At 37.4% G+C, this 72,089-nt stretch overlaps 4 protein-coding genes and 1 long non-coding RNA gene across 5 annotated transcripts; all 5 read left to right on the plus strand.

Annotated features, from left to right (window-relative positions):
* Positions 1–537: 537 nt before the first annotated feature.
* Positions 538–2,030, plus strand: LOC111998752 (probable aspartic proteinase GIP2). The gene has a single exon (XM_065770487.1). It carries the CDS (start codon positions 569–571, stop codon positions 1,886–1,888), a length of 1,320 nt encoding a protein of 439 aa, XP_065626559.1. The 5' UTR covers positions 538–568; the 3' UTR covers positions 1,889–2,030.
* A 2,444-nt stretch (positions 2,031–4,474) lies between these two features.
* Positions 4,475–9,032, plus strand: LOC111998741 (small nuclear ribonucleoprotein SmD1b). Its single transcript, XM_024030829.2, has 4 exons — positions 4,475–4,606; positions 4,741–4,817; positions 8,445–8,636; positions 8,749–9,032. The coding sequence occupies exons 1-4, from the start codon at positions 4,593–4,595 to the stop codon at positions 8,811–8,813; spliced, it is 348 nt and encodes a 115-aa protein (XP_023886597.1). The 5' UTR covers positions 4,475–4,592; the 3' UTR covers positions 8,814–9,032.
* A 1,761-nt stretch (positions 9,033–10,793) lies between these two features.
* LOC111998749 (olee1-like protein) lies at positions 10,794–12,619 on the plus strand. The gene is made up of 2 exons (XM_024030840.2): positions 10,794–10,989; positions 12,009–12,619. Exons 1-2 carry the CDS (start codon positions 10,824–10,826, stop codon positions 12,338–12,340), a joined length of 498 nt encoding a protein of 165 aa, XP_023886608.1. The 5' UTR covers positions 10,794–10,823; the 3' UTR covers positions 12,341–12,619.
* A 38,098-nt stretch (positions 12,620–50,717) lies between these two features.
* Positions 50,718–51,324, plus strand: LOC111998767 (outer envelope membrane protein 7). The gene has a single exon (XM_024030861.2). The coding sequence runs from the start codon at positions 50,731–50,733 to the stop codon at positions 51,028–51,030; it is 300 nt and encodes a 99-aa protein (XP_023886629.1). The 5' UTR covers positions 50,718–50,730; the 3' UTR covers positions 51,031–51,324.
* A 6,737-nt stretch (positions 51,325–58,061) lies between these two features.
* Positions 58,062–63,031, plus strand: LOC136066345 (uncharacterized). Its single transcript, XR_010627795.1, has 2 exons — positions 58,062–58,504; positions 62,334–63,031. It is a non-coding gene; the product is annotated as an uncharacterized LOC136066345 (long non-coding RNA).
* Positions 63,032–72,089: the final 9,058 nt, after the last annotated feature.

Raw genomic sequence — 72,089 nt, forward strand, 5'->3', positions numbered from 1 at the left:
TGCTTGTATTCAACCTTAATTTGATTGGGGATTAAGGCATAATTGAAATACTAATATCTTTTCATCTTGTTCTTCTAGTTTGATTTATTACTTACATTCCCAATATTTTAACTCGTTTGAACAAGTTTTCTCAACAAAAAAAAAACTCGTTTGAACAATCTGCCACTCCAATTAATGTGAAGTAGACTTTCTGTTCATACATATTTTAAGGGTTCAATAGAAATTAGAAAAGATGCATCATAATATATTATAATAATGTTACGTGACCTAGTAATACACTCCAAAATATATATATATATATATATCATTAAATGTTCAAGGTCAATGTTAGAAATGCCACCTTCTGAAATGTGGATTACAGTGGGCTAAGCAGCCTCCTTTGACGCTAGCTTTGCGCGTTGGCTAGCTTATCCAACTATCCAAGCGCCACATCTCCCATCAAAGCATAATAATGCCGACAAAATTAACTAGAGCTTGCATAGTTGCCCACCACTATTATTCTTATTCCTCCACACCCATTTCCTATATATACCTCTTTCAAACTTGTAACTTAGCATTAATTATAGACATGGCTAACTCTATGCAATATATCCTCTTCTCTACCTTCTTATTATTCCTCATTGCTCCTTCTTTAGCTCAACAGTCTTTCAGGCCAAAAGCACTTGTTGTTCCAGTCTCCAAAGATGCCACCACTCTTCAATACATTACACGTATTAACCAAAGAACCCCACTTGTTCCAATAAGCCTAGTGGTTGATCTTGGTGGCCAATTTTTGTGGGTTGACTGTGAGCAAAATTATGTGTCCTCAACATACCACCCGGTCCGTTGCCACTCAGCCCAGTGCTCACTTGCTAGAGCCAGTGGCTGTGGGGATTGCTTCTCAGCCCCTAAGCCAGGCTGCAACAACAATACATGTGGTGTCACACCTGGCAACACCGTGACGCACACCGCCACGAGCGGTGAACTTGCCACGGATGTTGTGTCGGTCCAATCAACCAACGGGTTAAACCCAGGCGGGGTTGTGACCGTGCCACGTTTCCTTTTCTCATGTGCACCTACTTTCCTATTGAAAGGTCTTGCTAGTGGGGTTTCAGGCATGGCTGGACTAGGCAGGACTAGAATTGCCTTCCCTTCACAATTTGCTTCTGCCTTTAGCTTCCACAGGAAATTTGCAATTTGCTTATCATCCACAACTTCAACCGCATCACCAGGAGTTATGTTCTATGGAGATGGGCCTTATGTACTACTTCCTAACATTGATGCCTCTCAATCCCTCCAATACACCCCACTATTTATCAACCCTGTAAGCACAGCCTCAGCCTATTCACAAGGAGAGCCCTCAGCTGAGTATTTCATTGGCGTGAAATCTATCAACGTAAGTGAAAAAGTTGTCCCAATAAACACAAAATTGCTCTCAATTGATAGTAAAGGTTTTGGTGGGACTAAGATTAGCACTGTCAACCCTTACACTGTCTTAGAGACTTCCATCTACAATGCATTGACTAAGGCTTTTATCAATGCGGCTGCTGCCAGGAACATCACTAGGGTGGCTTCCGTGGCACCATTCGACGTGTGTTTCAGCTCAAAGAACGTGTTTAGCACAATTCTTGGGCCTTCTGTGCCTACAATCTATCTTGTTTTGCAGAATGAGAATGTGTATTGGAGCATATTTGGTGATAACTCAATGGTACAGGTTAGTGACAATGTGTTGTGCCTCGGATTTGTAAATGGAGGCAAAAATCCCAGGACTTCAATTGTTATTGGAGGGCACCAGTTGGAGGACAATCTCTTGCAGTTTGATTTGGCAAAATCAAGGCTAGGCTTTAGCTCTCTTCTCTTTGGAAGACGAACTACATGCTCAAACTTCAACTTCACCTCCAACGCCTAGAGGGTGCTTATGAATCGACATAGAATTATTTTCTGTAATTCTATGATATATTTGTATGTGTTACAGTCTGAATAATTAATTGGGCATATACCCCAAAAATCTTTGCTTTTGAATAATAATAAAAAGTTTGATGTTTGTATAACTCGATAAGATCTGATTATTTACGTACCAATCAAATTGTTATAAAGCAAGCAAGTCAAATTTCGCTGACCAAACATGATTGGATTGGATATGGTTGCTTGACTCTGTCCTGAGAATAAAAAACCAAATTACGATAATATCATATGATTGTGGGCCATCAGAAAATGACAAGGAGTTATATTCTATGGATATGGGCCTTATGTGCTACTTCCTAACAATGATGACTCTCGATGGCCCTTCTGTGTTACTTCCTAACATTGATGACTCTCAATCCCTTACTTTACACCCCAGTTTTTATCAAGGAGAACGCTGAGCCTGAGTATTGGTGTGAAGTCTATCAATCTGAATGACCAAATTGTACCAATAGACACAATATCGCTTTTAATTGAAAGTGAAGCTTTTGGTTGGACTAAGATTAGGCACTGTTGACCCCTACCACTGTCTTAGATGCAACGAAATCAATATTGTACCGGAAAAATAATCCAAAATTTCTATGAGTTATTCAATATTCAAGATTAAAGTATGAAGATGCAGCTTAAAGAAGAATTATTTGTCAGGATTTCGACTGACATTCAATCTCCACTCCATCGATCAAAATCCAAGTTTTGATAGCCTTTTGATTGCGGTTGATCAATTTAAAAAATATTTTTCGAATGATGTCTGAAAATGACTTGATTGATCAAATATCATGTATTTAGAATCTAACATGTTTTAATTGAAGTCAGTGTCATTCTCTTTAAACCCTACCAAGTCTACTATATAAAGATTCTTATGTTGCATGACTTTTTTGTGGCTGAGAGAAACAGACGCTCAAAGCAAACAGAGAAAAATATAGCCTCTGTCTCAGTGAACTTGTGAGAACAAAAAATCATTTTTATTTGGGTTTGTATTAATTGGTGATCAAGAAGTTGAAGCCACAAACTCAATGCATCACTAAGGTGGAGCAAATCTTCAAGAGGTTCTTGGAGTCGGTTAGAGATCCTGATTGTGAATATAGATGCGTCAATTGTTAAAGCATTCATATAATATAAAAAATATTTTAGAAATGTTGTAATTTCTAAAGAGTCTTTATAGTAAGTTCATCTACTAGAAGGGCGAAGCCTAGATATAAAGGTTCGGCTAAGCCTAAATATAAAGGTTGATAATGAAGATCAAGTTATGATTAATGGAAGTGTGAGTTCATTTTCATAATAAAATCAAAATTCTCTTAGCTCCCTCTTTGCATTACATAATGTATTTCCAATTAAAGATGGATTCTGTAAGGGCGGGTTTTAGATCCTTCGCCTAAAGGGTAGATGGATTAAGGTCCAAAGTGCCCAATACAATGAATTTGTAGAGAATGAGCTAAAAACTAGGTTTCAATGAATTAGACAACACTCACAATGGACCAAAGATATTGAGAAAGCAAGAAAAACAATGAAAAAACAAGTTTGTGAAAAGAAATTATTCCTCGGCAATGTCCGATTAGAGTAGTACTTGGATATCTATATTTTTTTTTAGACTTAGTTATAGTTCTTAGTGCTACAGTGTTTTATTTCTTTTAATTATTAGATCTCCCCCTGTAATGGGATTCTTCTCCTTTATATTACCTCCCTTTGCTCTATTTCAACCCTCCACGTGTAGATCAAATGGCCGGCTCCTATTCTTGTCCCATCAGCACATTCCTAAAGCTTTTAGAGGCAGCTGTAAGGCTGAACATCACTATTCAGGTATCACTTCCACATTAATACGGCTAGAGAGTTAGTTACAGAACATTTAATGCAGTGGTAACAACTTTCCCCTAGATAGTTCTTACCTCCCCCTTGTCTTATTCCTTCCTGATGCTTGTCCTTTCCATTAGAACTGCCCAGAATGTTGCTGTTGATGGCATGTCAACCCTTTTGACTTTTGCTCTGTTAAGCGAAGGATGCATTTGTCCTCGAACCACCTTCTTGAACCCTTATGACCAACCATCTTCCTACATTCACTAGTCCGTACTTCTATATCAATGTTTCCTTGTCCTTGGACTACTAAATGTACTTGGACAAGGCCCATGACCCAATATACATTTCTGGACCTATCTTCTTTACAGATTCTATATAAAAATTTTCCAATAAATATGTCTCAATGAAGTCTCTAACTTCTCAATTAAACTTCAATTTTTAAAACGCTACAAAATACACCAAAAATTGCCTCAATGAAGTTTCCAAAACTCCTCAATTGAATTTGAAGTTTATTTAATTCACCAAAAATAAATAGTAAATAAATAAATACCCTTTTACTTACACTTTTCTCAACAAAAAAAAATAAATAAATAAATAAAATTCAGGTTTATATATATATATAAAGAATGGAAAATTAAATAAATAAATACAGGGTTGTAGAAGTAAATACGGCAAACAAAAAGGTCCCAGGACGGCGTCGTTTAAAGAAGTCTCGCTCACAAAAAGGCCTTGTTCGATGCCAAAGTAGCACTAGTACTAGTAGCCGCGCGAGCCCTAAAACTCAAAAATCGCTCTCCCTGTCTGTGTGTTCATTGCAGCACACGCGAGCACCCATACAGAGCCCTAGTTCTTCGTCCACAATGAAGCTCGTTAGGTCTCTCACTCTCACCCCTCTCCTTCTTTTCTTTTTGATTTTTCTCTGTTTTTGAAAACAATGTGATTTCAGCGTTTAATTAATTTTTGACAAATTTTTTTAAAATTAATTAATTTGTGAAAAAAAATGTACAGGTTTTTGATGAAGCTGAACAACGAGACCGTCTCGATCGAGCTCAAAAACGGCACTGTCGTTCACGGCACCATCACAGGTCTCTCTCTGGTTTTATTTATTTATTTTTTTATTTTTTATAATTAGGGTTTTTGTTAAACCCTAGGTTTTTTAATATGCATTTTCTTTTTGATTTTTTTTTTGGGTGGTAGTTTAGTGAGTGGAATAATTGGCTAGAAACCCTAGCAAATTTTGGTGTTTGATTTGTGCTTATAGGGAGGTTGGATTGTTAGTACTTGAGCCAAATATAGAGGTTTTGATGCATGGAGCCTAATTGGGGTTTCTGTGCTGTGGTTTTATGTTTGAAAAGCTTTTGTGGGGTCTCTGGGAATGTGGAAACTGAACAGCAACTGGGAAAAAATGATTGATAAAGAGGTCCTTTTTTTAGTGGGTTTGAAGCTGAAATATTAATAAACAAAAAGGGGCATGTTAATTAAGGAGGTGACAGGGAGCCTGATTTTTGGGCTGCTATCAAGGTTCCATAGCCAACTCCAAAATTTGAGATTAAGGTGGTGGAGTTTTTGTTGCTCCTGGGTATGAGCCTAAACTGCTTGGCCCATCAGGGGTGAACCCGGCAACTGTTTTTGGTGGGTAAGGCTGGTTGCCCATTGGTTTTACCGGCTAGAGGCTAGTCCAAAAGGCTCTTCTTTACAAAGGTTCCCTATGTTATTTATTTATCTATTTTAAAGTTTGTTGATTTTTTTTCTTAGTTTTTTTGAATATTACTTGAGAATGTTGTGCAATATAACTGGGGATTTTTTGGTCGAATCTTATGACATGGAATGAAGAAGGTGTTAGTTTTAATTTGCTGGTTTCTTTTTAAAAATTGTTTTTCAAAAAAGAATTGTCTAAATTTATGTTATCTCTGTGGATTCAAGTAAAGGGCTGTTAAAATGTTAATGGGGTTGTCCTGATAGTTTTTCTTACATAATGTTTGAAATTGTGGCAGAAAACGAGGTAGAATTTTTGAACTTTGTGAGCAATAAATAGCCAAAATTCAAATATTTTTTTGGGGGGAAATTGGGAGAAAAGGATGGTCTGCCTAGGAGGTGGAAAGCCCCTGTTTGGTTCCATTTTGGTGGTTGGATTAACCATTTGAGTGACAATGTTTGCCTTGCTTATTCTCTATTGAAGTATGTATATTAGTAATTGTTCCATTTCTCCCTGTATGAATAGTTTTTTTTTTCCACTCAGAAGCATCAATGACATCAATATGAACCAATTTTATGTTAGTGCACGACACACTTGAGTTCAAAAACATTGAACATTTGAGTTTCCCACACTGTGCTCCCTGAAGAGTTTGTTTTTGCCCTTGACTATATAATGATCCTTAACACAATTATCTTTCCACCATTCACTCATTTCCTTCCTAATGGAAAGAAGGTTACTATTTAGTATTTAGAATATGATGGGAAGTGGGATTTATCTAAAAAGATTGATGAGGAGTTATAAAAGCTTATATACCAACTCATAAAATCTTGAATTGAAATTTTTTTTTTATCAGGGGTTAATGAAATACTTATTTACTGATTAAAAAAAAAAATGTTTTGAGGGGTAGGTGAGGTAAGACGGGTGGACAAAAATGTATATATATATATTTTTTTTTTTTCTTGATAGTATAAAACTGTAATTATATGTGGAGTGTCTATTAGAGAAAAATTTCATCCCTGGACTAGAGCCAGACTTGGTAGGCTTGCATGTGGTGTCGTCTTTCAGTGGCACATAAAAGTGTGCGGGGCAAAGTGCTAAGGGTACAGTTTTACTCAGATTATAAAAAAGAAAAATTATCTTTAAGGCTTTTTTTGACTCTTAACATTGTGTCATCATGCTTTCCTTATACCATTTATCGGCTTTTGTCTACGGGTTTGGCTTTACCTTCACCAGGATCTGTTTGAGTACTTGTCATTTACTAGTACTCTCACCATCTTCAAGTGTTTCCTTGTTAGGCAGAGTCATGTGTGTTTGATATGATACCTATCTTATTGTGAATACTTAAATTTATCCAAAGTGCAAGTGTTACTTAATTTTTTGACTCTGGTATATTGTCATGTTGGATTGATAGATATAACATCTTTGTATTGCCATTTTCACTGTGAGAATTTTGAAATAAACTTTAATCCTTGCATGATTAGACTAGAAGACGGTAGGATAGTTTGTTTATTTCTTGTTTCCTAATTTGTTGAGTCATATTTTTGAGAGATGTTTTATTCCCGAGAGTTGGAATGTTAAATTCCTTATTATCTTTTAGTCACTGATGCCATTTTAGTAAATCAAATTCCTCATGTTTTTAATTACAAAGTCCATAGTTAAAGGAGCTGTGTTATTATCTTAAACTCTCTCTCTCTCTCTCTCTTTCTCTCTCTCTCTCTCTCTCTCTCTGTGTTGATTAGTAAGAAGATGCCTGTTGTTAACTCATGATTGATTATGCTGCAAGATTGGGAAAAAAAAGGTAGATAAGGTTTTATGACTAGGAAATAATGTGCTTCCCTGTTGGTATGGTTGTTATGTATAGAAGAGATCAGCCTGTTTGGCATGTGCCCAAGGCAAATGATAAAGCGGATGAATAAATTACTGCTCTTTCATTATCAGGACATTTTTTTCGGGAGTAACCCCTCTATATGTTTTTATTTTTATTTTTCAATAAAAAAGAAGATTGAGAACAATAGTAATGTTTGGGAAATTTTCATTTGAAGGTAATGTAGGGAAGTTTTTTTTTTCCTGAAATGGCATGTGATGAGGGACAGATCTTTTAGGGCTAGTTTAGGAGTGCTGCAGCTTTTCAAAAACATGAGAAGCTCAGCTTCTTACTTCTTCAAAGCTGCTTAAAAAGCATGAGCTGTTTCACAATTGACAAAAACATGAAGTACCTTGGTTTGCTGAATGAGATGGAGGTAGCTTCCATTTTTTACAAGTCAACATGCCTACAGGGGAAAGCCCCACTAAATAAGGCCTTAAATACGTTTTTTCTTCACCCCGAATATGTTTGTCCTGTATGTTGCTCTAGCTAGTGCATTTAATTTGATGTTTATTTGGTAAATTTGTCAATTTTTAGACTAGAGTTCCATTTTTATTTAGAAGTCCTACTCCACAAATCTTGTGTCTGTAGCTTGTAGGATTCCAACATGGTGAACTTCTAATTTTTAGCATTACTGAGTGAGTGAATTGTATGTGACGATTAATAGGGGCTTATAATTTAATTGGGTCATATTCGGGAAGAGGTCAGACCCTTTTCGTCACTTAAGATCTTCGTAGCATTGTTCTATGCTTTGTTCACCTTTGGACATGTACACTATTCTGCTCTTCTCAATACGTTAAAATTAATTTGATTGAATATTATTGTAAACTATTAGAAATTTTGCAGCAGTAAGGTACTATTTTTGCAATCTGTATTTCCTTAAATATATGAGTACCTACAATACCTTTGAAAAGATTATGCTGTTTTGTTATTGCACATTTCTATTATCCCACTTTCTTTAAGCTGTGATTTTTTAAACTAGGCAGAATTCCATTTTTTCATTACATGCGTTTAAGTTAAAGATAAGCTGTTGGACTTGTTGGATGGTGTTTCATTTTCCTAACTGGAGCAATTGATTATTGAGTAGAAAGTACACATGTACACATGGAAAATATAGCTGTTTTGACTAGTGGATTGACTTGTTTGATGCAGGTGTTGATATCAGTATGAATACACATTTGAAGATGGTGAAACTTACATTGAAGGGAAAAAATCCAGTGACGCTGGATCATCTCAGTGTGAGGGGTAACAATATTCGATATTACATCCTTCCTGACAGCTTGAATCTTGAGACTTTACTGGTTGAAGAGACGCCTAGGGTTAAGCCCAAGAAGCCTACTGCTGGTATTGGGACTCTATCTGACTTAAATACCATTCATATTGATGCCTTTTGTTTACACAGTTGTTACGTGGTGAGGTTTTATAGTAATCATTCTAATACTATTCTAAATTTCAGGGAGGCCTTTGGGACGTGGACGTGGCCGTGGACGTGGACGCGGGCGTGGACGTGGTGGTCGTTAAGCCAGGCTGCATTGGTTTCAATTTTTGTGGCACTTGGTTATGTAAACACCAATGTTGTAGGGAGAATTTATTGGAGCTTTTAGGGACATGAAAAGAGTGTTATCGCTATTTCATCTTGTATTCTGAGTTCTATCCTTTGAAATTTCTTAAAATATCTATCAAAGAAGTTGGTGTTGATAACCTTATGAAACTTTATAAATAGACCCCATTATCGTAGAATTTCACGGTGCATATGTTATTACTCAAGCCTTCTACCATCCCCAAAAAATGTTTCACCATTCGTACTTGGCTTCGTTTAAACCACAGGGTCCCCATAACTTGGTACATTTTGCCTGAAATTGATCCTGCTTGTTTGGCAATTATGTTTATGTATCCTTGAAGTGTTTCCCAGTTTATAATCTTGTTTTAATAATTTGCGGAGTATTTGCCTTTTAATTTTACTTTCAACTCAATTTTCAATTAAGTTATACATGAGGTAGCAGCAGTGCTTGCTATTATTATTATTCAAACATTTACTTGGCTACAAGGCTACTGGCATCATCTTCAACCGTTGTTAGGGTAGACCTGGCAACAAAAGTCGTAGCATGATGGCCTTGGTTATAAACCATATTAGTGTGGGCTGTTTAAACTGATAGAATGGATGACTGTTTAAAGCTTCTGTAACATGTTTTTCAAATTTTGGGCTTCAATCTGAATTTAATTCTTTCCGTATGTTGGTTGGAAAGGAATTGAATCGTTGGGTTTTGTAGTATCAACAAAAAGAGAACTATAGGCTACAGCAGATCACGATTTTGTGTAAATGTAACAACAGAAGAACGAAAGAAAAAGAAAAGACCCCACCAGAAAATAGGTGAGTTATGCAAGTACTGACTAAAGCTTTGTTGCCTACTGAACAATATGTGCCAAAGGTTGTCCCTAGATTTTTGTTTTCTTATTGTCATGCGAATAAAATTCTATTGCGTTTATTTCAATAAACAATAAATACCAACAATTATTTTAATTTTATTAGAAGAAAGAAAAAATGTTTAAGTTCACAAATCCTCACTTAAATGTATTAACCCTCAAACATTTATATAAAAAGGACTTGAAATATGAAAAGAAAATATATTAGATCTTGGGATTGTGCAATAATTAATAACGATCAATTGAAAGATCCTATGTATGCAAGTATCAACAAAGACATTCACACACTTAACAATGTTTTTATTAACTATACATATCTTTTTTAAAATCATTTTTGATACTTATAATTCTTTTTGCATGTTCTTTCCTATTGTCTCTAGACTCTTTACTTATTAAGATGCTACGATACAACAAGACTTGAGGCACTTCAGACTAAATAATATCATTTGCTTTTCATGAGAGAGAGAGAGAGAGAGAGAGAGAGAGAGAGAGAGAGATTATCGTTAATTTGTTTGATATTGATAATATTTGTGAAGTCATTCGCTTCCTAGTTAATTTACAATGGTTTGGCATGTTTTTCGTAGAATTACAATCACTAATAAAAAAACAAGCCGCTAGTTTGCCCACTTAGATTCTCAATCCTAGCTTGGTACATATGATACACATATTGTTAGAACTTAGAGCTAACTTCAACAACAGATGAACTTACCTAATAAATACAGATGCATTTTGTTGTAAACAAACAAACTAGTGTGGAATGGATGGCTGTTTAGAACTTCTGTTAAATCTTTTTCAAATTCGGGGCTTCAATCTGATTTTGATTTTCACATTATTGGTTGAAAAAAAAAAGGAAAAACGATTCGAATCACAATTGTTGTTGTCTTGTTGAGCATCATGTTGGTTTAGTAGGTACCAGGATCCATGTATTGGTGTTTATGCAAAAATGAGGACCGAGTCTCTCTCTCTCTCTCTCTCTCTTCATGGCTAAAATAGAAAAGTTCACTAAGAACCACACAGAATTAACCACTCCTCCCCCTCTATTTTTCTACTCTCTTATAAAGGACTTTAATTGCCACCAAAACAGAGTGATATCAAAGGGAGGCAAAAATGGCAAAGACTTGTGCAGTTGCTGCCCTCATTGCCACCATTTTTTGCTTCTCTCCCCTCCTCAACCTTGCCCAAGCCACTAGTGAAACCTTCTTTGTTGAAGGCAAGGTGTACTGTGACACATGCCGTGTCCAATTTGAGACCAAAATCAGCCAACCCCTAGCAGGTAATTTGTCACAACAAATTTTTTTTTTAATTACTATTTATTTTACTAAAATTATTAGGATATTACTTCGTAAACCATGATTTTGTAACATTATCAAATTGTAGAAATAGTACTACTTGTATACACAACTATGAATTTGAGTGGCACAACTTTGCCAGAGAATTTAGTCAGCAATGTGTTATTGTTTCCCTTTTAAGTATATTAAAGGTTTATGGCTTAAAGTACAAGTGAGAAATTCTCTCTAAATTATTTTCTGAATTATTGAATGTAACGCTCTATTTGTTTTAATGGAAAATCTTGTGTAAAGATAGTTTTTTGTATTTTTCAGTATTTGGTAATATCAGAAAAAATAAGTCAAATGATTGAACTTTCAAATACTATCTTTAATCAACATAAAAAGTATAGCTTATTTTTAGATATTGTTTTCTATTAATTTTTTTTTGGAAAACAACTCTATCTTATATCGAGCTAAATAAGAGAAGTTAGAAGATTGGTTTTCAACTTATTTAAGGTTGTTACCAAACATAAGAAAGTGAGATAGTTTTATGGAAAACACTTTTTGAAAAATGACTCATTTTCTAAAAAAATATTTTCACCTAAACAAACCGAGCGTAAGATACTTTTTAGAGTTTTCAACAAAAAACTTTTAGAATTCAAAAAAAAATTATTCCTTAGCATATCGAATAAATTTAAAAATGACTATCACCAAAATGGTGTATGTCATATCATTTTTCATAAACTAGATGGCTTTTAATAATTATAATGTAAATATGCGGCCAAAGCTTAATCTTTTTTTTTTTTTTTGGTCTAGTAGTGTAGATTTTCATTGCAAATCCACTTCATTAATTTCAAATGGATGCACTTAATAGTTCAAATAAAATATTATAAATTTAAATTTAGCGTCATTCTATTTAAAATTTTAAATAATGTAACATCATATACCATGTAGATTATTAAATGGAAGATATAAAATCTCAAGTATGAAACGATGAACCCTTACATGGTATAATCCTTTGCAGATTCTAAGGTACGCTTGGAATGTAGAAAACGTGAGGGTGGTGAGTTGACATACTCATTCGACGGTACCACTAATTCGACAGGAATTTATCGTCTTCCTGTGGATGGTGATCATGAAGAAGAGATATGTGAGGTTGTGGCCCTCAAGAGCTCCAGGGCTGATTGCTCTGACCTCATGGCTGGTTATGAAAGAGCAAGAATCACACTTACCAACAAAAATGGTCTCGCCTCCATTGCTCGCTATCCCAACCCCCTTGGGTTCATGGTTAAGGAAGCTCTCCCCAGTTGCCTTGAAATTCTTGCTGAAATGGGTCTCATCCCACTTGATCTGTGAAAAATCATTAGCGCCTTTGCCTATATAAATTTACTATGACACGTATTATTATATTGGCAACCGTTGCACTTCATTTTAAAAGAAACTTTTGATATTGATATGGACTAAGTTTTGACATATACTACTCAAAAATAATTTTCTCTAGTTTATCATCTTTTCTGAATGTAACCAATACCATTCTAAAATGGTGTTAAGTGAACTGAATGTATTGTATTTTGTTGACCATAAGAACTATACAGATAGGGGGTTTTATTTATGTTCCTTTGTTTTACTTTTACATCTACTTTTTCATGTGTTAAAATATAGATATTTTATAAATGTAGACATTTTCATATTAATCGTAGATATTGATGTAAAATAATTTATGTTAACGAGTCTAAGAGGATATATTCCTAACTGTAAAAGGATCAATTCAGCTTGCTCGCAGCTACTGCAAATTACACAGGCTATGAACAACAAACTCCAAATTAAAAATGTGATTTGGAGACCCCCACAAGCTACTAAGACATGAGTTGTGTATATCAATCTATGCACAAATAAGATAGGGCCAGCAATAAGCATGTTCAAACCATGCTTTTCCAATTTGAAGTCATCATATCCTTTCTCTGCCTGTTCTTTGTGGTCGCCAAAAAAAAAAAAAAACTCAATCTTGTAGGGAATTCTTCATTTTAAGTTTCTATTTTTTATTTTATTTTTAAGAATGAGTACTTTATTCAAAACAAGCTGTCCGTAAAGACTGCAAATGCACAACTAGTACATAAACATACAGCTTCACGAGGCAGCTACACAACTTGAGCACTCTAAGCTTTAGTTACCAATGGACTCCATGAAGTCTTGTCTCTATACTAGTTTTTCGGATCCCACAACACCGCCCTATTGTACCACCAAGCCTCACTGGCTGAATAATATGGTCAAGCTCTAATGCTTCCCAAATGTCCAAACAGTAATCGACACTTAATATGGAGAAGAAGATGAATGATAGAATCTCCTCTCATGTCATGGGTATGTAAATTTGGAGGGAAGGAGAAGATGGTACAAATGAATTTCTCTCCCAAAGGAATGGGTAGCACTCTCTCAATGTGAGTTTTTATGATCTATAAAACCCTAAATCTCTTCTTACATTTTGTGAGAAATGTGGGTATTTATAGAGGAGGAAAAAGAGGCATTGTTGGTTCTAGAAATGAGGCGTAATTGTGGGGTCATTCCCATGTGAGAGAGTAGATATATGTAAGGATCTCACATTTTGTGAGAGACTGATATACACCCGAAACATGATATACCCTCCAAAGGATCAAAGTTGACAGCTAGACAAAAACCCAAATAACTCACATGACAAATTGCTTGCCCTGCCACTGATCATAAAGTAGCTAGAAAAATCATAAAAATTCACTTGCAAGCCAATTATGAATCCAAGCATTGATGGATCTTGGCTCTAAATTCTCCGTTCGGGGGGTTAAGCATGATTAGAACGACACAATTTAAGCTAACCTGCAGTGTATAGACAAATTGTCCAATGTTTCTTCCTCATTATCGAGAGGGCAAGACACAATGCTAACATTCAGAATCTTCAGATTTCATTTTAAAATCATTCACCATCAACTTTCTAAAAAAAAATGCTTATTAAAATTTTACTAAAATTGTCTACTAATAGGACAAAAAAACACCCTTATTAAGTTAAATTAGCCAATCAGAACTACACAAATCGTGACCTCTGATAATGATTTACTGACCAAATTTAGGGTTCGTTTGGATACTGCTTATTTTGCTAAAAACTGAAAACACTATCGCAAATAAGTGAAAAAAGCAGATGATTATTTTTTGATATGGGTATTGCAGCTTAGCTAAAAAAACATAGATGATTTTTTTTTTTTTGGTTTATACTCCTCTACCACCCTAACGCCTGTCTTCGAGAAGAGAAGTTCACGCCCACCAGAGAAATCCATAGAGGAAGACAACCCAGTTCGACGCTGGTGGCGGTTCCAATCAGCGCGGTGGTCGATGTCCACCTGTCTATCACACACACAAAGAGAAGGAGATATATAAAACCAAAATCAAACCTAGAAAAATCAAGGAATCAAACCACAAATTAAAACTTAGATCAAATCTAAATATCAAAAGATTCAAAACCCATTACAGACCCAAATATTAAAACCCAAACAAGCTCAAGATTCTTGGGACTAACCATCGATTGACTCACCTGCGAAGTCTAATCGAGTAATCAACCACTAGGCAATGGAGGTAGAGACAACCACTTGAAGATCTGACTTGGGTGGCAGCAAAAACAAAGGTGCTTGAAGAGAAAAAGCTGAAATGGTGGTGGGTTTTGTATTATGGGTGGGGATGGAAATCTTAGATCTGACTTGAAAGGGGTAGACATATCAAGTTTTGTATATATATAAGAAAATCGGTGCGGTTTGGTGTTTATTGGAATCCAAAAACCTTCACCAACAACCTTATCGGCTAACTTCGGTGCTTGAAAATCGTTGCTAACCACCGTGCCTAACACCTATGGTGGAGGTTTGAGGTAGGTGAATTGGTTCGGCTCCGGCTGGTTTCATTGGTGGCTGGTGGTGCCTGTATAGCCTTAAAAAGAACCCAATCCAACGTTGGCGAACCTTCTTGGATGATCCTTTGCTGTTTCGGTGCACACTAAAGAAAAAAGCTAGCGTTTTTTCTTCTTAAGTCTTGGCGTTTAACGCATTGTATTGTAGCTATGGGTCCCACCATTTGGAAATGCCAAATGCAAACGCTTGAAAAAAACTCTGTATCCAAACGCATACTTAATGTGCGAAGAAAAAAGTGGGAAACCCAAGGTTAAAATGTTATCATACACCACGAAAAGTTTCTCTTCACATACTTGCTAGTTTCCCATTTTCTTCATTCGTCAGGAAAAAAAAAAGGGGGTTTATCCACAAAACACTTTTTGAAAACCTCACAATTTTCCCCCTGAAATCACAACCACACATTTTAGAGAAAGATGAAGTTTTCTTAGCAAGTTGTACGAAATTTCTCCATTTCCCATTTGAGTCTTTAACTGTCAGTTTCCCATTTTCTTCATTTATCAGAAAAAACAAGTGATGAAGAGGCAAAAATGTCTAACTCCTAAGTCGTCCACACGACTCGTCCAAACAATGGGGAAGGAAAAAGATAGCTCGGGTCGTCTATGAAGCCTCATCACAGGAAAAAGGAGCTTCACCAATGGAGTCAATACTCGTCTTTGGTAAAGGTAAAACGGACGAGATGAAGGGTTGCGTCTGCTCTCAATGAGTGCAATATTCCAGCAACCGTTCCGCAGTAAATAATCAATTATGAAATCCAAGTATTATAACTGCCATAGCGGTTGCAAGCGGTTACTCTCAAAACCCGCAACAACTGGAGAAGTTACAAGGTAACCGTTTTTGCCGAACACTATATAAAGGGCACGTTGGCAGAGAAGCGAGGTATGAAAAATTCTTCTAAAACAACATTTTCTGGATAGCACTTTCTTTCTTTAGACGACTAGTGACAATATTAACTTTGCCATCGAAGGACCCTGGGCCGGCACCCACCGGTCTCCTCTGATCTAATTTTGTTTTACAGGATTCTCTTCAAGGTCAAGACCCGGGAATCTTCAGCCCACTGATTTCTGTAAGAATATCAGTTGGCGCCGTCTGTGGGAAAGAAATCAGATTGTATTCATCGCACTTGAATTCTATTTGCCAGTTCTACTATTTCTTTCTTTGAAAAAGGGCTAAGATGGTCCAGACAAGATCAGGGGCTACCAGTCCAGGCCCCCAGGAGAGTAGAGACGCTTCTAGTAATCCCCATCGCGGTCAGCAATCAGCGCCTGCCATGTAGCCCCCTTCTGCCCAACAAATGCAATCCATGGCCGCTGCCATGGCAGAATTAACTCGCCAGAATCAAGACTTGCAAAGGGAGATTAATTTTAGAAGGCAAAGGCATGAGGCTCGTGGGGACGAACGTGAACAAAGTCGGGAAGGTGAAAGAAACTTGAATCTGAAAATCAATCAAGGGGTGCAGCTTCACGGAGGGTACCACATTTGGAGAAAGAGGTGGACCAAATGAGGAAGGTCATGGACGAAATGAGAGAGAGCATGAGAAGGACCAATCCTGTAGAAGATTTGGTTCACAGAACTGACTCACCCTTTGTCTCATCCATCAATAGCCACCCCTTGCCACCAAAGTTCAAGATGCCCTCTTTAGACTCGTATGATGGCACACGTGACCCTTTTGACCATATTGCTACCTTCAAGACTACTATGCATCTTCAAGGGGTTCCGGATGAAATAATGTGTAGAGCCTTTCCAACTACCCTTAAAGGGCCTGCGCGAGTCTGGTTCAGTAAAATACTTCCGAATTCAGTAAGTTCTTTCGAGGAGTTGAGCAAATTATTCGTTAATAACTTCATTGGAGGACAGAGACATAAGCGTTCCTCGTCCAGTTTATTGACCATAGAGCAAGGAGAGAATGAAAGCTTGCGCTCCTTCATCACACGCTTCAATAAAGCCAAGGCGTTTCAACATAGGAGACCTCGTCCTGAAAAGGGTTTCCTTGGCAACAAAGAACCCAGCACATGGAAGTTAGGACCAAACTGGGAAGGCCCCTACAGAGTCGTCAACTGTAAAAGACAAGGGTCCTATTATTTGAAGCCTTTGATGGAAGGAAGTTGGAGCATCCTTGGAATGTGGAGCTTGAGGAAGTACTATCAGTAAAAGGTTGGCATGGAGGAGCATGACTCTGGACGAGCTCAAGGATTAAAAACAAAACTTTGTTGTTATATATTGTGTGGCTTTATTATTGTGTTAAACTTATGGACAACGTTATAGTCTGTTTGAATAAAGGCATTAGCCTATGAAGTGTATGCCTCGTCTTGAAACAATATGTTATGTTATGTATATAATGTTTTGTGCAATATTGATTTTCATGTGGCCAAGAGCTGAAAAGCTCAAGACGAGGAAATTCTCTGGACGCGGAGATATATCGTTTAAATTTTTTCCAAGGCAAATTTGTCCGAATAAAGGGGCGAAATGAAATTTATGCCATCTAAATAACCTCGTCCAAAACAAAGGACGGGGTAAAACTTGATATCCAAGTAAAACTCGTCCAAAACAAAGGACAAGTTAAAACTTGATATCCAAGTAAACTCGTCCAAGTCAAAGGACGAGGTGAAACAAACTTATACCCGTCATGAGGTTAACTTACACTCGTTCATACAAGGGATGAAGTAAAATATTATCTTAAGTATGAACAAATGCATAGACGAGTGCTTTTGCAATCAAAGATCTGTCCATGGACGAATAAAAGTACATAGCCTCAGGACGGAAATTGGCAAAAACAAATATTAAAAAAAAAAAAAATCAATGAAGCTGAATTATTACTTCATGGATAAATCACACTTAGTGAAATTCCAACAAAAATGGTAAAAATGTGTAAAATGGACGAGCTAAACATCAAGACTAGTATGTGAAAAATAAAGACTCGTTCATACACATATTAAAGAAAGACAACAATAGTCATTCAGCTGCTCCAAGGGCGGACAACTAATGTCCAAACACCCTTATAACATAAAAATTGTTTTGCATAAACTCGTCCTTAAACTATGGACGAGCTGAATGTACTTGCATTACAATAGAAAGGTCCAAAAATAATGGACCAAAGGAAAAGTAAAAATACAAAAGATAACTAAGTAAAGACTTCGTCCTTAAGCTGGTGGAGCATCAACATGGGAATCGTCTTGAGGAGGCAAAGTTAAGGCGTCGTCCTCAATATTGACGTCTTCAGAGCCAGTTTGGAGGAGAGAGCTGGTTGCAGCAGCGTTCAAATTAAGCTTGATGGAGCTAAAGTCAACTTCAGGGAAATTTTCCATAGCCTCCATCCTGAAATCCTCAAAGCCAGCTGCATAGTTGGTGTCCAGGAGATCAGTACATTGCTTGGACGCCCTGAATTCAGTCACCGCGTCTTCTCGTGCTTTAGAGAGAAGAAAACTCAGCTCGTCATTCTTTTTCTGAAGATGATCAAGACGAGTATCCTTCTTTACAGCGTCAGTCCTCAGCTCCTCGATCAAATTTTCTAACTCTTTTGCCTTCTCATTAGCATTAGCAGCCACCTCAGCCCACTTTTTGGATTCAGCCTTCACCTCCTAGATCCTCGTCTCCAGCAAGACCCTCGTCTTGTCCAGCTCTGTAGCTTGCTTAGAGGCCGCCATAAATTTTGACATAGCCTGAAAGAAAGGACGAGTAAGAAAAGTTAACAGAGTGATCCTCATATTATTGCTAAGACGAGCTCAAGAAGTCCATACCTTAAAAAGATCATGAACACCTGAGTGTTCAAACTCCCTCAAGGACATGTCATAACAGGCATTTATGTCCTCCTCGAGCACAACACTCTGGAACCGTTCCCAGGCTAAGTCTTCATTCTCAACAATATTTGAAGCAACCCTTTGGGTAGGCTGGGATGAGGCGGCGATGGTCGTTGTGGGTGTAGGAGTCTTGGACGGGGGGGTCTCAATGGGCGTGGACGAGTCGACGTCAAACACTTAGGTAGGTGGTTGGGACGGAGGCAGGTTAGGTTTCGCTTGGGACGAGACTTGTTTAATTTTCTTGCTTCGATGACTGGGGAGGTTCCCTAAATCCAGAGTTCTGGATAAAGTTTTCCTTTTCTCCCCACCCAGTGGACGAGATTGAGGCTCGCCCTCAAGACGAGTCCCTTCAGCAGCTACCTCCTTTCCCTTATTTCCCTTCATTGTTGCCATTCCTAAAAAAAAAAAATTCTGTTAGAACAAAGACTAGAGACAAACAATAACAAAAACACTTAGAATTTTGAACTTACTTCTTCGTACTGTGATCTCGTGTGCAAAAGCTTCTTCAGATGGTTTAGGACCGAGTCCCCACTTGGCAAGTCGTCTGAGTGTAACTAAGGAATGGAAATCCTTGTCTGAGTGTAGACGAGCCCTGTGGACGCGGTCACGGTGGAATTTGCTAAGGGAAGGTCGTCCAACGGCTAAAAGAAAATAAATAAAAGTTAGACATAAACAACAATAATATTAATATGTTTTTTTCAAAAAAAAAAGGAGAAAAAAGAAAAAGGGAGACAAATACTTTACCCTCTGGACGAAGGTTCCCTAAATCCCCAGTATAAGAACCAAATGTATTCCGGCCCACGTTCGCAGGGCTACCAGCCCAAAAGCCAGAGACGAAGAAGAACTCCGTCTTCCATTTCCTATCAGACGAGGCCAAGGACTTGATCAATCTACAATCACTACCCCTGGCTGTGAACTGATAGAAGCCAAGGGATTGATGAATTTCAGAAGGTTTGTAACAGAAGAGGAACTCGTCCACGGTGAGAGGACGGTCCCCTCCAAATACTTCCCTCCACAAAATTTGCATGGAGATAATCAACCTCCACGCGTTGGGATTAAACTGACATACTGCTAAACCTAACCTACATAGTAACTCTCTGGTAAAAGAATTTAATGGAAATCTTAGGCCCCCAAAAGATAGGCTTCATAGACGCCTATCCCAAAACGAGGGTCACAACACCATTCTCCACGGACTGGCAGTCTGGGGTTAAATTCGTCCGAGATTTGGTACCACGTCCTAAGATTATTTAACCTCTGCTCGTCTGTCTTAGAGGGGATATCTAGAGCACAACTAAAGACAATGGTCTGTTCGTCTGAGGCATTAGGAGGAGTGTTGGACGAGGTACCTGCCTGGGACCCTGAGGCCTTCCGAAGTTGATCTTGAACAACTTCCAAAGGAATACCAGGGACTCCAGAAATGTACTCGTCCGAAGAATTCCCCCCACTACTATCGCTAGAACTACTAGAATTATTAGAGCTAGTCTCGTCGTAATACTCGTCTATCTCTTTCTCTACACTATCACTAGACGAAGAGATAACTGTTGCTGACATTTTCTTTGAAAAGAAAAATTGAAGAAACCTACAAGACGAAGGAAGAAGGAATACCTGTTTCTAAGACGGATGAGGGCTATAGACGCGTGAAAACTCCTAGACGAGGCTCTAGACGAGGAATGTCAAGGGCAGAAAATTCTAGAAATGTGAAGGGCACGGGAGAGATTCAACTATTTATAGGATGTTGACCTGAGCATTTGAAACGACGTCATCAATACGAAAGTGACACGTGGCATCTATCTCGAAGAAATGAATCGACGAGACTAATTATCAATAAGATGCTAACACGTGGCATATGTTTTTGTCTTAAATCAGCTACGAACGTCTAAGGACGAATTGAACAAACTCACCCCATTAGTTGAACGACCCATGTGGACAGGGGGCAACTGATGAAGAGGCAAAAATGTCTAACTCCTAAGTCGTCCACACGACTCGTCCAAACAATGGGGAAGGAAAAAGATAGCTCGGGTCGTCTATGAAGCCTCATCACAGGAAAAAGGAGCTTCACCAATGGAGTCAATACTCGTCTTGTGTAGAGAGGTAAAAGGCGTGAAAACGAGACGTAGATAGAGGTAGGGTGCGAGTGGCGTCTGCTCTCAATGAGTGCAATATTCCAGCAACCGTTCCGCAGTAAATAATCATTATGAAATCCAAGTATTATAACTGCCATAGCGGTTGCAAGCGGTTACTCTCAAAACCCGCAACAACTGGAGAAGTTACAAGGTAACGTTTTTGCCGAACACTATATAAAGGGCACGTTGGCAGAGAAGCGAGGTATGAAAAATTCTTCTAAAACAACATTTTCTGGATAGCACTTTCTTTCTTTAGATGACTAGTGACAATATTAACTTTGCCATNGGGAAGCCCTGAGCGTGGACGAGGTAGATGACAAGCTATTGTTGGCAGCTTTTCATAATGGGGTCAATTCCGACTTGTTTATACATAAACTTTATGAGAAAGAACCTCAGTCCATGGCTGAACTCGTCCATTCAGCCCAAAACTTCATGAATGCAGAAGACGCGATTATAGCTAAGAAGAGGAAGAGGGCTGAGAGAATGGAAACAAATCCTACTCGTCATTCTGAACAAGGTCCTCGTTCAAAGAAGGGACGGATGGAGGATAAGAGAGACCGAGAGAAGAGGGCAGGTCCGTCAGCAAGGAACCAACAGTTCACTCCTTTGAGCGTGCCACTCGAGCAAGTCCTTATGCAAATCAAAGACGAGCCTTCTTTAAAGTGGCCAGAAAAGATGAAGGGAGATCCCAACAAGCGCAATAGAAACAAGTATTGTTGCTTCCATAGAGACCACGGTCATGACACGGACGAGTGTTTCGACTTGAAGCAGCAGATTGAGAATCTCATCAGACAAGGGAAGCTGAAAAATTTCCTTGGACGAGATAGCAAGGAAGAGAAACTGAAAGCGAAGGTAGAAGACTTGCCACGACCACCGCTCGGAGAAATAAGGATCATTCTAGGAGGAAGTTTCGCAGGACAGTCCACTAAGTCAAAGAAAGCCTATTTGAAAGTCGTCCAGAGCGTTCAACTCTCTGGACGATCACCATGTGCAGGGACTACGGACGAGCAGGCGATCACCTTCACGGACAGGATGCAGAGAGAGTCCATCACCCTCATGACGACGCTATTGTCATCACCCTCCATATTGCGGACTACAAGACTAGAAGGGTGTTGATAGATAATGGGAGTTCTGCTGATATCTTGTACTATCCAGCCTTTCAGCAGATGAGGTTAGGAGAGACTTGCTCCATCCAACAAGCTCCCCCCTAGTAGGCTTTGGTGGGATGAAGGTGCAACCTGTGGGTAGCATTTCATTACCAGTGACAGTGGGGGCATATCCGCAGCAAGTTACCAAGGAAGTGAACTTCCTTGTAGTCGATTGCTCGTCTTCTTACAATGCAATAATTGGGAGGCCAACCTTGAATAGGTGGAAGGCGATTACATCTACTTACCACTTATCAGTCAAGTTCCCAACAGAACATGGGATAGGCCAAGTACAGGGAGACCAATTAGCAGCAAGGGAGTGTTATCTAGCTATGCTGGCTGCGGACGAGCAAGTTCAAGCAATGATTATCGAAGAGAAGAAAGTTGTGGTGGAACCCATTGAAGCGTTGGAAGATATTCCTTTAGATGATGATAACCCTGAGAGGTGTACCAGGGTTGGAGCAGATCTGGAAGCGAAGATCAAGAAAGATCTCATTTGTTTTTTGAAAAGAAACAGGGATGTGTTCGCATGGAGTCATGAAGACATGCCGGGTATAGACCCTAGTGTCATTACCCACCGTCTGAGCGTATGCCCTTCCTCAAAGCCAGTGCGACAAAAGAAGAGGTGTTTGCCCCAGAGAGAGACAATGCTGTTAAGGAGGAATTCAAAAGTTAATTGCAGCGAAGTTCATTCGAGAGGTATACTATCCTGACTGGTTAGCCATGTGGTCATGGTCAAGAAGGCGAACGGCAAATGGAGGATGTGCGTTGATTTCACTGACTTAAACAAGGCTTGTCCTAAGGATAGTTACCCGTTACCACGCATTGATCAGCTGGTAGATTCTACTGCAGGCCATAAGTTGCTCAGTTTCCTGGATGCATTCTCTGGATATAATCAGATTAGATGGACAAGCGGACCAGGAGAAGACGTCCTTTGTCACCAGTCAGGGATTATTTTGTTATGAAGTAATGCCTTTTGGTTTGAAAAATGCTGGAGCAACGTACCAACGACTGGTCAATCATATGTTTCGTCCACAGATCGGGCGGAATATGGAAGTCTATATAGACGATATGTTGGTAAAAACCCAGGACGAGGGAAGGCATCTGGACGATTTGCAGGAAGCGTTTGAGACATTGAGGCAGTATCAAATGAAGTTGAACCCTAGCAAATGCGCTTTTGGAGTATCATCAGGGAAATTCCTAGGGTTTATGGTTTCCAACAGAGGAATTGAAGTAAACCCTGACAAAATTCAAGCAATTTTGAGTATGAAACCTCCGAGCAATGTTAAGGAAGTCCAATCCCTCACCGGACGAGTTGCCGCCCTCAATAGGTTTATCTCTAAAGCTACTGACAAATGTCTGCCATTTTTTAAGGTTCTTAAAAAAGCGTTTGAATGGACCGATGAGTGTCAGAAAGCTTTCGAAGATTTGAAAATGTATCTCACTAAGGCCCCTTTGTTAAGCCCGTCTGTGCAAGGAGAACAGTTGTATTTATATTTGGCAGTCACTCCACACGCAGTGAGCTCAGCATTAGTGAGGGAAGAAGACAGGGTGCAAAGACCTGTATATTACACCAGCAAGGCATTGAGGGGAGCAGAAGGACGATATCCGCTAATGGAGAAATTAGCTTTTGCATTGATAACAGCCTCCAGAAAATTAAGGCACTACTTTCAAGCTCATGTCATCAATGTCATGACAGACCACCCACTTAAGAAGGCAATGAACAAATTGGAGGCTGCAGGACGTTTGATCCAATGGGCCATCAAGCTCAGTGAGTTCGACATAAGATATCTACCGAGGCACGCCATAAAAGCTCAAGCTCTGGCAGATTTTATCGCAGAGTTTACTTCCAGTGGTGACGAGAGTGGTGACGAGGGTAATGCTAGGTGGGTCGTCTATGTTGATGGTTCATCTACCCAGCATGTAGGAGGAATAGGTGTGGTTTTACAATCCCCAGAGGGGGACAAGCTAACACAAAGTCCGTTTGCAGTACTAGACAATAACAATGAAGCTGAGTATGAAGCTCTTCTCAAGGGGATGGAATTGGCCAAGTCCATAGAGGCGAAATCACTCCTCGTCCTGGGAGATTCGTAGTTAATCATAGGTCAAGTGAATGGAGTGTTTGAGGCAAAGGAAGAGTGAATGAGGAAGTATCTGGACCGAGTAATGCGCATATATAAAAAAGTTTGAAGAAGTTAGTTTCGTCCAATCCCAGGGAGGAAAACATGGAAGCTGATGCCTTGGCAAGAGAAGCTTCAGCGAGGGAAGCCATAGACGAGTCAGATGAAATTCAGTATATCCAAGTGTAGAATATCCCAGTGATACTACAGGTGGAAGATAAAGAAATTGGATGGCTCCAATTGTATTGTACCTCAAGGACGGACGACTCCAGAAGAGAGGGACGAAGCTAGGAAGTTAAGGGTGAAAGCAGCCAGGTACATTCTTATAGATGAAATTCTTTACAAGAGAGTTTTTCCCAGCCTTATCTCAGGTGCTTAGCCCAGACGAAGACTAGTGACAATATTAACTTTGCCATCAGAGGACCCTGGGCCGGCACCCACCGGTCTCCTCTGATCTAATTTTGTTTTACAGGATTCTCTTCAAGATCAAGACCCGGGAATCTTCAGCCCACTGATTTCTGTAAGAATATCAACAAGTTTCCAATCTCCTTAGTCCTTTCCCATTTGAATGCATTTTGCTTCACAAATTGAGTCTTCTGCTCACCTCTCTCTTTATAGGAAACAAAAAAAAAATTGCATTTAGGTAGGAAAAATGCTAATCTTTGTTGTCTTCTTGGCGTTATTTTAAGGGTTATATTAAGTATCAAGCCAAGTACATTGTCGTTTCTATCCAGGTATACTTTCACTTCTTTCCACTGTCATTTGTTTTCCCAAAAGTTTGTGTTCTAAAATTCATTGTACTAATAGATATTTGATCGAGAATGTAAATTGGGATGGGAATGGGATTTTTTATTTTATTTTTAAAGCTAATCAGTAACAGATAAATATAAAGTGGTTCCAATCACTAAGTCATTAGCTTTACGTACATTTTGGCTCTTCTAGCTTTTTGTATCTTCTTCCTTCTCTATGCGTTAAAATACTTAGTATTCTAAAATTAAAAAAAAAAAAAAAAAATTATATCCACTGTGAATTTTGTTAGGACATATGTGGTTTACTTGTTAAGAACATATGTTATTCTTTTATGTAATTGGTTAATCTTTTGACAAAATGCACTTTACTTGTATTTGGGTAGATCTATGATGTGTTTAATACTTCAAGAAACATGTTGTTCAAGTCTAGTATTAAAGTCATGAAGATTGGACCAAGAAACAAGTGAAGAAAAGGTGTTCAATGAAGCTGGACAAATAGCTCGACACCTGTAAACAGATATCTCGACACCTCTCGACAGCTGGCTATCTATCGAGCTCTTAAGGTGTTTCTTATCACAATCTCGACACCTTCTCAACAGCTGGTAGATCGATTTAGAAAGCTCCTGTCCCTTCGACAGCTTCTCGACACCTCCTCGACACCTAGCTATCTATCGAGGTTTAAATCTCGACACCTCTTCGATACCTCCCGATCGATCGAGGTTACGGGAAATTAGAATTTTCAGATCTGATTTTTGGGCCAGGCTTTTGTATTTATGTAGGGTTTCTTTTCTCACAACCCTAGACCTAAATAAGGAGGCCGTCACATAAGAGAATACAAGGAGAACATATGCAAAAGATGATTGATACCTTATTCTCTCAAAAAGATGCTACTGTGTCTTTGCGTCTTAAGGTTTTGTAACTAAGTGAAGAACTTTACAGCCAACATTCTTCTTCCTTAAGTTGGTGAGTGAGTCATGTACTGGGATTCTTGTAAAGGAGTTAGTCACGTACTAGGATCCGTGCAACAAAAAGGGTGGCGTTCATATATTGAAGAGTTCAGAGGTTCTGAAGTGGTAGAAGGTCTGTAGAGTCTAGGGACAAAGGTTTTGTACTAGATTTGAAACTTCTCTTTACTATAGTGGATTGCTTTTCAGGAAGGTTTCCCTTCAGGTTTTCTACTGTGAAACTAGTTGGTTTCATTGGTTTTCCTGGGTTATCATATCTTGTCTTATTTACTTTTCCATTGCATATGATTTTGACTTGATATTGATGTTTGTTTATTTTAACATGTTTTATTAATAATAAATCTAATTAACAACTTGGGTTTAAAACTTGTTAATTCTATCAACCGGGGTCTAAATTTTCGAACAAGTGGTATCAGAGCGGGTTCACTCTAATTGGATTAATATCTTGAGTGTGATCCTTGACCCCCGTTGTCATGGATCTGGACAATCTCTTTTGATTCCTCCTTTATTTGATGGAACTAATTATGTGTATTGGAAAGTTTGTATGAAAGTTTTTTTGCAGGCTCTTGGTGAACAGGTATGGCAAGCTGTTGAAGTTGGTTGGATTAAGCCAAAGGAAGCGCCGATGGATTGGGATGATGCAACAATCATAGCGGCAAATTTCAACAGTAGGGCTTTGAATGCTTTGTTCTGTGGGGTGACCAATGAGGAATTCAAGAAAATATCATCCGCAGAAGTTACCAAGGAAGCATGGACCATTCTTGAGACCACCTATAAAGGTACCAAGGCAGGAAAGACTGTGAAACTTCAAAAACTCACTAGTAGTTTTGAAGAAATAAGGATGGAGGAGGATGAGACCTTTGATGAGTTCTATGCTAAACTTAAGGATATTATGAATTCTACCTTCAACCTTTGAGAATGTATTGCAGAATCTAAACTTGTTAGGAAAATCCTTAGGTCCTTACCTGAAATATTCCATGCCAAGATCACTTCCATTGAAGAAGCAAAGAACATTGATCAAATTCCTTTGACTGAGCTGGTAGGGAACCTTCAAACGTATGAGATGAGATTAGGCTCAATGGGAAAAGGTGGAAAGAGTAAAAACTTGGCTCTCAAGGGTATAGAGGAAGAGATTGAGGACTCTGAAGATGAAGATGAAAGTGAAGATGAGGATGTGGATCTAACTTTCATAACTGATGAGATTATCAAACTTTTTCAGTTCAAGAAAAGTGATAAGGGTAAACCTTCGAAGAAATCTAAATCCTCTAAGGAGGGCAAAAATGAGAAACCTCTCATCCAATGCCATAAGTGCAAAGCTTTTGGTCATATGAGGATAGAGTATCCAAATTACCTCATGAAGGAAGAGACCAAGAAGTCAGAAGATAAAGGGTTAATTGCTACTTTGAGTGACAGTGAGGATGACTCTTCTGATGAGTTTGTGGATGAATGTTGTCACGTTATGACCTTTGCTGCCTCAACCGATAAGGTGATTATGGAGAGTGCTAGTGACAATGAGGATTCTTTTGATGATGAAGTACCTAAAAAGATGACCCTTCAGGAAGCCTATGATAAGCTATGCACTGAATTCATAAAATCTGAGAAGACTTCTCATCTTTGTAGAAAAGAACTCAATGAGGTAAAAACTAAAAAAGCTGATCTATTAGTCAAGCTAGATGAGACAACAAGGTTAGTTGAGACTCTTATTGTGGAAAACACCTTATTAGAAGAGAATGTCAAGAATCTTGAGGTTGAGCTTAGTCAAGCTAGAACTCAAATAGAGAGGATGTCTAGTGCAAAACTTAATGAGGTATTGAGTGCTCAAAAGCCTAGTTCTGATAAGACTGGCTTAGGATATGTTGTTTCCTCCAGCCCCTCATCTTCCATGACTTCTGGATCGAAGACTGTCTTTGTGCCTCAATTTGAGAAAGGTAATAAAGGTATGAAATTCAAAACTGATTTGTCTAATTCTAAATCTTCTATTAGACCTCATGTTTGTCACCATTGTGGTGTTTCTGGACATATTCTTCCTAATTGCTTTAAGTTGTATCCTTATAAGCAATTGTCCAAACGGTCACAGGTTTCCTCTTAAGGACATACACCTTTGTTTGGAGAGTTATTAAAAGTCTTGAGCTTTTTAACTCAATTTCAGGAGAATTCTAATTCTTCTATGTCCTTTAGTAGACATATTAAGACACGTGTCTTTTCATCTTCACGGCCAAAAACTCGTGCTGTGTAGGTAAGAAAGGAGCCTATGACTTAATTGTCTTTTCTGTTTGTTCTCTGCTTTAATTCTGTCTATCTAAAGTAGAACTCTTTTTGCTTGATTTCTTATCTGTTTTTGGAATCATGATTTCATGCATCTGCATCTTTCTATCATGCTTTCATGCATATGCATCTCTTTTTTTGCTTTCATGTTGTTTATCTGTTTTTGTTTGGTTGTTTAGTCTTTATTTTGTTGGTTTTCAAAATAAAAGTGAAAAATCAGAAAAATACAAAATTGTGTACCTTGGATGGTCATTGAAACAAAATTTTCTAAACTTCGTATCTCTTGTAACTTAGATGAGCATTTTTATGCACAACTAAGCAAGTGAGCTTTGTGACTCTTGTTTGTGATGAGTAAGATTAAGTGATCTCCTGTACTTAACACTCGTATCACTCTTTTTTGACGGGTACGACTAGAAAATTCTTAAAGAAAGGCGTAAATAATCATCTCACCACTGTTTCCCACCAATCATAGTATGACACGTGTATGCTTCGGCATAGCAAAAGTGCAGTGTCAATGACATTTGTGTGCTTCGGCATAGCAAAATTGGAACGCCAAATATCATTGGGTATTTTTTTCTCTCTTTTATATGCCCATGCATGATATGCTAAATAAAAGAAAATATGCAAAGAAAATAAAAAGCAAAAAGATTAAAAATGCTTTAAATATAATTGCAAGCGTGTATTCTAGGAGATGTGGGAGTTATAGGATGTACCTCAAAAGTGATAATTCCCATCAAACAGTTATGATTGTGTGTGAGTTAAAGTGATTTTCTCATATCTCAAATCATCATAACATGTATACACTTATTTAATCTTGCGATATTTTTCACACATATCACGCAATATTCTTTGCTACTCTTGATACATGTGCAGGTACAATGTGATTTGACCATCACAAGGTTTTACATGTGCTAATGTATGCTCACTAAACTGTCTTGACTTGTTTTTTAAATATAAAATTAGTTAAACTTGTTCAGTGTGTGTGTGTGTTTTGGAATTTATGTGCTTAACATTTTTTTGTTAAGAGATTTGTTTTTCACATATTTTGCATATTTCTATAATCTTGTCATCCATAACATCTTATTTCATTACATTCATGCATTTTTATGGATTCTTTGTACCCCCTTGATCATCCTTGATCATCTTTATATTTCTCGAATGAAGCTTTCTAGCTTCTTGTACCCTTTGTCAATCATGACAAAAAGGGAGAGAAATTGTGGAGACTTTATAGTTTCTTTTTAAGATTCTACAAGTTAAGGGGAAAAATACATGTCCTTATAAGGGGGAGATGTGTTTCATCTTTTTAGGGGGAGTGCTTACTTCCTTCTTCTTGTACCTTAGGTCTTGTGACCATGTTTACATACATTATGCTTATCTTTGATATATGATGATGTATGTTTCTTTCACCTACCTTTATATGTGTTGTTTCTTTTCTTTCTTTATACATGTTTTTTTACTTGTATGCAATCTATTATTTCTGTTTCACACTAAGATGTCTTAATGAGTTTTGTTTAAAGTGTTTCAAAAATACAAGTTGTCAAAATCTACTTGCCATAAACTCTCTTCTTGCAAAGTTTTTCAAGAGTTTGTGTTAGGATAGATTTTATTGTATTCAACAAGTAAATATAAGTTGAGTGATTTATGACTTCTCTCATATGTTCATTTGTTTGTTATGGTTTTGTCACGTATTGCCAAAGGAGGGGGGGGGGGAGATTGTTAGGACATATGTGGTTCACTTGTTAAGAACATATGTCGTTCTTTTATGTAATTGGCTAATCCTTTAACAAAAAGCACTTTACTTGTATTTTGATAGATCTAGGATGTGTTTAATACTTCAAGAAACATGTTGTTCAAGTCTAGTATTAAAGTCATAAAGATTGAACCAAGAAACAAGTGAAGAAAAGGTGTTCAATAAAGCTGGACAGATAGGTCGACACCTGCAATCAGATATCTTGACAATTGCTCGACACCTCTCGACAGTTGACTATCTATCGAGCTCTTAAGGTGTTTTTTTTCGCAATCTCGACACCTTCTTGATAGTTGGTGGATCGATTGAGAAAGCTCTTGTCTCCTCGACAACTTCTCGACACCTAACTATCTATCGAGGTTTAAATCTCGACACCTCCCGATCGATCGAGGTTACGGGAAATCAAAATTTTCAGATCTGATTTTTAGGCTAGGCTTTTGTATTTGTGTAGGGTTTCTTTTCTCACAACCCTAGACCTATATAAGACTTATTTTAGAGGCCGTCACATAAGAGAATACAAGGAGAACATATGCAAAAGGTGACCGATACCTTATTCTCTAAAAAAGAAGCTACTACGTCTTTGCGCTTTAGGGTTTTGTAACCAAGTGCTTCTTGATCTTCATTGTTGATGAAGTGAAGAACTTTGCAGCCAACATTCTTCTTCCTTAAGTTGGTGAGTGAGTCACGTACTGGGATTCGTGTAAAGGAGTTAGTCACGTACTGGGATTCGTGCAACAAAAAGGGTGGCGTTCATATATTGAAGAGTTCAGAGGTTCTGAAATGATAGAAGGTTTCTGCTGTGAGTTCATCTACGGGGATTGTAAAGTCTAGGGACAAAGGTTTTATACTAGATCTGAAACTTCTCTTTACTATAGTGGATTGCTTTTCGAGAAGGTTTCCCTCCAGGGTTTTTACTGTGAAACTGGTTGGTTTCATTGGTTTTCTTAGGTCATCATATCTTGTCTTATTTACTTTTCCACTGCATATGATTTTGACATGATATTGATTTTGTTTGTTTTAACAAGTTTTATTAACAATAAATCTAATTAATAACTTGGGTTTAAAACTTATTAATTCTATCAACTGGGGTCTAAATTTCCTAACAAATTTGATTAATAGGATATCAATTTGAGCAATGAGATACTCCTCCCACTTTCTGGCCACAAAAAAAAAAATTAATATTTTTCAATAACTCTCTATGGCTACAAACAGTGACTACAAAAGTAATTGGGTATGCAATGGGCTAAAGGGCCAAGAGAGGGGTTAGTGAAGTGGTGTTGATTAGGGTGGTGGGCCTGGTGAGTGTGGGAGTGGGAATGACTTTAATGACCAACAATCCTTAGAACGGTTTAGAATTATCTATGATTTATATTATTTTGTTTCTTACATTCTTCATTTCTCTCTTTCTCTTGTGCGTTGTAGATGTTATGTTTTCAAAAATAAAATTTTTAAAAATCCTTGTATCAATTGTCAATACTTGTATGCCTAAAAAAAAAAAAAAAAAAAACTACTCAGTAAGACTATTAATGTGCCCTGTCAACACTTAAAGGTACTTATTTTTAACAAATCAAAATTGGGAACCACAATGCTTTCTGTCCTTATATTTAATTTCATTTTGTACATGGAGAAAATGTTTGATGTCCATATTGGTACATATTGATATTACACAGGTACTTGCCAATGAAGATGTTAGGCTCATTTCTTGAGCTTGGGAAAACAATATTGGCTCCGATTATTGAATATTATAATTATTACGAAGGTGCTGATGAACATTTGAAAAATCTAAAGAGAAAACGAGATGATTTAGACTACAAAAAGTCAGACATAGAATTAGAAATGAGGGCATAACTTGTTCCAGGAAAGAAACCAAAAAGAGAAGTTAAATCTTGTCTCCAAAAGGTAGAAACCATTAATGAGGAGATACAAAAGAGTGAGCAAGAGGCTATCAGAGGGAAGTATCTCTCACGTATGCACTTTTGAAGAGTTGCTTGCAAGAAGATACTAGAGGTGACAGAATTAATTGATCAAAGTTGTGGTTTCGGTGATTGTTTGGTAATTGGTCCACTTGTAAGGAATGGAGATGAATTGCCAACAAGAGCATTAGTGGGGGGGAGTACATTGGAAAAGATTTGGAAACACTTGTTAGATGAAGATTTTAGAATGATTGGTGTTTACGGTATGGGAGGAATTGGTAAAATAGTTGTGATGAAAGAAATCAATAATCGCCTATTAAAAGAGAGAGACAAGTTCAATTATGCAATTTGGGTTACCGTATCAAAGGCATTCAATGTTATCAAACTACAAAATGACATTGCATGCCATTTGAATCTAGAGAATGAACTCTCAAAGTTCAAGGATGAAACAACAAGGGCAGGGAAGTTGTATGCAGAATTGAAAAAAAGGAAGAGGTATGTGCTAATCCTAGATGAAACGTGGAAAGCATTTCCTTTGGAAATTGTAAAGATCCCGTAGCCTACTTCAGCAAATGGTTGCAAATTGGTATTGACGACTTGAGATGTTAATGTTTGTAATGAAATGAATTGTGTAAATATTAAAATGGAGCTTCTTTCAATAAAAGAGTCATGGGATTTGTTTTTGGAAATAGTGGGCTGTGATGTCTCGAATATTCCAAAAGATGCTATGAAAGGAGTTGTCAAAGAATGTGCCCATTTGCCTCTTGCAATCATCACTGTAGCAGGAAGTTTGAAAAATGTAGTTGATATTTCAGAGTGGAGGAACACATTGAATGAGTTGAAGACACCAGTGAAAGGTCTCAAACATGTAGATGTAGTATTTCAGAAGCTTCGACTTAGTTGTAAACGCTTAAACGATAAGAAACACCAACATTGTCTCTTGTTTTGTGCACTATTCCCTGAAGACTACGGTATTTATAGAGACAATTTGATAATGCATTTGATTGATGAGGGAGTAATAAAAAGCATGAGTAAAAGGCAAGCAATGCTAGATAAGGGTCATACTATGTTGAATAAACTTGAAAAAGCCTGCTTATTAGAAGGTGGGTCCCATGATGAGTTTATTGAAAAAGAGTATTTTGTGAAGATGCATGATCTAATAAGAGACATGGCCTTTCAGATTGTAGGTCCCGAGTTCATGGTATCAGAAGATGTTCCTGATGAAGAAGAATAGGGAAAGGATGTTGAAAAGGTTTCTTTGTTAAGCAACCGTGAATCAGAGTTTCCTTATATATCACCAAAGTGTCCTAAGCTTTCGACCTTGCTTCTACAAGGATATGCAACCATCCCAGATTCAATTTTTGTGCATTTGCATGGACTCAAAGTTCTTCATGTATTTGGTGGTAAGATTAAATCTTTGCTGAATTTGATCTCTGACTTGGAGAATCTTACTTCATTAAGAATTTACCGTTGTTTTGATTTAAAGCGTGTGCCTTCATTAGCAAAGCTTACAGCATTAAGGAGCTTGGATCTTTTGGAATCTGCAATGAAAGAAATACCTCATGGTTTGAAAAAGTTGATCAATTTGAGGTATCTCAGTCTTCATGCATACAATCAAGAGATGCCACTGGGATTTTACCCAAACTCTCTCAACTCCAAGTTCTCAAACTTAATTGTGGGTCAAATTCTTTAACAGTGAATGGAGAAAAGATATTAAGGTTGAAGAAATTAGATTTTTTTAAAGGAAAATTTTGTGGCTTGAATGACTTCAATACATATCTTGAATCCTTAGAGGGAGGACCTAGCCATTATATGTATTGCGCGAGAAAAACAAAGCCAGCTAGCGAGTTGGGTGAAACTATAAAACTGCTCCCAAAGGATGTTTAGGCCCTAGCAATTTTTGGAGGTCAGAATTTAAGATTTTTTTTACAAATGTATGAAGTCTGTTTGTATTAGAGAGTGTGAAGAAATAATAGATGTTTTTTCTTATTCTTACAACTTTCCTCTTCAAAGCCTTGAGATTGTACATCTCGTAAAATTGGATAAGTTACTGGTACTATTTAGGGAAGAGAAAGTCACACCAGCACCAATGGTCCCACCTGGCATCTCTTCCCATCTCAAAGAATTTACAATATGTGAGTGTCCAAATATAAAGCAACTCTTCACGCTTGGGGTGCTCCTAAACCTGGCCAACCTAGAACAGATTACTGTCTTTCGGTGTCTACAATTAGAGGAAATAATAGCTGAGCCTGAAGCATCTAATGAAGTTGATGAAGAAGAAGCAAAAGAAATTGTAGAAATATTCCCCTAATTGAGAAGATTGACATTAGGGATTTCATTGGAGTTGAATACCATATGCAGTAGCAATAATGTAATACTTTGTGATTCTCTCAATTCTATTGAGATAGAAGAGTGCCCGAAGCTTAAGAGATTACCTCTTTCTCTGCGCCGTATCAATGGACAACTATCTTCTCTACCTTCTTCATTACAAATCAAAATAGAGAAAGAAAGATGGGAATTGCTGGAATGGGACAATCATGATATGAAGATGGTCCTTGAACCTTGCTGTGAGTTCTTATTTTAAGAGTATGACTCTCTCTATTCACTTTACATACCTATTGTATCTACTTCTTCTCCTCACTTTCTTTCTAATCTCTTTTCCCTTTTTCTTTTATGCCCAGCAGTGAAATCTCAATGTGGGTGAGAGCAGTTTAACATGACTCTTCTTCTGTAAGTCAAATCCCAAACATACATGCTTATATCCTTTTTATTTATCCTTCCTATAAAATTGTTTTCATAGTTTGTTTCCTAGCATTGGTTTGATATAGGATATGTCACCAAGCCAAAGCTGACTCAAGAAATAATTTTTGTGGTGTGGATTCACAATGAGAAATTGGCTCTCAAATGTGTTTATGTGTACTTTCTTAGCTCTTTTGGTTCTGATTTGGTTCTTATTTGAACTTTGTTTATGTTGTGATTTATGAACGTGTGTTCTTCTCTTTGACTGAGTGAATGATCTTCAGTAATAATTGATACTCGATGGTAATTTGTTTGGTAATTGTGAAAGGATTCAAACCTTGCATGTTTCTGTTTTAGAGATAATGTAAACTAGATAGACTTTGTGAGCGCAAATGTTTCTAATTGCCTGAGCACACGATGCATCCTTTTGCTTGAACTTGTAACATAGTTAGCAATTGCATTGGCTGTTCTTTTGGTAATTATCATTTTTCCTTGTCTAGGTGCAACTTAATTTATTAATTTTCAAGTGAACTCTCGACTAAAAAGCTTTTAAATCATTTGTTAAATATTAATCTTTATAATTGATTTTAGGCTAAAATTGTTTTAAGACTTAAGAGAAAATTTTCTTTGATACGGTGGACTTAAAAGGCACCAATGAGTTTGTTTTGGCTTAATTTGGTTATTTTTTAAAGTTTAATGTTGATGCTCATTTTGGAAGTCTAGTAGAAGGAAGAAACCCAACAATATGGGCAGAGAAGAATTAGTGGATTGATAGAAGAACCACTAAACCCGAATGGCAAGAATAATAGATCATAGGCCTATAAAGTAAATAAATGGGCCTTGAGGAAAGCAAATGGGTCTAAAGGAGTCCAAAGAGAGAAGTAGTAAACCCAGGGGCATTATGTGATGTAAAAAAGTAAGAATGGGCCACAGCAAGCCCAAAGTAATGAAGTAAGAAAGTAAGGAGTTGATGGAAAGCTCATGAGCCCCAAGGATGAAGGATAACGTAATTGGGCCGAAGAAGCTCAAAAGAGTTAGTAAAAGCCCATGGGAATACAGAATTAGAAAATGGGCCAAGGATGCGCAAGGAAAGCAAAAGGGCCAAGGATGCCCAAAGAGGAAAGAAATGGGATAAAGGAGCCCACAAGCATTGTAATGGGTCAAGAAAGCCCAAAGTAACATGAGTATAAATCCAATGATCATATTAGGTCATTATAGCCAATTGAGAGAGGAATACGCAGCAGGCCTAAAAGAGGCCCAGCAAGCTAGGGTCAAATTGTTAGGTTCTAAGTACTTAGGAACTAATGTATTAAAACTCTAATTTGTATTGTTGGCAAATCATGATCAAAATAGGTTGTTAGTCTTGTTTTAGTCTTTTATGTAAAGTTGGAATCGAATTAATTGCAAAATTGAGTGTGCAATTCTAATTGACTCGATCAATAAAAAATTAGACTCGATCAATCGAAAGTCGTGCAGATTGTTTTTTTCTGCAGAATTTTCAACTCAGCCCTAAGCCCATATGACGTGTAGGGTTTTATGTTTTGCCCTAGGTATAAAAGGCAAACCCTAGCCACATTTTGGAGGTTGCTTTATTTGCTATATGTGTGAATCTCTTGTGAGATCTGAGAGGTGGTTGCCTTCACACATGCTTAGGATTATCAAGAAGGAGATTTCATTGATAACTTGATGATCATTCAGTTGCTGCACTAAGGAGCTTAAAGATACGCAAGCAAGAGTGCTTGTACTTGCTGAAGAATCCAAGAAAGAAAGAGTCCGTGATCTCGAAACTTGCACGTGGTTATGTCAGTAAGTTTTCTACTAGTGGGTAGTAATAGGATGTTAGTGGTCTAAGTCGCTATTGTAAAATTTCGATTCCTTCATAGTGGATTCAGGTTTACCTTGAGGATAGTTAGGTTAAATCCTCCCCAGGTTTTTTACCTGTTTGGTTTTCCTAGGTGATCATATCTTTGTCTTCTTTATATTCTGCACTTTGCGTTGATATGATTATATGATTGCGTTAACCTAGATTTGAAATTTGGACTAAGTAATAATTTGACTTATTAACTAGGTTAATCCGATTATGTTTTAAGGGGTTTAAAAACAAACAAGTGGTATTAGAGCATGTAGCTCTCTTGTTGTAGATCTTCTGATCTCTGAGTTGATCTTTGACCCTTGTTGTCATGGAACACGGACACTTTCTAGTTATTCCTCCTCACTTTGATGGGAATAATTATACTTATTGAAAAGTAAGGATGAAAGCATTCCTGAAATCTATTGATGAAAGAGTTTGAAACTTCATTAAGTATGGATGGGAGAAGTCCACTACTCTTGTGAGTGAGTGACAAACTTCTCAAAAAGAAGCAGCCGCTTTCAATAGCAAAGCTATGAATACTATCTTTAACGCTGTTTCTATGAAGGAATTTAAGAGAATTTCTAATGTTGAGATTGCTCACACTGCTTGGAATATCCTCCAGACTGTGCACGAAGGCATAAAGGCTGTCAAAATTAATAAGTTGCAGCAATTAACATCTAGATTTGAGAGCATTAGGATGTCTGATGATGAATCCTTTGATGAATTTTATGCTAAATTTAATCACATTGTTAATTCTGCATACAACTTAGGTGAAATCTATGATCAACCTAAAATTGTTAGGAAGATCCTAAGATCTTTAACTAAAGACTCTAGACCCAAAGTGATTGTCATCACTGAAAGCAAGGATGTGGACTCCATTCCAAAACTAGCAAATCCAAATTAATGGCCCTTAAGTTAGTTAATGATGTTGAGGTTGGTGGATTTGATGATGAGCTCTCTACTACAGAGATTACTTACCTTGCCAAGAACTTTAAAAATTTCCTTAGAAATAGTAACAGAAGGGCAAGAGGTAAGAACACAGTTGAACCTAGAAATTTTAAGAAGAATGATCCCACTAAAGTTAGCAACACTGAGAAACCTAGAGAAAAAGTTGGTCAATCTTCTAATAATTCTATGGGTCCTCAATGTTTTGGATGTCAAGGGTATGGTCACGTGAAATTTGAATGTCCTACATACTTGAGGTTTTAGGGTAAGGCTATGACTATAACCCTTAGTGATAATGAAATTTCCGATGATGAGTCTGGTTCTGACGAGGATGGAAACTTTATTTCTTTCATTGCTACTGCTGTAGTCAATGAAAGCGTGTCTATTAAAGAGAACCCTTTTGATAGGGAACTCTCTGAGGATTCAGATCTTCAAAAAACCTACAATAAACTTTACAAAGTTGCCGCAAAGGATGCTATGAATGTTGAACTTGGCTTGAAGAAAATTGCATCTCTTGAGCTTGATAAGAATAATCTGCTTGTGAAACTGTTTGATACTAATGAAATTTTGAACAATGTGAAAACTGAGAATATGCTTTTACTTGATAAAGTCAAGAATTTAGAACTTGAACTGTCTGTTGCTAGAGAACAATCTGTTAAGTCTACAAGTTCCAAACTTGATCACATACTGAGTGTTCAAAAGTCTCCCTCTGACAAAACTGGCTTAGGTTTTGTGGAAAGCATCTTTGTGTCTGCACCTCATTCCACAAACTTTGTTCCTTTTTCTTCCTCTAAACCCCCTGTGAGTGAGGTTGTGAGTGTGACTGTTAAACCTATAGAGATCACACCCACCTCCTAGGAAGATTAGGGTTGATCTGAGAGAGTCTAAACCTAAGGAGTCTACTCTTTCTAAGGACAAGGTGCATGGTAAGCCTGCTTGGATTTGTTACTTTTGTGGAAAGCTTGGGCACATTCGTCCAAACTATTTCAAGCTGCAAGCTGCTAAGCGAGCAAATAAGCCAAAAGTGCATGTGCCTCAAGCACAAGATCCTATGGTACTTATTGGTGAATTGGTAAAGGCTCTAAACTATTATTCCAATCCGAAGTTGGAAATCACTCTAATGTGAATAGGAACTCTGATGCTCGAGGTGCATTTAAAAAGTTTTGGATGCAAAATGCTCGATCTAATTGGGTTTTTCTGACATGGTCCTTGTACTTCATTGCTCTACTTTTTGTGACCATTGTTCTTTGGTTTTTGTTTTCTTTTTGTTTCTAGGATTTGCATTGCATAACATTCATGCATTTTATTCTAGGACTGTTTTTGTTTCTTCTTTTCAAAATTATTTTTTTTTTTTTTTTTTTTTTTTCCTCTTTTTCCCTTCGTTTAACACATTTATATTTATTGTCTTGGTTTTTTGAAAATAAGGTTGGTCAATTTATTTTCACAACATGTCTTTATACCTTGGTTAATTTGGATGAGCTTATTTATTGCACTTTACTAGTTAAAGTTTTGTCGTACATGTTGTGTGAGAAAGATGTTTATAGTTTTGATTACTTTGTCTTGATCTTGAAGTCACATGTCTTTGATTGTCGAACTTGAACCTTTTGAGAAAGGCATAAATGACCATCTTACCACTGTTTATTAGCCAATCATGAACACCTTAGTGCATATCGTAAGATTTAGTGCTCGCGAAAGTGTAACATATGCATAAAAAGAACATAAGGTGTAGCCTCGATTTAAATGCTTAAAATTGGTATGTACATTATTAAACTTAATGTTAAATCAAACAAGTAAAATTGGTGTGTACATTATCCCGGCTATTTTAATAAGTTTCTGATTAAATAAAATTGGTGTGTACAATATGAGGCAAATCAAGAAACTTACATGATTGCAAGCTTATGATCAAGGAGATGTGGGAGTTATATAATGTAAATCTTTAGGTGATAGTCTCTTTCAAATTTTATGTGATGAATTTTGTAGACTTTGTATTTGATTTCTATTTACATATCACCTCACATGTATCTCAAGTTTTTACTAGTTGCACACACTACATAAGTTACTCTTTGCTAAACTTTGTACATGTTATTGTGTGTGTTTTTGGTTTGACCAACCAAGTTTGAAAATTCCTTGAGTTTTATGTAAAACATATTTGATGCTCGAGAATTTCAGAGAATGGATTGAAAATCTTAATTTTGGGAAAACTAGGTTCAAAACTTGTGTTTTCGAAAGACATTTCATCTCATACTCATGCATTTTATTTTGAAAATTAAATGTTTTGAGGAGTTTCTACACAAAATTTCTTTGTTTTTCAATTTTTTTTTTTCAATCAATCAAATCTATTCCTCGATCAATCGAAATTGCGATTAAATTATTTGGTCAACCTCGGTCTGTTTCGATCAATCGAACCTAAATTTCAATCAATCGAAAATCGTATAGAGAGTTTTTTTAAAAGGAGATTTTGATGTGTTCTACTTACTTTTCAAAAAGTTTTTCAACCTTTCTCTCTCCATACGACTCGATCAAGGCTCACATCAAGTTTTTTGTCGTTTTTCTCTGTTTCTTTTGCAAGGTTTTTCTCTCCATAGGCCAGTAAGACCATATTACCCCTCCTTTTGATTTTATTTTAAAGTTTTATGCATTTTTCATGCATTTTCATTGAGAATTTCAAACCTATGCATAATTGGGGTTTTTGATGATTCAAGTCATATTTCTTGAAATTGATCAATGGGTTTTTGTTGGGGGATGTTATAAACATGTTCTTAATGTTTTAATTTGATTAATTTGGTGAATTGTGAGAAATTAAAAATTTTAGGGCTTGAATATACCCGAATTGGGGATTTTGTTCAAATTGAGTTTAATTGATGAAATTGGCTTGGTAGATTGATTAATTTGATCATAATACTAGCTTGTGCGATGATCAATTGGTCTATTTGGTACAAATTGAACAAGTGGTTTTTCAAAATTTTGGGGTTTTTGTTCTAAATTCTATGCTCAAGCCAATTTTGTGATTCTAAACTCAAATTGAACTTGTTATCACTGCATTAGAGCATGCATCATGACATTTATCTGTTCATGCATCATATAGATTGTTATTTCTATTTTTTCTTGTGCTAACTTGCAGTTTGCCCTTAGTTTTTCTTTTTTGTTCTTTTTGGGTTCTGTCCTTATGTCTTGTCCTTAGCCTAGCACCATGCCTAGGAAGACTAGAGCTCATAGGTCTGCCCTCTCACATTCTCCTCCTTCTTTTGATCATAAGAAGTTTCCGAGTGAGAAAAATCAAGAGATTTTTGACACACTAAACCTTAGGAGAAAGATTTGGGCTGAGTGTAAGGTGTTGTTAGAGGAGCTTGATCCAGCCGTTAGGGCTAACTTTGAACATAAGGGCTGGCTACCTTTGTTGGATATTGGTCCTCCACCACCAGCTACCCTGATTAGAGAGTTTTACTTGAACATCTCTATCCGCGTCTATGATTCTAACACTTAAGTAAAGAGTTGGATACGAAGTGTAGAGTTCACCATTACTCCTAGAGTCGTGACTGAAGCTCTTGGGGTACCGTTGGTCCAACACCTTGTCTATCCCTATGATGAGTCCCCTCCCTTGGACGACATCATGTCTTACATCACTAGGTCTTCTATCCAGTGGGGTTCTGATCCTCGGATCACCACTGCTGAGCTTACTGAGTTACACTATCTTTTCTTTAGGATAGCATGTCATTCTTTGTGGCTTATCACTCATCTGCACACCATTCCTTTGGAGCAATGTGCATTCTTGTATGCTTTTGTTACGGATGCTCCTATTAGTTTCCCTCATCTGTTTCTTCGTTCTTTGAACGAAGTTTATAGGAGTTCTTCTACCGCTCATGCTCTTGTTCATCCTATTTTCATTCGTAGGATTTTGTTACATCTTGGTTTAAATGATTTCCCCGCTTCTGAGCCTGTACACATAGTTGCTCCCATAGGTGCCTCCATTCTTAGGTAGAGGGCTGCTCATATGAGAAAGAGCTTTAAATGCCTTCGTGTTGAGCCTTCTGGTACTGCACCCCCTCCTTCTTCTACAGGTACAACTTCTGGTGAGGCGTCTATTGATCATGTTGCTACTGCTGCTGCTACTGTTGTTCCTCTGCCATCTACTTCAAATGACTTTTACATTCGTCGTATGTTGGAGACTGTCTTGACCATTCAGGTAGCTCAAGGTCAGATTTTGGTGGACATGCTTGATGAGCTTCGTGCTTTGTAAGCAGATTTGGCGCATCTTCGACGTTCGCCTTTGCCACCTCCTTTTGATAATGGACTCTGATTGTCCTTTGGCATTCCGTCACAAAAAGGGGGAGTACATTTGAAGTACATTTTGGACTTTTGTAGAGGAGATTTTTTTTGTTAGAGGGAGATTTTTGTTCATTGGAGCTTGTGAAGTTGTTTAGATTGTATCTAGGTGCTTTACTGTGTATGTATTATTTTTGGGTTATTTTTGATAGGGGGGATACATTGTTATATATGTTTCTTGTTTCATTGCTCATTGATTTAAATTTATGAGTTATTCATGATATATGTCTTTGTTTTATGTTTTGTGAAGTCAAGAATTTATTTTTGCTTTACTTGTATTTTCCACACATGCGTTTATACATTTGTTGAGTATTTCAAGAAATACAAGTTGATTCAGTTGTGCTGCTATCTACGCTTGCAACTGATGGATAGTAGTTAGGTTGGATTTTTTTTTGTAATGGGCATTATTTTTGTAAAGGGATTTTTCTTGTAACTTTGAGCATTGTGTTTGTGTTTTGTCACGGATTGCCAAGGGGGGAGTTTGTTAAGTTCTAAGTACTTAGGAACTAATGTATTAAAACTCTAATTTGTATTGTTGGCAAATCATGATCAAAACAGGTTGTTAGTCTTGCTCAATGTATGTCTTTTATGTAAAGTTGGAATCGAGTTAACTGCAGAATTGAATGTGCAATTTTGACTGACTCGATCGATCGAAAATTAGACTCGATCGATCGAAAGTCGGGCAGATTTTTTTTTCTGCAGAATTTCCAACTCAATCCTAAGTCCATATGTCGTGTAGGGTTTTATGTTTTGCCCTAGGTATAAAAGGCAAACCCTAGCCACGTTTTAGAGGTTGCTCTATTTGCTGTGTGTGTGAATCTCTTATGAGATCTGAGAGGTAGTTGCCTTCACACATGCTTAGGATTCTCAAGAAGGAGATTTCATTGATAGCTTGATGATCATTTAGTTGCTACACTAAGGTGCTAAAAGATATTCAAGCAAGAGTGTTTGTACTTGCTGAAGAATCCAAGAAAGAAGGAGTCCGTGGTCTCGGAGTTTGCATGTGGTCGTGTCAATAAGTTTTCTACTGGTGGGTAGCAATAGGATGTTCGTGGTCTAAGTCGCTATTGTAAAATTTCGATTCTTTCATAGTGGATTCATGTTTATCTTGAGGATAGCTAGGTTAAATCCTTTCTAGGTTTTTTATCGGTTTGGTTTTCTTGGGTGATCATATCTTTGTCTTCTTTATATTCCGCACTTTGCATTGATATGATTATATGATTGTGTTAACCTAGATCTGGAATTCGGACTAAATAATAACTTAGCTTATTAACTAGGTTAATCTGGTTGTGTTTTAAGAGGTCTAAAAACAAACACAAATAACACTACAACAGGAATAGCAGAGTAGCTTAGCAAGAATGGTATTAAGGCTACGAAAGGAGCAAAAGAGTAAGTTGAAGAAAGAAAAGCCCACAGTCAAATAAAGCCTAGCCTTGGAGAGAAGCAAGTCATAAGAAATGAGAAATCAAAATAGTCCACGCCATAAGAGGTCAAGGATGAGCGGTAGAATGCACAGACGAGCTTTTAGACCATGGTAAATGCATGAACAGCAGATAAGCTTTGTTCGTACACAAAACTGAAGCACGCGCAAGGCCCAGACACCACCAGCCTATACCCAGCCAATACAAGAGTGATAGGTAATGGGTTAGAGGTAAGAGGGGGTATGGCCAGGCGGTGGGGAGAACGGAAAGCCTATTCTGGGGTTCTTGCTCAGATTCTTTTGGAGGTAATGTCTTGCTAGGATGACTTACCACCCAAAAGAAGTAAGGATGCGTTGGAACCACTAGGTGCATGCCATGAGAGATAGAGAGAGAAAACCCATGCTATGGTGGATAAAAATGCCACAGTGAGCAAGCAAACAAAATAATATTCTTTGTCTGGTGATGGGGAATGGCGCAACTAGCACATGTAAGTGGTGGTGGCAAGACATCTGACAAACCAGTGATGGTCGGTAAGGATATTTAGACCAGAAAAAAGTAGTTAAAGGCTAAAATGGTAAAAACCAATCATTGCAGGCAGTATATATAGGACCTTTGCAGTGCACAGTATCATTATCATGACAATAGTAACCACTAGGAGAGATTCACAACATCATTACATGAGTAAGCACTGAGAAAGAAAGAAAAGAAGAGAGAAAGAATCAAAAATAACAAAAATAGAGAAGAAAGAGAGAACCGAGAAGAAAAAATAGAGAGTGTAGAATGGCAGGCATACACTAATAGGCTAGTCCCTTCTTTCCCTCTAAAAGCCTACCATCTGTTAAGGATAAAGGATTTATATAGGCACAAGCCATTCAGGCCTGTTCCCTCAAAGTGGATAATTTCTGCAGCAAACAAGGTTATCCACGTTGAGGGAGTGGTCCTCTCCTTGGCCTTAGTCCTGTAACATAATTGAACACAGTAGACTAACATTTTCCTTTTGATTTCGCCGTTTATCAAGATTATTTCCTTTCTCGCTTTTGTAGTCTCACTTATAACGTGTTTCTTATACCATTCTTTTTCCTACTTTGCTTAAGGATTCTTCATTTATTTTGTTTGACAGGAAGCATATTGCCTTTATTTTTATATTGTATGTGTTTGTCATAACCCTCTTGTAACAGCTTCGCCTGCCATGGGTATGTGATCGAAGTTTCGGCAAATGGGGCATAGCTTGTGCACAAGCCAGATCAAGGTGAATTGTAATTGGATCAGTCCCAACTCTCTTATCCAGAACACTTAGGCCTCAGTACAGTAGGAGGCAGTCTAACCTAAAATCACAAGAAAGGCCCACTACACTTAATTAGTGTGAAAACAATAAAACTTATTTAGACCCCCAATATTAAAATTATGGCTATATTTCTTTTACTCTAACTTATCTTAAGTGCGGAACAAGAGTAAATGAGCGCAATAAACCGGTAACACTACTCTAAGCCATATGCCATGACAATGACCAATAAAACTAAAGCTTAAAGAGTAGGGAAGAGAGATGCAAACATAAGATAACACTGAAACGTGTTATCGAAGATGAAATCAAAGAACTCTACGAAAAACCTCTGTAGAACCCTCTAAGTCAAAATCGATCCATTAGTGGATGACACGAATATTAAAAAGACCTTCCAAGCCTAATCTACCCAATGTACTTGAGCCCTTCAAGCTCCTGCTACCAATGGACTTCTTGAAATCTTGTCTTCACTAGTTTTTCCAATCCTGCAATTTAGCCTGGTTGCATCTGCCACTTAGTGGCTTCTTCCAATGCTGCCCAAACGCACCAAAACTTCTCTCAACACTTAGAATGGGTGAGATAAGTGTTTGGGCTAAGAACCTCTCAAGGATGTATAGATGGTGAGGTAGGAGTAGAGAAAAACTAAGAGAAAATGTGTAGATGATTGTGGGTATTACAATCTCTAACTCCCAAGTGTTTTGCTAGGGTTTTCTCTTTGAAAAACACTTTTTACATTTCATGAGTAATTAGGGTATATATAGTGTGGGTAAAGAATTTGGTAAAGCACTTTTTCATTTTGCCAAATAAAGAATTTCACGGGTACCTCACAAGATGGCCTTTCTTGCGAAGTACTCGCAAACTGGACAGGCTGGCATGACTCTTCAACTTCTAATCATGCGATTCACATGAGGCATTTTCACAGGTTGGTTTACTCATGAGCTTCTCGTAAGCTAGTTGCGAATTGCAGTGATTCTTCTTTTGAAGTTTGATTCTTCACCAATCTCTCACACTCATCCCTTACAAATAAACCTATATAAATACAGGGAAATGATTGAATGAATTACAAAAAAGAATTGGCACGGTATTAAAGCCAACAAAAGCTAGTTGGAAATCACTACTTTACTATCTCCCCCTTTGGCTATTCCATGACAAAACCCCTAAACAAACTCTAGACTTAAACGTGAATTTGGGAATAAAGGCAAAACTCATTCACACCTAAATCTAAAAGTTGTGAAGCACTTGAACCATATACACTTGTATCTTGAAATATTTACACATAACAAATAACTTCATTAAGCATGAGACAAGTAGAATATGAGAGAACAAGTAAAATGAAAAGATATGTGAACGTATAGCATAACTTGATCATAAAAGAACAGTCTGGAGTGATGACAATGAACATTTAACAAGTAAATAACATCCGGACATGCAAGAAATAAAGAACAATGCAAAAATCAATTGCATGTCCAATAAGCACATGATGCATTAAAGAAATTAATGTAAAACACAATAGATAACTAAAAGCATCAAGAAACAACTATAAAAACCAAGGTACACAAAGTACTAAAAAAAAACTAAGTTTTGTACTAAAGTACTAAAGCTTTAAAACAAAATACTGTAAATAAAACCTAAAAGCCAAAACATATGTTAGATTATCCAAAAGATGAATGGCTATAGGTTAGCTTCCTCCTTTTGAGTCCACTGTTCTCCCCATTTCAATATGCACTCCCCCTTGCTCTTGTGATGCTCCCCCCTTACTTTATGTTATATCCATAATATTCACAATAATTTTTCTCCCCATTTTTGGCACAAATAGCTAAAAGTCGGCCTCAAGCTTGCGCTGAATCTAATCCAGCCGTGTCTTAATGATGTTCAAGCGAAGCTGGACATGATTATTGTGAGAATACATGAAATTTGCAAGTCTAGAGATGCAATCATGTAAACCTTCCATTAAGGTCATCATCCTATTCATATGAGGGATAGATGATTTAGGTTGAGAGTGAATGCAGGAAGGTTGAGGCTCCGGAGTGTAAAGAGAAGAGGTCTCGGGAAGTTTGGAAACAATTGGAGCACCTGAGCTCTTCCCAATAGGAGAGGCATGAGATGAGGATCCACTCTTCGAAGGCTTGGAAGGGCTCTTCTTTGCCCTTTCGGCAGATGAGTGAACCTTGCTACTCTAGAAAGAATGCAAGGAAATCGGTCCTTTCCGTGACAAAATCATTCCATCTTTCGGAGGATAGATGCCCTTGAGAGTCATGATCTTCATAATGAGGCTGTAGAAGGGTAGACATATTCTTGCAGCTGATTGCCCTTTAGTTTTACCTAAAATCTGAAATATGTGAGCACAAATGTCGATTAGTGCTGAATTAATGAGATCACATAGGAATTTGGCTCTTCCAAGGCTAATGAAACTCGTGTTGGTCAAAGGGTACAAGTTGAATTGCATAATCAAGGTAAGAGTTTTCATCTCTGGCTCGAATCTTGAAGTGCCAATTGAGGTGCCCATGGAGGAGACTTCATGATGCGCTACTAAAGTTTAAAGGATTTTAGCAACGGGTGCCAATTTGTCATCATATGGAGAAGTGTCTACATTTACCGGATGATTAATGTGAAGGATCTTTGCTAGATAGTCTGGAGTGATGACAAAGTCTTTTCCTTGAACCCAACATTTCAGTTCAGCTCTAGTGAACCATGCATTGGAGTAGAATTATTTGACCAACTCTTCAATGGGATCTTTAAAGCCACCAAATAAGCTAGCCCAATCTTTGTCAGCAAAGATTTTAGGGATAAAGGTTGATCCCGATGTGTCAAACCTTAAAATTCTTTCCACCTTAGTAGGGGCATTCTTGAAATTGTTGTTAAATGATCGAGAGTCCAAAAGAGTCTTGAATCCTTGTTGTCAAAATTTCCCAACGATTGATGGGTCCTCTTTGATATTGGAGATGATGTAAGACTAATCAAGGGTTCCTTACCACGTGAAAATTGATGAGGCATCTACAAAATAGCCACACAAACCATGCACAAACATGGTAACAAACTTTATTAGATACAAGTTAGTCTAAAAACAAGAACAAATAGAGACAAATGTCCTAAAAAGGGAACAAACAAGCATAGCATAAACACAAGAACATGTTATATGTGCTATAAGGTCTAAAAAGACTTAACTAGTATGAGTGAATGCAAAACATATCAAGTGATAGAGTGTGTGCATCAATGGTGCATCTAGTGTGCATGTGAGATGTATGACCAATGCATGAGCAAGCACTCATGGGAAAAAGTGTGTGAAACACACACCCAATGATCAAAACATGATAAACATAAATAATTATGGTGATCTCCAAAAATTGGTACTCATTAAAGTCCAAAAGAGTGAAGAAAAAAAAAATACCATAGAGGCATTTTATCAAACACTTAAAGTGCACACACTACATATATGTGATGAATAATGCATGAACATATAAAAATCTTGCCTAAATACATGTTAAAATGCCACAAAGGGCCAACAAAAACATCAACAAACACAATGGGACACAGCCCAAGCAAGAAGAAATGAAAGGATTTGACAAAAAATTAAGTTTTCCCAACCCCATTCAAAATAAACCCAACCCTAGAAATTTTAGAAATCTAGGACATAATCTAAGTATTCAAAAGACAAAAAGTGTTAAAACATACCTTAAAGAAGTCTTAGAGATGAAATCCTAGGAGTTTTGGTTAAGATTTGAGTGAAAAATGTGTTTTGGGTTAAGAGAGGCACGAGGGAGGCAAAATAGAACATTTGAAAAACTATCACTGTGTGCCTTTTAAAAACTGCAAATTTGCTCATTTCATGTGATAGTTACTTGCGAGGGACTTGTGAGTTACTCGCGAAAAGCCTCAAACGCACATGGCAAGTTTCGCAAGAAGCCATTTCTCGCGAATGACCCATGAAGGAGTTGCAAGACTCTCTGTGTAAAATTTTGGAAGAATTAGAAATTCACTTCCTCGTTTACGTGACTTGGATGTGAGAAACCTTACTCGCGAAGCACTCACGAAAATGCTTACAAAGAAGTTTTTCAACAAAATAGATTTGGCTTTTCGAAAAAACTTTCAAAACGCAAGTGACAAATAAAAACACTTTCAAAAACAAATAAAATACTCAAAAATCTTTTTGGGTTTGATCATCAAGCAATTGGGCATACACAAATCACATTTGTACATGTAAAATCACACAAATGAAATAAGCATTCATTGAACATTAGACTTATGTGTTGTGTGTGTGAATCAATTATGTACTAGTCTATAGTCTAGTATGAAACTTCAGTGATCAATTCAATCAAGTCATACACAAATAGCATGAAATCAAGAGACCTATCTCACTACTAGAAATGAACATATATGACTCCTCACCAAAGTATTTACATTGATTGAAAACTTTTCATTTGGCTTCCATTTTTCATTCTATTTGATCAATACAATTCAATTTTCTAGCAATGATGCCATGAAATTTTATATATTTTTTTGATGAATAAGCCTTTAGCTTTGACATTATACATTTTGCTCCACATTTTCTTTAAGTTCTAGTAAACATTTTTGGTCAAAGCAAACGGTTAATTGGAATTGTTGACATCCTCCAAATCCCCGCAGAATCAAGAATATCCTTCACAACTTGCAATCAAAAGAGATTATTATGCCTAAAAAAATAATTTTTCTTAAGAACATTGGTTAAAACTTAAAACACTTTTTGGCATTGTTGACATCCTCCAAATCTACATGGCTAAAAAGAAAAAAAAAAAAAAACTTTCCTAAAATACCACCAGAACTTCTGGTAATGGCGGAGCCACTTTGAGGCCAATTTTTTTTTTTTCAAAATTTCCAGATATATATATATATACTCATAAATATAATATATGAGTTATCCAAAAAAAAAAAATTCTCAAGTATGTAAGCTTACTGACCCCTCATTTCATTAAAATTTGGATTTATATTTATATAAATAGGATTATAGAAAGGGTTTTTAGTTTTTCCCTTTCCTCATTAGGGGAAAAATTTTCAAAACCTCTCTTGCAGCACATCAATACAAAGATGTTTGGAAATGTGTTCAGTGAAGGCATAAAAAGACATACACACCAACAAAGATCAATACACCTCAAGCACCCTCAGGCAGACTCTTACGGTGACAAAACAGACCTCAACAATCTAACAAAACACTAGGAATTTGAAGGACCAAAGACTCCTAATGAGCAGGCTCGGGATATCACACACTTAACCGGGGCTCTATATATGATAATCCTCCTTATGGAGCAGTAATTATCTCTTGCACTTGCCCTATGGAGTGGGCCTCTCACAAAATTATGCCCAACATACCCCTGGGAATCATAAGCCCACTCCAAATAGTTTACTATTTAGATTCTCCTTCCATAATACTAACTTAAGCAAAAGAGTGGGTTCGGCCGATCCACCTCAAGGAAGCCCATCTCACGAAAAAGGTTTTTTTTTTTTTTTTTTGGAGAAGCTGAAAAAAAAATAGGTTTATTTTGTCTTATAAGAATACTTTTTTTTTTTTGAGAGATTTTCAACTGCTCTTAATGATAGCTTTTTATTATCAGACCAAAATTCCAATCAGTTCTTGGTATAGGTGGGGAATTAAACCCCAAAACTCTTATTCAATCATCAAACTTTACTAGTTGAGATAACTAAAACTCATCTTATAAAAATACTTAAATCAAGCAATTTGAACTGTCATTCATCCCTTTCTCACATGGTTTCCCCTATATAAAAATTCATCCCACCATATATCCAAATGTGATATATTGAAATCTTCAAAGCAATTATGTAGATATCAAACCATACTTGTAGTCTTTCTAACCAATACAAATAAACCATTATGGTTTTAAGTAATTATGTGAATTCCTTAAAATTAATCAATGTGATCGCTAGACTATCTTTTTTATTGAATTAAATAATTTTTCATACGTGGGCAGATAGACTCTAATTATACATAGAACAAGGCTACATACACAGGAAAAACAAAATCTCAACTTACTTGAGCCCACCACATGGCAAATGTAAGAGATAGGATGTAAAATTTTCGATGATTTTATTTTCTTGTCCATAGTATTTCTTCTATTACATATGCAAATAAGCCCTTACTCAATTGACACATCTTTTTCATCTAAGTGTTAGGTTAAGCGTTAAATCTTGGGTTCAAGACCCATTGTGTGCGTATTTAATTTACCAATTAAAAACATTATAGTCCCCTCAAAAAAAAAAAAAAAACATTATAGTAATTAAAAATTATTTTGTTATATATATAGGGCGTATTCTAGAAATTAGAAGTTTTCTTAAACCCTAAGGAAAATCTTGATTTTTTTTTTATTTGAACAGAGTAAGGAAATCTTGATAAATTATCACAATCAAACGGGTCCCACACTTTGTGTATTTATATATTCGGTTCAGTTTGTGTTTGAATGCTTTTATTTTACTTCATTCAGACCGCTCTTCTTCTTGCACCGAAAAGCAGTCCAAAAAAAAAAAAAAAAATGGGGAAATCAACTGCTACGAAGCAAGCGGTGGTAGTGTTCGGAGCCTTAGCCTTTGGGTGGCTAGCCATTGAGCTCGCCTTCAAACCCTTCCTTGACAAATTCCGGGCCGCTATCGACAAGTCCGACCCGACCCGCGACCCAGACGACGTCGTTCCTCCTGCTGACTCTGACGCTGACGCTGGTGCTGGTGCTGATGTGGGTTCTCCTCAGATTGCTCATCAGTGAGGTTTGAAATTGGAATATATATTTTTTTTCCAATTATTATTAAAATGTTAATGGAATTTTCTGATTTAATTGCTAAGGAAATCAGAATTGAATTAATGTTTGTGTTGGATTGTAATTTGTAATAGTCTGTTGGAAAAATTTTAGTACCGTGATGGAGGTGAACTGAATTGGGGAAACTTAAATTTAGTACTTGGGATTTGTGGGATTTTGATATGGTACTTCTTTTTGTTTTGGTAGTTGTATTGTCATTGTACAAAGGCCATAGTTAAAATAATAATAACAGTGGTTAATTTATGCCCCACTTGTCGATTTATTTGTTAAGTATAAAACCTAACCCAATCCATGCTATTATTAGCTTTTAATTTTTTTTTTAATTTGTTAGTTTGATTTATTTTGAATTTTGAAACTTTGTCTTCATTTTTTAATTAATTTATTTGATATTTTGAGGCTCGATTTTGATAAAATTGGAATATTTCGTATTTAAATATTTAAATAAAACTATCATTTTTATTTAAATAAATTTTTTTTAGTCAAAATTAATAAGAATTGAATCTCTATCTCTCTAACAAATCCAACTTAAACTCAAACTCATCATTATTATTTTTTTTAAACAAAATTATTTTGTTTAATCCAAACTTAACAAAGGGTGAAATTATTTCTCCCTGACAAGTCCAAGTTAAACTCATTTAATGAAAACCTAACACTAAGTAGTTTGGCCTCCGTTTGTTTTGAAGTAAAATATTTTTAAATGTAAATATATATTGAAATTTTTTGATTTTATGGTATTTTAACCAAAATTTAAATGTGTAAAACATTTTATAGATTTTTAATAAGCATTTCCAATCAAAGTAAAATATTTTCATAGTTGACCAAATTTTACAACAAAACAAAAACCTGAAAATATTTTCAGCGAAATAAATGGAGAATTAGTTTTCAAAGTTATATGAGATTCATGAGATCCTAAGTTCAAAATTTCTAGTCAACATCTAAGGGTCATGGTCACACCAAGGGTTTCCTCCCTATAATTGTTTGGAGTGTATGTGTAAAAAGAATAGTTAAGTGCTCAAATAGCTTCGGACACATAGGTAACCCAAAAAGAAAAACTGATCTTTTATTAGGCTCGTTAAAATGGTGCCCCAACCTGATATATTTTGAGACTCAATTTTGATGAAACTAGAGTGTTATGCCAAGTTGTATAAATTGTACTCATTTATTTTATAATGAGCTTAAATAGTTGAATTAAAAGTCAATTTTGTAGAAAAAGAACACAGTTTTTTTTATTAGAATTGTTAAAATGGTTCCAACTTGATAACTCAACCCAAACCCCAACCCAACATGATCCTTACTGTTTGAGTTGGATTGGTTTTTAGAGTTACCATGAGCTAGGTTGGAGATTTCTTACCTTGAGGAGGTCATGTTGGGTTGAAAATACCCCAACCCAATCCAACCTGACTTATACACACCTTTTCACATTAACTTTTTTTGGGAGAGGGGGGGTGGGGAGGGGGGGAGGGGAGGACAGATTTGTATTAGAAAAAAAAGACAAAAGAACAAATGCAAAAGAACAGAGACCAACCCTGATAACAACAAACTAATTCTAATTATGAGCTGTAGCACAAATCAAACTGGAGACAAAAGACAGAACCGAAACATCAGACCTTAAAGCCCCATCAAGACCCAACTGATTTACAAGTTAAGTGAAATTGGGAATCCATGAGAGGACACTCGAATTGGTGTTCAGCCATCCATTTTGCCAGCAAGTGAGCAGCCATGTTAAATCCCCTCCTACCCCAGGAGAATCTAATCCAATCACCACTTCTAGAAGCAGCAAGCTCTCCAGAGTCTAGGCTTATTTCAGAAATACAAGATTTTTTCATATTTCCACCATTATTAGAAGAAGGCAGAACAGTGTAGATGCATCAAATTGGAGGAAAATAGGTGGATTTGTTAGGAAGATGAAATTAGTTCATATTTTGTGGAGAATTTTCCAAGAGCTATATACTACATGTCATCCTGAGTGACTAGAGGATTTTGAAGGAATTTTACAAGAGTGTGTAGATGAGGCAGAAAATGATGATTTATGCAATTTGGGGAATGAGGGACTTGAAGGCACCTAGACCCAATGAAATGCCAGTTATATTTTTTTTAAAGTATTGGGATATTGTGGGAAAGGAGATCATAAACATCATACAAAATTTCTTCATTAGTGGGAGGATGCTCAAAGAGTTGGAACCCTTGCCAACGAGGGCTTGGCTAAGTGGGTAAGGCTCGAACGCTTCGTGCAACACACCTAGGTTCAAGTCCGCTGCCTGCAGGCTTTCGTTGGTGGGTAAACTTAGTAGTGAGGTGTACTCACAAAATGTGAGGTGACTTCCACACAGAGGGTACAGAACGGGTACCGACTACGAACTCCCTGACCGAGGCCACTGGCTCCCTGCCCGGGGGTGTAATATGACCATAAAGACCCCCATTTTTAGCTTCTTAAAAATAAAAATAAAAAGTTGGAACCCTTAGCACATTAACTTCAACTTTAACATAAACGTACTATTCATTTATGGTGAAACCTTCTTAATGTTATGTAACTAAGGACTAAATTTTGATATGACCTTTCAAAGGTCCTAACTCTAAGCAGCATAAACAACGCATTCTTATCCTGTTATCCATGTCAACTATCAAACAAGGCCCGAACCAACTCTTATTACCACCACAGCACAACCTCTGCAAACACCGATCCTATCAATGTCACCCTTCAACCTACCCCAAACATTACTTTAGTTAGGACTTAGGAGCCACCAGCCAGGAATGGCTACCAAGCCCTGCCTGCTTCTGTAGGTTGAATGTTGAGATGATTCCCAGTACTCATGGCTATAAATCCAAAAGACATTAAAACCATGTCAAAAAGAAATGTATTAAATTGATACAGGTGGGTTTAGAAAGACTAGACCGAGAATCATATTTTGCTTTGAAAAAAATGCCGATAAGAGTTTGATTAAGCAAAGATGTCATATTTCACGAGTGCATGTCGTCAACCCCATCAACCAAGAATTTCCGCTAGTGCTTACTTTCTAATGCAGTAGGTTCTGTCAACTCTAGCAGGAGCCTTTTCCATCTTGTTCATCTTCAAAGGCTTAATCTTGCTAACAATTATTTCAACTACTCTCAAATCCCATCCACAGTTTCCAATCTATCAAAACTAACATATCTTGATCTCTCTTTTTCTACATTTTCTGGTCAAATCCCAGTAGAATTTTCACAATTGTCCCTATTGTTATCACTCGATCTGTCTACCAACAATGGTTTGAAACTCAAGAAGCCCATTCTAAGAAGTCTAGTTGCAAATTTAACCAACCTAGAAAAGCTTGATTTGAGTTGGGTGAGAATAGTCTCCATGGTGCCTAATATCTTGGCAAATTTGTCTTTAATGTCCTTTCAACTCTGCTTATGCGGATTGCAGTCAACATCTTTCATTTTCCAAATTTACGAATTCTTGATGTTTGGCACAACAAAGGTGTCACTTGATATTTGCACAATTTTCAATGGAGTAGCCCCCTTTAGGAAATGAGCCTTGCGTACACAAATTTCTCAGGTAAGATACCTACTTCAATGGGAAACCTTGGTTCTTTGACTATATTGATATGTTGGGCTGCAACTTCTCTGGGGTCATTCTATCTTCACTTGGTAACCTCACGCATCTATACTTTTTGCGCCTTTCACGTAACACTTTCGAGGGCCACATTCCATTTTCCTTATGTAACCTCATCCAATAACTTTCTACCTTAGATCTTAGCCATAATAAATTGACAGGTCCAATCCCTTTTGAGCTTGCAAATCTAACACAATTGATTCAACTTCACTTATATTATAATTTCATCAGTGGTCATATCCCATCTTTTTTTAGAAACATCATCCCCCTTTCTTCTCTAGACCTTGGTCAAAATGAATTGACCGGTCAAATCCCTTTTGAGCTTGCAAACTTAACACAAGTGACTCACCTTCAGTTATTTTATAATTTAATTAGTGGTCAAATCCCCTTCGAGCTTACAAACCTCACACAATTAACCGTCTTGGATCTTTCAGACAACAATCTTACAGGCCAAATTCCAAGCCCAATCACTAACCTTGAGAGTCTTGAATTTTTCGATCTTTCTTGAATACTTCTTTAATGGCACTGTGGAGTTTAACAAGTTTTTTAAGCCCAAAAAGTTAACCACATTGCACTTATCTTATAATCAAGTATCACTACTTATAAGTGAAACAAGTGCCAATAGAACTCTTCAAAAGTTTCAATAATTGGGATTGTCTTCCTGCAACTTGAGCAAGTTTCCAGATTTCCTAGCAAACCAAAATGAATTGGAGAAACTAGAGCTAAACAACTATATTCATGGTCAAGTACCAAAATGGTTTTGGAATGTAAGTATAGAAAGTATTAAGTCAATCGACCTTTCTAATAACTTTCTTACCAACCTTAGTCAACATCCGATGCCTCTTTCATGGACCCATCTAGCCATTTTAGACATTTCGTCTAACAAGCTCCGAGGATCGCTTCCAATTCCATCATTCTCCACTTTGCAATATCACGTATCAAGCAATTCCTTCATTGGACAAATTTCAGAGCTAATTTGCAACATGAGTTCTCTTCAGATCCTTGATTTGTCAGAGAACAACTTAAGCGATTCAATTCCTCAATGCTTACACAACTTTGATGACTCTCTGCTCATATTGGATATACGGAGGAACAATTTCGAAGGAAGCATCCCACTTACTTGGACAAGTGGAAGAAAATTATTGTGATTAACTTCAGCCAAAACAAATTTCAAGGGCAATTACCAAGATAGTTGGCCAAGTGTATAATGTTGAAGGTCATTGATCTTAGTAATAACTAATTCAATGATACTTTCCCCTCTTGGCTAGGAAACCTTCCAAATTTGAAGATTCTGATTTTAGGGTCCAACCAATTTCATGGCCCAATAAGGACTTCTAAAGCGAAATATTTGTTTCCCAGCTTGCAAATTCTTGTTCTCTCGCATAATAGTTTTACTGGAAGATTGCCATTAAAATTCTTTCAAAATTAGAATTCTTCTAGATTTGATCATGCAAATCAGTTAACATATATTCAAGTACACTCAACTTTCAATCTTCCTAGCAATTATTATCAGACTTACATATTGGATAGTGACTATGATTACCGAATGATGGTGACAAACAAAGGAGTGGACATGATTTATGAGAAGGTCCTAGAAATTTTCACTGCCCTGGATTTCTCTAGTAATAGATTTNTGTCTAGCAACTGGCACCAAGAAGAAAGGTTCGTGTGAAGGGAGTCAGGAGACATTAATTAGTTGGACAAATGTCTTTTAAGGATATACATGTGTAGATATGTTTTTTACACTGCTCTTCTCAATTTTTTTCCTTGTTGTGTGTGTAATGTAGTGTGCTCCTTCCTTTTCCTTTGTTGTTTCAATGTGCATTGTAATGACCAGCAAGTCTAGCATTAATGTATTGTATGTAAAACGTAATGGTGACTTCAGTTTTTTTTTTTTTTTTTTTTTTTTTGAGATAGATTACATTGATTTAAGAATATAGAGTAATGCAGCTTACTAAAGGTCAAAGAATAGGTGGATTTGTACTCATCACAAGTGTAATGCACTTAACTAAAGATGAGCAATTATATACACTAGCGGCTCCTTGCAAGTCAGGGTGGTCACAAGATCACCCTGACTTACAAAGAATTTTATATATACACTAGCCAAAAAATATTATATACTAAACTAACTTATTGTTACTACTCTAATAAAAATGTTAAACACCTTGACTTGAGAATTACAAAAATTTGAGCTCAATAAAAATAAGAATAATGCTACATTCACAACATTTTTACAATGATTTCACAACAAATCCAATGTGATAAGCTGTTACTGATTCAACTTTGGTCCCAATACCGATATCATCCTAAAAAAAAATTCTTGGAGCCATCACTGAGTGAATATGAATAAGCATGGCTTTATCAAATGTTCATGATGTATGGTTTATCCAGATATAGATACTTATATAGTTGTACATATGCCACACAAATGTATTGGTAAGAACTAGGCTTTGATTGTTGCACATCTAACATTACAAATAAGTGCATCCAAACATATTCTAAATAGGAATAGTCTTGGAAATGAAATAAATATGCTATACATCTTCTATATACATCATATTTTTTATAGTGAAGGGAATAATATATGTATTAGATACATAAAATAACTTCTCCTTAGTTTCTCTTTGCTAGCAAACAGGCTTTGATTGTTGCACATCTAACATTACAAATAAGTGCATCCAAACATATTCTAAATAGGAATAGTCTTGGAAATGAAATAAATATGTTATACATCTTATATATACATCATATTTTTTATAGTGAAGAGAATAATATATGTATTAGATACATAAAATAACTTCTCCTTAGTTTCTCTGTCTCTAGTGTAAGGTGGGCTATCCATCTTCTCCTAGGCTGTAGAATTGTCGTCTCTTCATGTAAGAGTTTTTTGTACCTTATAGAAACACGGTTACCCTAAGACTCGTTGGTTTTTTTCTTTTTTTAGGGTTGTGGGAAACACTAATATCTTCCATGGGCGACCTCACAAAACAGTGTTCCAGACTAACCATCTCCCAGAAAGAAGAACCTAAATTCTGGCTACAGGATGAGATGGCTGCCTCTGTCTCCATTATTGCTACTAAGTTTCTGACCAAGAGAACCCTGAATACTGATGCCATCGCAACCTTCTTTACGCCAATATGGTAGTCCAAAAGAGGCTTCAAAACCAAGAACCTTGATAACCATATAATGCTTTTTACTTTTGAAAGTGAATCCGAAGTTGACACTATCTTTGCAAACACACCATGGGGCTTTAACAAACATTTAATGATTTTGCAAAAATACGATGGGGTTAGTAAGATAAAAGATTTGAACTTTAATACCACTGCATTTTGGATCCAAATACATGGCCTCCTGGTAAAGTTCATGAACATGATGGTGGCTGAAAATTTGTGCGAAACCACTGGGCAAGTATTGAGATTATCGGACTCAAAGACTGAAGAGTGTGGTGGCTTTATGCGAGTCGGGGTTATGGTGGATGTCTCACAACCACTATGCAGCGAGAGAGTAGTCACACTCGATGATAGTAGAGAATTTTGTGTCTCCTTCAACTATGAAAGGCTTCCCAACCTTTGCTAGTGGTGTGGATGCCTCACTCAAAATGAATGGGACTATGATCTCTGGATTGAGAATGAAGGACCACTTACTGAAGCTAACAAGGAATACGGGGCATGGCTGAAAGCTTCCTCATTGATTGGAGCTCGTAACTTTGTGGTAGTTGTGCCGGGGTTTTACTTGAAGAAGAAGGAAGAACGATCAGGCCAACAGCAGTCCGATGAGATGGGGGACTCAGCGGCGAGTAGGGTAAAGCAAGCCACACCAGGTACTAACATGGTAAGTGATAAATATAGCAACTCTCCCTCTAACTCAATCAATACTAATTCTTTCTAAACTGGTAATCATTCTGTGTTCATACCCACCAATCCTTTCCATATAGGAAATAACGCAGTTGACCCTAAACACCTAGACATGGGCCCAGGACTTGACTTTACCTCAACGAAAATTTTTGAAAAGCAATTAGAATCCATAGACCATGATTTAAGGAAATATGATATCCCCATGCACACATCGGATAACCACATGTCCCCTATCACTATCCAACCTAGTCATATGCCACCTCAGCCTATACTTACTCACCCTCACTCCCAGAAAATTAATGATACCCCAAGCCCGACCACACAAATATCTGACCTCCCAACCACCAATTTCAAACAGTACACACCAACTTACTTAAATCCACAGAGAGATGCAACTATATCAAACAATCCCAACATGCCCAACTTTCCACCCCACCCGGCCCACACCTCCTCTTGGAAAAGAATGTTCAGAGTTGCTGTTAATCATTCACACATTTTGAGCCCAGTCAATGGATTTAAACGAGCTCTAACCTAGGATAAGGCTCAGTCTGAGTTACCAAGTAAACGTTATGCAGTTTCACAAGTTGATGAGGATAATAAAATAATATTGGTGGAGGCTGCTTTCTAGCCCTGCTAGAAGCAATGAGTCTTTTAGTATGGAACTGTCACAGGCTTGGGAACCTGCGTACAGAAGATCAGCTTGTAGATTTCGTGTGGGCAAAAGATCCCTCTATCGTGTTTTTAGCCGAGACATGGACAGACAAAGCAAGGCTAGAATAGGTTCAAAGATGTATCCAATTTAAAATTTTGTTTATGGTTCCAAGTTGTAATAAGGTGGGGGGTTAGCGATTTTGTGGAAGGAAGGATGTCCTTTGGATGTTGAAAAATACTCAAAGAACTATATTGACACAATCATCAACAAAGGCAAGGAGAATGGATGGAGGTTCACAGGTTTTTATGGAGAACCAGACAATAATAAAAGACATGAAGCATGGTCCAAGCTACGAGCTCTAAAAAACTATGGGCCACTACCATTGTTGTGTGCAGGAGACTTTAATGAGATTGCACAACAATCTGAGAAGTAAGGTGGGTGATCAAGACCCCATTATCAAATGCAGGCCTTTCAGGATATACTTGATGAGTGCGGATTTATGGACCTTGATTTTGTTGGTTTCCCTTTCACTTGGCACAAACATGATCTCAACTTTGAACAAATGTGGATGTCTGAAAAGGGTTGTAGTGACACTGTTAAAGCTGTGTGAAGTATAAATTCCACTGAATCATGGGCGTCCATATACTAAGGAAGATTGAGAAATGTGGGGCAGCATTGTCTGGGTGGAGTAAAAAATCCTTTGGCAGCATCAAGAAACAATTGGAAGTCGCTCGTACATAATTGAAAGCAGCAAAACAACATGCTCTCCAGTTTGGTAACTCAAGCCGTATGAGGTTTTTGGAGGATGAGGTAAATCAACTCCTTGATAAAGAAGCACGAATGTGGAGGCAATAGTCCAAAGTTGCATGGCTCCGTGATGGTGATCGTAATACTCGGTTTTTCCATAGCAAGGCTTTTCAACGCCGCAAGAGAAACTATATTACCAAGTTGCATGATGCTAATGGAGGATGGTGCTCTAGCCAAGATCAAGCTCATGCCACCATAGTAGATTTCTACCAAACACTTTTCACCTCGGGTAGCCCTAACAATTTTGAGGAGGTCATTAAGAATGTTCCACAGGTTGTAATCGAGGAAATGAATGACATGCTTGTGGCCAAATTCACCATTGAGGAAGTGGAGATTGCTCTGAAATATATGGCATCCCTAAAAGCACCCGGTCTGGATGGTATGCCTCCTCTCTTTTACCAAAGTTATTGGTCCTTACTCGGGCATGATGTGTCATCCACTATCCTACACTATCTCAAATCGGGCTCTCTTCCTCAAGACCTTTGTCATTCTTTTATTACATTGATTCCTAAGGTAAAAGATCCAACATATGTATTTGAGTTTAAACCTATTACCTTGAACAATGTTTTGTATCGAATTTTTGCTAAAGTTCTAACCAATCGTTTGAGACTTTACATTACATGCGGAATCACAATAAGGGGAAAACTGGCTTTATGGCCTTGAAACGTGATATGAGTAAGGCGTACGATAGGGTGGAGTGAAAGTACATGGAAAAAGTAATGACCAAGATGGGTTTTCACCTTAGATGGATACAATTGATAATGATGCATATCACTACAACCTCGTACTTGGTGTTAATTAATGGGGAACCCCATGGTCATATCACCCCATCACGTGGTTTGCGCCAAGGAGACCCATTATTCTCTTACCTCTTCCTTATGTATATTGAAGGTCTACATGGTTTACTAAGTCGAGTAGCCAATAATGGTGACATTTGGGGTGTATCTCTTTGCCAGAATGGGCCCAAAATTACTCATCTTCTCTTCACCAATGATAGCCTAATTTTTTGCAGAGCTAAAGAGGAAGAATGTCAGAGCTTACTTGAGGTACTAGCCAAATATGAGAGAGCTTCTGGACAACAAATCAACCGTACTAAAACCACTATCTTCTTTAGTAAATCCACCACTGTAGACACTCAAACAGTGATTCAAAACATGCTGGGTGTTAATATTGTCCAGCAATACAAGAAATATCTTGGCCTCCCCTCACTAGTTGGCTGAAATAAGAATGAAAGCTTCACATACATCAAACAACAAGTGTGGAAAAGGATTCAAGGGTGGGAAGGCAAGTTACTCAATCAGGCAGGCCAAGAGATATTAATTAAGGTGGTGGCACAATCTCTCCCAACCTATACCATCGCTTGCTTTAAACTCCCTATTTCACTCTGTCACGAACTTGAGAGCATGATTTGTAGATTCTTTTAGGTGAAAAGGGGAGATATCAGGAAGATCCACTAGGTGAAGTGGTCAGAACTCTGCAAGCCAAAGACACAAGGTGGTATAGGATTTAAAGACTTATCTTTATTCAACGATGCACTTTTGGCTAAACAAACTTAGCGGTTGCTTCATGACAAGTCATCTTTGTTCTACCGTGTTTTCAAGGCAAAGTTCTTCCCTAATACTTCGGTTATGTAGGCCAAAATTCCAACTAACTCTTCGTATGCTTGGAAGAGTATTATGAAGGGTAGAGATGTGGTCAAATGAGGGGCTAAATGGAGGATAAGGTCGGGCAGGTCTGTCAACATTTGGGGTTTAAATTGGTTACCCACCACAACTAATTCCAAGGTTCTTTCACCACAGATTAAAGAAAAGGGAGTGAGCATGGTTAGTGAGGTGATTGATCAGGACCTTAAGGAATGGAGAACAAATGTCATTGATAATTTTTTCTATGATTTTGAGGCAGCCATTATCAAAAACATGCCTCTTTGCAAATCAATACAGGATGATGTCTTAATATGGCCGTTTAACCCCAATGGAGTGTACACTGTCTAGTCAGGATATAAATACTTGCATGAACAACAGACTCATGGCCAGCATGGGCCATCTAATGCTTCGGTGCTCAAGTCACTATGGAAGAATATTTGGGGGGCTTCAAGTCCTAAATAAAGTTAAGCACCTTGCCTGGAAAGCTTGTAAAGATTCATTGCCAACCAAGACAAACTTGGTCCGAAGAAAAGTCATTACTGAGGACTGTTGTGATGCCTGTAGGATGCATCAGGAAGATGTTGTTCACGCCTTATTCCTTCGCCAAACCTTGCAGCCTGTGTGGAGATCTCGAGCAAATGAGGACCATAGCACGCTTTAGGTGTGCTCCTCTTTCACTGACATTTTTGAGCTCATTTTTGCAGGTAACAGGGACCCCAATCTCTTTGTTGCTATGCTGTGGACAATATGGAATAGGAGGAATAATTTGCGTTTGGGCAAGTCAGCAATCCCGCTTGGCCAAGTGATTACTTTTGCTCAAGACCGAATCCTGGAGACAAGCACTTGCAATGTTGGTGTTCAGCGACTCCGATAATAGTTTGGAAAGCATCGAGCCAGCAAGCCTACAAGGTCAACTTCGACAGAGCTACATTTGCAAAGGAAGGTCTTGTTGGCTTAGGAGTGGTGATTTGTAATTAATAAGGACTGAACATTGGCTGTGCTTACTCAGCAAATACCCCTGCCTGCTTCGGTTATAGAGGTAAAGGTCTTGAATGCATGGAGAGCATTGGAACTCACACTTGAGCGTGGCTTCGACAACATCGTTTTTAAAGGAGACTCTGAAATCCTTTTTAAGACCTTGGAGATGGAATGCAACTCTCTGGCTCACTATGGCCACCTGATTATAGATATTCAATTTCTTATGTCTCAGTTTTCATTGATGAGTTTATCTTATGTTAGGAGGCAATGTAATGGGTTGGCACATGCTTTAGCTAGACAAGCATCCTCTACCCCTTTTATGTCGGTCTGGATGGAAGAAATACTACCAATTTTTTTTTTTTTTTTTTGATAATCAGCTCTGTCAGATACTTTCATTAACTAGAAATAAAGTTACATTGAGCTACATCTATTTGAACTTGATTTGCTATACTAGGTGGAGTATCCTCTACCCAGATATTATAAATATTCAAACATTTGGCTTGCCTAGCCAAGATATGAGTTGCATTGTTGCCACTCCTACAAGTATGATTGACATCCCATGCATTGAACTTTCTTAAGTCCACCAAGATTCCTTCAACCACTTTCCTTATAGAGCTCAGCATCACACACTGTTTCCCTAGGGAGTTTGTCACCAAATAAGCATCGCTTTCAATAATGATGTCTTTTAGTTCGAGATCCCAAGCAAGCAACACACCCTCCTCAACTGCCTTTGCCTCAACTTCCAACCCACCCAATGGCAACGCAAACTTCTTACTCAGTGCCCTCATTATCTCACCTCTTTCGTTTCTAATGACCTCCCCGACTCCACAGCATTTGATATCTTCAAACGTAGCTCCATCAGTGTTAACTTTGTACCAACTCGATTTTGGTGGCCTCCACACTGGTGCAGCAGTGTTTTCAGTGGCTGGTTTGCTGCTTGGTATTCCTTTAAGTACTCTATAGCTTCCTTTACAATCATCTCATAACTCTTACATTGTCCCCCATGTCGCACTTGGTTTATGTTATTACATAATCCCCACACTATAGTTGCAAACAACTCCTAGTTGACCCTTGTACACCTTTCTTTGATTTCCCACACAACATCTATAAAGTCTCTTGGGGGGTCTTGAAAGTAAGGGAGTTTTAACCTGGTACCACACCACACATCCTCAGCCATTTTGTAGCTCCACAAGGCATGCCCGAAGTTTCCTCTAGCCCACACATATCACACTTTCCATCATTGACTACTCCACATATTTTCAAGCAAAGTTTTTTGGGTAGTATATTTTTACATGCTCTCCAAAGAAGGTGTTTGATTTTGTTTGGACAGTTCAACCGCCATACCATCTTCCATATTCCCCTCATTCCTATGCTATCTAAGTTGCCTCCTTCCTCCCCTCTCCCTCCTTCAACTTTCAACACTCTTTGGGCCACATTGTATGCACTTTTAACTGTGAACCTATAATTCGAAGTCCATGCCCATATGAGTGAGTCTTTTGGTAGCTTGGCGCTAATAGGTATACTCAGAATCAGTTCAGCCTTGTGGGGAAGCAACGTGTTTTTCACTTTCCCCACATCCCAACCCCTCCTATTAACATCCACCAAGCTCAAGACCTTCTCCAGGCCTGAGTGGATACCAACCAGGCTTGTCACTTTGAAAGATTTTGGAGATGGAATCCATCTATCCTTCCAAATCCTTACACCTTCCCCGTTTCCTAGGCACCACCTAGACCCCCTATCAACCACCTTTTTTGCATTTCATATGCTTCTCCACGCATAGGAAGGCCTTCTTCCAACTCTGCTTCACTAGCCACGCTATTCGGGAAATATTTTGCTTTGAGCACTCTATAGACTAGAGAGTTAGGATTTTTTTGCATTCTCCACCATTGTTTAGCAAGTAGCACCAGATTGAAAGCTTTTAAGTCCCTAAATCCTATACCTCCTTCCATCTTTAGGACGCACAACTTCTCCTATGAGACCCAAGCCATTTTCCTTTCCTTCTCTTTTTGGCCCTACCAGAATTTTCTCATAAGGGAATTCAGCTCTTTACACAACATATACAGGAGTTTGAAGCAACTCGTCGTACACGTTGGCGTTGCTTGAGCTACCACCTTGATTTGGTTGAAAGCCTTTCTTTTCCCTTTCCCCACAAGCGGTGGCAGCCCTAAGTACTTTTTATGGTGCTGCACTACTCTAGCCTCAAACTTCTCTTGCACATACTCCTTTATCTCCCTACTAGTGTTCTTGCTAAGATAGAGATAGGTTTTTTCCTTATTGAGTGTTTTCCCCGAGTCCCCTTCATAATCTTCAAGTACTTTTAAAACCCTATCACATTCATCCCTCGTAGCTCTACAAAATGCTATGCTATCATTGGTAAACAACATATAGGTTATACTTGGAGCTCTTCTACTTACTGCAATCCCCTTTAAATGCGCCCCCCCTCCCCCCCCCCCTTCCTCCTTTTTGAGTATAGCCAATAGTCCTTCCGCATACAATAAGAACAAATAAGGAGAGATTGGGTCACCTTGTCGTAAACCCCTTGATTGGATAATTTTCCCTTTTGGTTTGCCATTAATCAAAACAGAGTATGATACCGTAGTTACACACATCATTATTAGGGAAATCCACCTTTCCTAAAAACTCATCTTTCTCATCATAGCTTCTAGGTACACCCATTCAACTCTGTCGTACGCCTTGCTCATGTCGAGCTTTATAGCCATAAGCGCTTCCTTCCCTTTCTTCTTTGATCAATGCAATGCATGGTTTCAAAGGCTACTAGCACGTTATCAGTAATAAGTCTACCAGGGACAAAAGCGCTTCGCGACTCATCAATCACAGTAGCCAACACTCTTTTCAGTCTATTAGCTAGGATCTTAATGATTAGTTTATACACCACATTGATAAGCTTATTGGCCTGAAATTTGTGATCTTTTGGGGGGTTTCACCTTTGGGATGAGGCATATATATGTTTCATTCAATCTACATGACATCCTGCCTGAATTAAGAGAAGAAAGAATACAATTGACCACTTCTGGCCCAACAATATTCCAATAGTATTTAAAGAAGATTGGAGACATACCATCCAATCCGGGGGCTTTTGTTGGGTGCATTTGCTTTAGGGCATACCAAACTTCCTCAACCTTGAAGTCCGCAAGTAGTTCTTCATTCATATTTGGAGATACCCAGGTAGTTATTGAGCTCAAGCTAGCCTCAAAGTTGGTTGGCTAGTCGAACTTGTAAATGGTCTCAAAGTATTCCACAATGGTTCACTCGATATCTTCTTTACCCTTCTGCCATTCCCTAATCAAATTTTGTAGCCCCACAATCTAGTTTTTCCTCCGTCTTTGGCTTGCGGTAGCATGGAAGAACTTTGTATTTCTATCACCCCATTTTAGCCAAAGTGCTCTGGACGTTTGATTCCACATCATTTCTTCTTTAACCTGAATCTCATTAATCTCCCTTCTCACCCTCTTAATCTCCTCTGTTTTCTCATGTAAGCTGTCCCATAACCCAGCTATTGAAGTTTCTCCTCTTTTTTTTTTTTGTTTTTTTTTGTTTCAGCATCTTATTGACATTATCAAACTCTACCCAATTCCATTTCTAAAGTTGTTCTTGGCATTTTTTAAGTCTACCCATTATACCATCCTCTAAATCTACCCGCCCCGGATCCCATGCCTCTTCTACTATTTCTCTACACCTTGCATCCCTTGTCCACATTGCTTCAAAAAATAAACGTTTCCTCCCCTGTTTTTTTGGGCTGATTGGGCGTAAGAGAGAGCATTAACAAGCAATGATCCGATATGGACATCGTTACATGCCTCACTCTCGCCTCAGGGAATAAACTCATCCACTCCTCATTCACAACCATTTTGAATTTTTGTCCGATAAAGCCTAAGTCAAATAATTCATAACGGTTCAGACAGTCCCTAAACTCTGCCATTTAATTTGCATCTCAGTCTAGCCACTCCATTTTCTCATCTGACTGTGTGATTTCATTGAAATCACCAAACACTATCCACAACATAGTATTCTGATTTTTAAGAAAATCTAGCAATTGCCAAGAGATAAATCGTTTACCTGCATCGGGGTGCCCATAGAAACCCGTAGCTCTCCATGGGGTTGGTGCTGATCCTTGATGGATTTCCACATCAATGTTGGAGTTTGAATAGCTTTTAAGTCTAATATCTGAACCTTCCTTCCACATCATAGCTAGCCCTCTGCTTCTTCCATCACTAGGGACAATGATGCCCTGCGTACACTCCACTTTAATTCTAATCCCTTTCATTTTACTCTTCCCTGTCTTCGTTTCTATTAAGAAGACCAACAATGGGTCTTTTGATCTCACCTCATCGGCAAGAGTTCGAACTGCCAAGGCCGACCCCATGCCTCGATGATTCCATGCCAAGATCGTCAAAAGGCTCAGCGGTGCTGCCTCGCAACAACCGCCTCTCCGTTAACCATCTCCTTTTCCTCATTTGAGCTACGTCTTATTTGTTTACCGTTATTTCTTCCTTCTTTTCTGCATTTTACATCCAGCACATTTGGATCTAATTCACATAATGGAGTTGGGCCCTCCCGTTTCAAGCATTTAGGCCCTTTTTACTCACTTTTTGATTCTTTTTTAATCTCTCGGGCCAGGCGTTTCCAGTGCCTATTGTTTAGGCCCATTTTTTCCACACTCCACCCCTTCACCTCATCATAAATCATGGCCAATGGGCCTGATTCGATCTCCAGATCGAGTGGGCCTACTTGTCCGATTTTAAGACCTGAAATTAGTGCCAAACTTTCATCAACCACTACTTTTTCCCTTTGATCATTATCTTTTTCCCATGCCATGCTCTTTGTCTTTTTTGTCTGAGATTTAGCTTGGATCGATGCCACCCCTTTCAAGACCATTATCTTCTCCTCTTTCTTTTCAACCATCCCATCGCATCTTCCTTTTCGGGTAATACATCTATCTGAGATTTGGCTTGGTCCGAAGCCTCCCTTTCCAATACCATTATCTTCTCCTCTTTCTTTTCAACCATCCCATCGCACCTTCCTTTTTCGTGTAATATGTCTGACACCTTTACACCTTCCCCAACTTTTACTTTTTGCTATGTCAGTGGGTTCTTCTCCATGCTTGGCTATATCAAGGCATGAGCCCCACCAACCCCCACTGAGATCTCGTTCAATCTAGGTGTTATCTTCCTCTTTTCCGAATCAACTCTGGCATCCCACCGATTATTATCTGTGTCCACTCCTCTTCTTATACCCATTTTGTTTTAGTCTTGTGAAAATCGTCTTATGATGTCACCTCTCATCCACGCACCATACTATAACACCTCCCCCTCTGTTATATGGTTTTCTTCACCATTTTCTGGGCATTCTTTAAGTGCGTGGTTTAGCAATCCACACCGGCAGCAGAAGTTAGGCAATCTTTCATACTTGAAGTTGACCCACCTGCATTCCCCCCCCCCCCCCTCCACGGTGATCTTTTTGCCTCTGACCAATCTCTTGGTCACATCTAAACACACCTTCACCCTCAGGCACAGTCCCTAATGAACACCCGACTCCTGAACATCAATCTCCACCACCTCACCCAACTTGGCACCAATTGCTCGTCCTATCTCCTTCGTTCTACAATTCAAGGGGAGGTTGAAAATTTGGACCCAAAATGGTGCCCACCTAATCTCTATCTCCTTCGGAGTAAGTTTTCTGTCAAACTCTTGGAGTAGAACCAACTACTTTTAATAACTCCATGGACACATATCCAATACTTTTTTCTTATCCCTGCCATCCCCAAATTCCACTAAGAATAGATCCTCATCAACCTCAGATATCTGAACACCCTTATTTGGCTTCCAAAGCATTCTCATATTTTTTCTAAGTGCCTCAATGCTTATACTTTTGTGAGCTATGATCTTCATTAACACACAATTCTTCCCTATCTCCCTTGCTACCCTAGTACAGTTGAAGTCAAGCTCAATTCCTTCATCCTCTTCCTCCGTAAAGGACAGCTTACTCCAACCCTTTCAAGCTCATCTGTCATCTTGTTAGAAGACCACCACATGCCCTCACCCAAGGGGCACACTATCTCTTGCAAGTGGCTGCAAGACTACACCCTGCTTCTACATACGCCCAAGCACTAGAGCACAAATTTTTGTAGTCCTTAAGACATTGACTAAATACTACCAAAACTTAATTCTGTATACATGGCTGATTTGAATGGCCTAAGCTAATAATATATCCTTATCTTGATTCTCAAAAAAAAAAAAAAAAAAAAAAAAAAAAAACAAAACAAAACAAAACAAAACCTTCTCCTTTAATGAATTAAAATCGGCCAAGATTTGCAACATAATCAGTATTTCAGAACATGCCGGTCTTGATGTCTATTAATAGTGTAGTATGCTTTTTTAAATCACAGCTTAACAAATTGGACATAATCCATATAGGATGTTGTAGTTTTAAGTACACAACAAGACAAGATATTGTCATTTTGCTTTACAGTAAACATTAGCCATAATGAGTCCTTTCACATATTGGTAAACAACAATAAAAGGGTATCACTAGAACATGCATCCAACCCATCAGACTGATAAAACTGATCCAATCCAACCCAACATTTCAAGTTTTCAGGAGCTGGGTTGGAATTCATTTGAGCATTGGTTGGGTCAAATTTTTATTGATAGGTTTTTTCAATCCATCTAATCCAACCCAATATTTTGATAATTAATTTGGATGAATTTATTAATTTGTAATATAATTCAGGCATATTATCAATGGTGTGGGATTGAATGTAACCAAACGTATAATAACCTTGTGGGGGTGTTTATCTTCTACCAATATAAAATCATCTAAATGTCTTCCACATGGTAATTGAGAACACCATTAATCCTTTGAAATGGACTCATTTTCATTCTCACCAAACTGATAATTAACAGACTATTGGAGTGCACCGGATAGCAATTGTGTGGGTATTAGGCGATTTGTGATCTTTATGATTCTTAAGTTATTACGCAGTTATCCCATTTCATCTCTTTTAACTTTTAAGATGGGACTAAAACGTGTTTCTTAGTTTCCTCAACCAATTGCAATTCATCATTTTAAAGTTTGTAATTGATTGTTTCAACTTTTAAGTACGAGGTATTGATCTTATGGCTGGAAAATTATTAGGTACTCTCAGAGTACTATAAATGCGTATTTTCCCTCTCACATGAATGATGAGTCCTACCATGAATTTAATTAGTAGGACTCACCATTTATAGTACTTTGGAAGTACACAATAATTTCCCCTTATGGCCTACTATTATTTGCCCATGATTTTGAATGGTAACAGTTAATTAATTTTCTTTGAAATATCTTTTATATGATTGCTGGAAAACTAAAAGATTGAAATCAAGTTTCACTTGCTAAAAATATAAGGACAAAATTTCGTTTCAAACTAATTTGTCTAATTCACTACATGCTAATTTAAAAAATCCATGTGTTTACATTTAGTTTTATGATCAATTAATAGTTATGTGACTTGTCTAAATTATTCGTGTGATTATTATTACTTAATGGGTTTGAAAAGATTCATTTAATTTGGTTTAGAGGAAAATTTTGTCTTCACTATAATGTCTATTGATTTCCAAATATTTGATAGAAAAGTATAACAGTACTCTATGATGAATTATGCAAAGAGCACGATTTTTTTTTACCAATAGAAAGAAACTAAACTATGCCAATATTTTCTTAGCTTTCATTAGGAAATGGCATTGTAATATGTCAAGGTCCTGCAAACCAACCAGGTGTATTTTGATAAGGTCAGCTTTTGATGATGCAAGCTAAATATTAGATGATGTTTCAAAGACTAAATCAAATTTGTTAATGACAACAAGTTAACAACAAGTTTTATACTTTTAAGATACACACATGCACCTCTCACTTTTTCTCCCCTCAATACCATAAAAATAAAAAATAAAAATAAAAATAATAAAAAGGTTAATTTAGTAATAATCAGTATATTTAATGCAACCTTAATCGACACTTAAAGGCACCCATTAACAAATACCTAAGTTAATTTATGTGCATCTTTTGTAATGAGCATCTACAAGTCAGTTCCTCCTGGTCCACAAGCCAAGAGGTCATTGTACGTAATACTTGGAAGGTGTTATGGAAAAAGTCCTTGTATCTAGGATTCCTGATATTTAGGGCATATTTGGTTTATGGAGTTTTCATCACTCATCACCCAATTTCCATAATTCATCACTTAATTTTCATGGGTCCCACACTAGGTTGAGTTGTTTGGTTAAGTTTTCATTCTTAATTTCCATCACTCATAACTTAAAAAACTGAGTTAGAGTGATGGAAAATGAAAACAACTTTTTTAATGTTTTTGAGTTATGAATTATGAGTTATGGTGGTATTTTTGTAAATTTAATCACATGTGTGGGACCTAGCTAGAGTCTTGGGAACTGAGTTTTGGGACTTGAGTATTGAGTGATACTAAAACCAAACAAGCTTTTAATGGCCATTTCCTTAATTTTAGGTAACCCAAATTCCTCATCCCCCTTTTTCGGTTTGTAAACATCACATCTCACCAACATAATAATTGAATTGATTAATTATTGATTTGCTCTTTAAGGGTGTGAAATAATAATACAGTTAGACTCATAAATAATACTAAAAAGTGCAGTGGAGCCATGAATAGTAGCAAAAATAAGTTGAATAGTGAAATAATTTTAATTTTACATTTCAATCCAGACGCACACTAAGTTATTTCTTTGAATTATTAGTAGTTCAATAAATAATGGTTAATTTAATTATATGCCTCCACTTGTATCATTTTATTTGTTAAGTACCCAACCTTACTTAATTAATCCATGCTATTACTAGTTTAGAAAAATATGTATTTTATATTTGTTAGTTTGATTTATTTTGGATTTTGGTATTTGTTTAAATTTTATTGATATTTTAAAACTCAGTTAGCTTCAAACACCAATGGGTTCTAGTTAGCTTAACTGGTAAAATCTCTGATAGTTGAATAAGAAATCTGAGGTTCAATCCCCGCCTACACAAAAAACCGATTGATGTCTTAGTCTGATGATAAAAAGCTACCATCAGAAGCAGATGTCATAGGTTGAAACTCTCAAAAAAAAAAAAAAAAAACTTTTACTAGGCTCACTAAAATTGCCCCAACCTGATTAATTTTGAGATCCAATTTTGAAAAAATTGAAATATTAAGCTAAATTATATAAATTGTAATCATTTATTGAATAAATGAGCTTAAATAGTTGAGTTAAAACCTAATTTTTTTCTCTCTCAAAAAGAAAAAAAAAAAAAAACTAATTTTTAATGAAGAGAACACAATTTTTTATTGGGCCTGATAAAATGGTCCTAACTTGACGATTCAACAAGCCAACCTGATCAGTGTGTATATAAATTGCAATCATTTTTTGAAAGGAGTCCTTTCAAACCGTGGTAAACGGCAATGGGTATTAGTGTATCACTTCGTAATG

Source organism: Quercus suber, unplaced genomic scaffold, assembly GCF_002906115.3.
Source record: "Quercus suber isolate HL8 unplaced genomic scaffold, Cork oak 2.0 scaffold_32, whole genome shotgun sequence".
Classification (NCBI taxonomy): Eukaryota; Viridiplantae; Streptophyta; class Magnoliopsida; order Fagales; family Fagaceae; genus Quercus; species Quercus suber.

What these genes read in the sequence shown, in the direction of transcription:
- LOC111998749 (XM_024030840.2), top strand. Translation starts at nt 10,824, where the DNA reads ATGGCAAAGACTTGTGCAGTTGCTGCCCTCATTGCCACCATTTTTTGC. An exon ending in AATCAGCCAACCCCTAGCAG is followed by an intron (nt 10,990 to 12,008) that starts GTAATTTGTCAC and finishes AATCCTTTGCAG; the next exon opens with ATTCTAAGGTACGCTTGGAA.
- LOC111998741 (XM_024030829.2), top strand. An exon ending in CGTTCACGGCACCATCACAG is followed by an intron (nt 4,818 to 8,444) that starts GTCTCTCTCTGG and finishes TGTTTGATGCAG; the next exon opens with GTGTTGATATCAGTATGAAT. An exon ending in GCCCAAGAAGCCTACTGCTG is followed by an intron (nt 8,637 to 8,748) that starts GTATTGGGACTC and finishes TCTAAATTTCAG; the next exon opens with GGAGGCCTTTGGGACGTGGA.
- LOC111998752 (XM_065770487.1), top strand. Translation starts at nt 569, where the DNA reads ATGGCTAACTCTATGCAATATATCCTCTTCTCTACCTTCTTATTATTC.
- LOC111998767 (XM_024030861.2), top strand. Translation starts at nt 50,731, where the DNA reads ATGCTTTTATTTTACTTCATTCAGACCGCTCTTCTTCTTGCACCGAAA.